This window comes from Amphiura filiformis, chromosome 12, assembly GCF_039555335.1.
Source record: "Amphiura filiformis chromosome 12, Afil_fr2py, whole genome shotgun sequence".
Lineage (NCBI taxonomy): Eukaryota > Metazoa > Echinodermata > Ophiuroidea > Amphilepidida > Amphiuridae > Amphiura > Amphiura filiformis.
Genome location: NC_092639.1, coordinates 65,927,451 through 65,989,037, shown reverse-complemented (window position 1 = coordinate 65,989,037; position 61,587 = coordinate 65,927,451). Strand labels below are relative to the sequence as shown.

The window sequence follows — 61,587 nt, the reverse complement described above, 5'->3', positions numbered from 1 at the left end:
ACAAATACATACACTGTTATAATGAAGCCAGGTGCAAATCCCATTGTTGGTTCATGGGTTGCCTGAAGGAAACTTAGAGCGTGTTTATAGTGAGCCAACTTATCAGTTATTTAGAGTATAAGTACTATGAAATCAGTAGATATTGCAGTATAATCTTTCCGTAAACAGCTACTATAAACAAGCTAATACATACGGGCAACTTTAAACAAGAAATGTCTTTAAAAAGAAGGGTACGTGTCACTTAGCAGCATCTTTTTTTGTTTTGATTTGTTTAGGTTTTGACAACCCTGGATATCCCAAGCCTCTATTGAAGCTGGTGGGTGTTTTGGGTTAGCTCTGTACACATATTGTAAGAAATATCGCAACATGAATAAACATGCTATGAATGTTAATATCGTGGTTGTATTTGGCGACAAAATACAGAGTCGCTCCCGCAAGAAGGCTAGTGAATCCATGATTTGCGGTACACCTATACACCATCAATATTACACCAAATAAACCAAATAAACGAATTCAGGAAGGCTTTTGAAGATCAGACGAAGTTGTATAAAACATGAATTGTGTGCGCTCAAAGGTTGAAGTCCGTGCAACTATTTCCGAATTATTATTTAGTTTATGAACGGGTCACTGAGCAATTCACTTGATTTCCGGGGCTTTTATGGAAAGTCGTTCTGCTCAATGCATCCGGCGATTTGCATGATTTGCACATGGGGATGAATAATTATTTGCCCAGGGCCGGCAACTTACTACAACTCACGTAACAACTTAACAAGCCTATCTTTTAAAAGGACAACACGTGTATTCGTGATAGCATTGGGTTTATACTTAAGACCTTATTTATTTTGGAAGTATATATTAGTGCATATTCCAACCAAACATTTTTAAATGTTTGGTTGGAACCTTTAAAAGGTTTGAAAAAAAACCCCCAATAGGCAGAGCTGGGAATCGAACCCGTGACCTCCCGGTTGTGAATCTCAGTACATTACCACTAAGCCAATTAACTATAACCTGTGAGATGTTGGATAATAATTTGTTTATTATCATTTAATATAATAATCCTTGATATTGCTGAATAGAATAAATCAATACTGATATTTATCTAATGTGCGATGTTATTCAAATAGACATTCCATAGAAACTTGGAATATTTGAAATGTCTTTCAATCGATCAAGTTATCAACAATCACACATCAAGTTATCAACAATCAATAATAAACCGATGAATCATGGAATATTACTAATTACTTACTAATCTACCAAATAAATAAACAAACGAATAAGAATAAATAAAATAAATAAATAAATAAATAAATAAATAAATAAATAAATAAATAAATAAATAAATAAATAAATAAATAAATAAATAAATAAATAAATAAATAAACAAACAAACAAACAAATAAATAAATAAATAAATAAATAAATAAATAAATCAGAATACAGAATGCAGTTAGTATTTAAATTTTATTTTTAATCCGCTAGCTCAACGGTCACGCATGACGAGTTTGTGTGAGACTCAGGCTAATGACACCACCGGTTACCATAAAAATGCACGCCACCTCTCTATTAGAATGCGGCGTTGCCCTTTAGTTTTTACGATCTGCGGATGCTCATTTTCCTCTTTAACGTTGCCAACTAAAAAAAAATGATTTTCGTCAGTTTTTTTACAAGACGCAGGTTGGGGTTTCAATACGCACAGTGAAGCTTATCATATTATTTCAACACATATATTCAACTGTAAATCTTTTGTACAATACCAAAAATAATGGTACATATTCAAGGGTTCGAAAATATAATCATATCACAATAATCTACACCATCAGGTCACCACATGCAACTAGGAATAAAATCAATTCATCTCAATATGCAACGGAGGAATGTGATCTTATTGTCCCTGATTTTACTCTTCTATACGCTGGTGAAGTTACGTAATTAATCGGATTAATTACCATAGCAATAGGTGAAAACAATTTTGAACATGTCGCGCTGCACTACAAGCAGGTTACACTCATCACCTGTGTATGTCTTCAATCATAGATTGAATACAATACTGGTCTTTTCAAAGATACTAATCTTACAGGTGCAAGTAATCAGCATATGGTTCAATGAAGAGGTACCGCGTGAACGTATCAGTGCAGCGCGGTATATTAAAAAATTGTTTTCAGCTATTGCTATGGTACTTAAACTATAAATTAGCCCCCCGAAATAGGACAGGGCTTTAAGAATGAGGGAAAATATGGGGTAAAAATGTAAAAGAAAAAAGAAGGGTTTGGATTAGGGTTTAGGGTTAGAGTTATGGTTTAGGGTTATAGGGTTAGGTTTTAGGGTTTTGGGTTTTAGGGTTAGAGTTATTAATTAATTATGTTACAAATTTAAAATACGTACTACGTAATTTTACAACGGGGTACACCGTGCCCATACGTATGCTGTAATACAGCGATTAAAAAAAGAACCACTAACTGCGAAATGTGGATATCCAACAAGCTTAGACTATAAATTAGCCCCCCAAATGAGGGCAGGGCTTGACGAATGAGGGAAATTATGGGGTAAAAAAGTAAAAGAAAAAAGTAGAGTTAGGGTTAGGGTTTAGGGTTAGAGTTCTTTACCCCTCCCCCTCCCCAGAAAACTGACCCTGGTCCGGAACTTAGCATATGTATACTTACATGCCAATACCACGATCACCAGTAATGTAACTGCTAAGTTCTTCATTGCGAAAGTTGCTGCCTTCCTCACAAACTTAACTTGTTCTGTAAAATCTATGAATTCCTTATGCAATAGGCTATTGGTCACGAAGTAGCGAGCTGGTTGGAAGTGGTTCACCGATCTAGTGTACTTTCTTTTGTGAGTTCAAGCTAAGGCAGATATTCTTTGATAAATATTGGCGAACATAAATTCAAAACAACAGTTAGGGGTACTACACCCCTGTGGTAATTTGTGACTATTTTGCATTTTTCTCAAAAATAATAACACACTGGTAATTGAAGTTATGTATATTATTGGGGCAATGACTACACTGACATTTCAACAAGCGGTTCAGTTTATATGATAGGAAATGAGGTACATCGTAGCGGTACCTAATTTCTTATCATAAATAACGAACCACTTGTCTTGGGTCACTGAAATTCCAGTGTAGTAATTGGACTCCTTGCCCCTATAATATACATAACTTTTGTTACCATGGTGTTATTAGTTTTAGAAAAATGCGAAAATAGATACAAATTTTTCGAGGGGTGTAGTACCTCCTTAACAAGAAGGTGAAGGTATAGAAATCCGCTATTCATATTCATCACGGTGGAGTTGACCTGAGCTATGCTGCCGATTGTGACAGCCAAGTGTTATGACGCTATTTGCTTTCCATAGCTAATTTAAATATATCGCTCCGCGGCTTCCTCTCCTCAATTACCCTGCACTATTATTCTTGGTAGTTTTCAGTCAGCCACTGCGGAAAGATGACGATATAATATTCACTCAGCTATATGTGACGTGTCATGTCAAAAGGAGACACTTTTGGGCAGGTTATCAATTTTGAGGTTTTTGCATATCTTAAATAAAGAGATATTTTGCTCCACAGCGCCGTTTTCCCCAATGAAATCGGACATTCCTAAGCGAAGATATTGGGTTCGTAAGTTATGGTATTATAAAATTGGAAATTGAGATAACGGTCTTTAAAAATATTATTGACAATGTTGAGAGTAGGAATTATCTTGAAAAATGTCTCAAAAAATACAAGATGTCAGTTATATTCCGGTCTGAAACTATCAGACAATATTTTTAACATTAATAATAACACAAATTCGCAACAAACCCAAATTGTAAAAAAATCACCCCGGGCAGATTTTTGGCTATTTCTCGCTTTACGATCCTGCCCAAAAGTGTCTCCTTTTGACATGACACGTCACATATTCACTCAGCTATATTATGACCACTTGGTTGATGAGTAATTAAAGTTTATTTCTGAAGTTATATTTTGCTCTCCGTTTGTTTCTGTTTGAGTCTTTCCCCGTCTCAGATGGAAGATCCATTGGCCATGTGTTTGGATAAAAGAGACTGCTTTGTTCGTTTGTCATACAATGGTCAGAAATTTCTTTCCAGATTTCCACTATTATTTTAGTCTGAACATGGTCAAGTGTTACAATAAGTAAACTAGGCCAATCTCAAATTAATAGTATAGGGCGCTACGTGGAGATATTTGAGTTAGCATCTTGACTTGTTACATTAGCGGAACCAATGGTTTTTCGCATTTGTTCCATTAGTTCCATTTGTTCTATGCCCTCTATGCATCCCACGAGGGGTCGAAGGTCATAATGGAGCCACAATGTAAAATCTGTTCTATCTTGTTGTAATAAATACCTCAAATTAATCCGCTCATTGCTAAGAATATAAAAATCAATTATCATATTGCACTAGGATGCTTAGTTCAGGAGTTATAGAGTAAATTAGGTCAAAGGTCAAATATCTTTTGCACAGAGGTCAAATTTGTCTCAAATTACAAAAAAGGAAAACAATTTGTTTGAGAAATGTATAACCTCGGAATTGGGTGAAAGCATGGGTCAAAGGTTATGCATGTAGATATTTCTATTGGACTTTGGCTGCATTAACTTTGAAGGAGGATATGACAATGGAAATTGCACCAAAATTGTGAATTAAGTATAATATGTTTACGTTAAGGTCGAGTAATTTGACACCAGTTTCGATGAAATCGGACCATTTTGAAATTTTGACCTCTGTGTATAAATGTTTTGACATTTGACCTTATTAGGCCCTACTCCTCAACTAAGCCCCGTAGAATATTATGACAATTGACTTATATTCCGTGTGATGACAGAAAAAACATGATACGCTACAACATCATAGGAATATGTTTAACTTTTAGCCCCACTGACCGTCGACCCCTCATGGGAACCACAGGAGGCTTTGAAAAAAAAATGGAACAATCAAATCTTTATCCTAAAACATTGCTTCCACTAATGTAGCAAAAATAAAAACCCAAACCCATAGTGCCCTGTAATATAATAATACCAAGTAATGCCAATCTCTATTCAGATCACAATCACAGACCATTATATGTCTGTATAGTTTACACTCAAATTGTATATTTTGCGTTGCCTATGGGTACACCCCAATAGAACAACAATTCAAAAAGTGTGTATAGGCATCGTTAATGGCTCGGATAGCGACGAGTTGCATTCTGAATACGAGGAATGTCTTTCTAATATCAAATAATTTGACATTTTTGAATTTAACAGTCTTCGAAGTAAATTGTAAAAATCTAATGATATGTACTTAAAGTTTATGTAGCTGGGATGAAAAGCCGTCCATCATTTGAAAATTTTGATTGAAGATATAGAATTTTTTCCAAAAACACCAAAAAATGCAGGTCTTTTGGAGAAAATGTTTATCTTCAATATATCAAATTTTAATAATTTGCCATGAAATTTGTATTATATCGCGAATTTCAAAACATCTAAAGTATTTTTATTTTTTCAACCAGATTAAAGGAAATAGCATGAATCCACCATTACGCAGTAGAAAGGAGACCATTTCGTAAACTCCAGCTACTGTCTGTTCAATTAGCTTAGATTCTTGAATTTTTAAGATATTTGAAAAAATAAAAATTGTGGCCAAAGTCATCAAATAAAAGTGTTAGCACAGCATTAGACCTAACGTGATTTATACTTTTCAAATTCCAAAGTAAAAACCCCATTTCTTTTCAATTTTGCCTCATTTTAGGCAGTTATTTGGCTCCACCAAAAGGGTTCGCGACCTTTTTACAAATCGAGTGGGACGATCCATTCTCAACTTGGGGCATACACAATATCCAATTTAGCAAAGCAATCTATCCACCAATCTGTCCTGCCATTTCAATTGTTATACCGTTCCGGTTATTGGATAGGTTCTATATAGTTGATGATGGTCCACCGGTTTTTGTTAGCGCGATTACGTTTTATGCATAACATTATTCTGAGCATTATTTTTTCCTAAACTGACATTAAAATCATGGATTTCGTTCTTATTTCAACTGGTTTACAATGTAAATTGAGTTTTGTTTAATACCATCATCCCTTCTCAAGAATCAGCATTCGCTTGACATTTTCAGATACAGTGACTTTTATACAAGAATTGTTTTCTGTAACCCGATTGTTTTAAATAATATTTTCTTCTACAAAAGTTCTTTTGTTTCCAAATGTCCTTCTCTCTCATAGTTTATATTCAACAAACAAAACGAAATAACAAATTGAAAATAAATGTGTAGTTTTATAAAAATAAATAAATAAAATAAATAAAATAAATTAAAATAATCCAATAAATAAATAAATAAATAAATAAATAAATAAATAAATAAATAAAAAAATAAATAAATAAATAAATAAATAAATAAATAAATAAATAAATAAATAAATAAATAAATAAATAAATAAATAAATACACAAGGAATGTATTTACATAAGCTGGGCCTATTTTAGAAAACCTTAGTTCATAAATAATAACGTAATGTTTCAACAGTAGGCCTACTGGCAATTAGCTATTTTGCTGGACAATACTTCCTGATGCGGATGGTCGAATTATGTCATCGCATTATGACATTCGTCCCCATTGCTCTAAATGGATTGATTCAAAAAAGTTTATGGTACCCGACGTTCAACGGCTTTTTATAAAAATATCGCGGGAAAGGACCAAAATTGAAAAGAAATGAGGTTTTAAATTGAACTTTAGAATTTGAAAAGTATAAATCACGTTAGGTCTCGGGCTGTGCTAACACTTTTCGTTGATGACTTTGACGACAAATTTTTATTTTTTCAAATATCTTAAAAATTCAAGAATCTAAGCTAAATTGAACAGTAGTAAACTCTCCAATCCCAAGAAAAACCTGTAGGAGAGGAGAAACTAGCCTTTGACTTCATCTACTTTTAATCTGTTGCTGCCCAATTCCAGTTGTGGGAGAACAGCTCATGCGGCTTTTGATGACATTTCTTTCATCAGGGGTCCCACTAATAATAAATACAGCTTTGTTGCCCACAGCGTACTACTAAATCAAAGTCCACAATGCAATGTCTGATTTACCCTTTGTGTGGTTAGTGTGTTTTATTATGTAAATATTAAAGCAAAACCAAACAGAAACACCAATGAATTATTGTATTGCAAATATGCTCAAAAATGGCGAATTGCTCATTCTGTTCAGTGCTGAATAGAAATGGCAAATTGTCGACTTTTCGACAAAACTTGAAAGCCAGAAGTTAAATTAAAACCCAAGCATGCAGTTTGACCAAAAATATATATGCATGATAAATAAAATAAAATAAAGTATCTCCTACTTTTAATATGTTGGTGCCCAGATCCAGTTGTGGAAGAACAACTTATCCGGCTTTTGATGACATTTCTTTCATCAGGGGTCCCACTAATAATAAATGCGGCTTTGTTGCCCACAGCGTACTACGATTTCAATTCAAAACGTACATACCCATTACAATGGATCCTTTTATTGTTCTGAATGTAACTGACAATAATTAACATAGTTAATTTATTTTAAAAAAACTGAGAGGAAATGTTTCAACTTACTGCTACTGCATTGATATATTAACTGATGTTACAATCTTACGAGTAAGATTCCCATGTGACATCAATTCTGCATTTAGTATTTTATATTATATTATTTTATTTATTGATAATCTCGGTAAGAAAACGTGTACAAAAAGCAGACGAAAATCAAAATATAGTTAAATGTGTCCCAGGTGAATTTCCTAACCTATAGTAATATCAGTTAATCTAAATCACTTAAAAATGAGTCCCCGAAAAAGAATATGTTCTAAAAACTTTTAACATACACAACTACTGATCTAAACGATTTTTAGCAATTTATCAATTAATTGATTCATTTATATCTGAATACAATTTAAATTTTTATATGCTTAATTCTCATCGTCATTTTCACGTTGTTCTTTCAAACTTTCCACCAACAATTTCTCTAAAAGTTGGTCTTCCCTTTCTTCTAAAGCTTCTACTAGTCCACCATCGTCTACTTGGTCTTTCACTTCAAGATCTTCCAAAACTGCAAGAATCTCTTCTGCGCGGGATATTTCCTCCATCATAGCTTGTGCAGTATTGGAATCTGTACATGTAAAAAAATATGGTAACACAATTACAGATGAATCGTTATAGTCTGTGCCTTTACATACTTTATGCTATACAGGTGAAGAGCCACTACGGGTCTGGGGACATAGTGAACACCAGCCCACTTTGATCCGCAGTAATCAGGGCCATCGCTAGAGGGGGGTATGGGGGGGGGGGGGTGACACCCCGATACAAATTTTGTCGGCAAAAATTGACTTGTCGTCAAAACCATGTTATTGTCGGCAAATGTAATCAAAGCTAGGTGTGATTGTCAGCAAATTGCAATAGTCATATAAAAGGTTAATGTGTTACGACATTGTGGTGTTGTTACGTAGTAGACCTATTTATAATGTTATAGCAGTTACTAATTAAAAAATTGGTCGAAAACTTTTATACAACCCCCCTCCTACCCCCACTTTTTAGATTGTTGAGCGCCGTCCTGGCTATTAAAAAAAATTGGGTCTACAATTCACAAAATATTTCCATCGATAAAACATGCTGTACATCCCTCAATCATATTTGTCTAGCGACGCCCCTGGCAGTAATGTGCACGGTTCTTGATACAAATTCCTGCTGTACCTAACTCTCCCTGCGTTGTGCAAGTTGTTCCGTGGCCTTGTTCCTATTAGAAAAATCGATAGATGCAGGCCCGTACGCAGGATTTTGTTTGGGGGTTGCTGATTTTGAAAAAGTGGACCTTTTTCGCAAGGGGGGGGGGGGCGATTTTGTGAAAATTGGACTTTCTTTCCAAAATTTGGACATTTTTTGACGAAAACCCGTAAAAACCTGATTTGTTTGCTCGCTACGCTCGCAATTTCTGACATTTTTGGACTTTTTATACACTTGATGGCCTGGATAGATTATGTAGATATATAGAAGCGCGAAAATTTTAAAATTTTTATACTCATTTGGCCAGGGTGTTTCCATAACCTGACCACCTTTTCTGACTACCTTTTCTGACCAACTTTTACAGTGAGCCCTGTGATATTTGAATGGCCTTATCCCAATGCCATAGTCCAATAACATTAACTAAACAATCATAGTGCAAAATTTTTGTTTTTGTTTTTCCATTTTTATTCACCTGTACTTGGGCCTGGTGGAAGGGAAAAAAGAACATACAGACATGGTCCACCAGACCCCATCTTAATTACGGTAACCAAGATAGATGCAAAGATACAATCAGATTATGACAATGAGATTTAAATAATACTGCCCCACCATGACAACAGGACCCAACCAATACCTCTGAACCGTTTTGGGACTGTAGAACCAATCAATTAAAATACCATTCATAAGAGAGTTGTATTTTCTTCTGTCCTTAATAGAGATATCAAATTCCATAACAAGATCTTCAAATGTTTTCACTAAGTTATGACCTCTATTAAGGTCATTCAGAGTGCAAATACCATGTTCAAACCAATCCTGATAAAAAAAGAACCTCTTAGTTTTAAGACGCACCTTTCGGTTCCACCAAATGGAATTCTGAAGATGATAGTCACAGTACCCTAGGTTCTCTTTCACCTTTAATCTCTGAACAAATACCAAACCCTGAGGGATTCAGCTAACTGCGAATTTTTTAGCAAAGCAAGAACACAGTTTGGCGCATCAGCTTTCCATAAAACTGTAGTATCATTATGAAATACCTTAAGAACCTGTGTCTCTAAAAGTTTCCAAAAGCTATCATAATTGGGGTCTAATAAGTGTTTTGACCAGACTAATTTCTGAGCTTGTGAAAAAGCCTCAACGTCAATCATACGCAACCCTCCATCACTGTAGTCATTGAATAAATAATTTCTTTTAACCCTGTCATTCCCACCATTCCAAATAAATTTAAAAAACAAAGTGTTCAATCTCTTAAAAAAAATGTCTTAGGAATTGTAATACACAGAACCGAAAATAAGTATAAAAGCTGTGGCAGCAAAAGGCTCTTTATCACAGTAATTTTACCAATTAAAGACAAACTTCTTGAACGCCAACAATTCAAAATTTGCTGAATTTGAGTCAATTTAGGAATAAAATTTAACTCATACAAAGCATTCACATGTAAAGAAAAATTAACACCAAGTGTTTTAAAGGTATTCTCTTTCCATACAAGACCCTCATTGCTGAGGGGCTTAAATTCACTACCCTTCAACCTACCAATATGAATAGCCTCAGATTTGGACATATTTATCTTGCATCCAGATAACCCAGCAAAAGTCCTAAGAGAATCAAACAAATTTCTAAATGACTCAAAATCCCCATGCAAAAAACAAGTTGTGTCATCAGCCAAAAGACTCATTTTTTTCTCAGCATCACCAATCTTAATGCCATTGATATTCTCATTGTTCCTGATTGAAATTGCAAGCACTTCGATAGCGCAAAGAAACAACAGAGGCGAAATCGGACAGCCTTGAAAAATGCCACGTTCCATAGAAATACCTTCGGAGAGAAACCCATTATTACTGACATAACTTCTCCTATTACAATAAAATGTTTTTATCCACTGAATGAAATCTGAGCCAGAATTAAAGGCCTCCAAGACCTGAAACAAATAATCATGCTCAACAGAGTCGAATGCTTTTTCAATATCTAGCAACACTATAGAGCCAGGAATGTCATTTGAGTCACAATAATCAATCAAATCAATAATAGTTCTAACATTATTGCCTATATTCCTCCCTTTCATAAAACCAGTTTGATCATCATGGATAATTTCATGCAAAAAAAGCTTAAGACGGTTAGCCATAAGTTTAGCAATAATTTTATAATCTGTATTAAGAAGCGAAATAGGGCGATGATTTTTCACAAAGAGAGGATCCTTATCTTTTTTTGGAAGTAAGGTAATCACACCATTGCGTTGTGAACTAGACATGAAACCTTGCTCAAAAGAGTAGTGATAACAATTTAAAAGCATGTCGCAAATGTCATTGAAAAAAACAATGTAAAACTCAGCTGGCAGACCATCATAGCCTGGGCTACGATTCATATTCAACGACTTTAAAGAAGTTAAAATTTCAGCTTTGGAAATAGGCCTATTCAGCTTATTTTTACTTTCATCCATAAATTGGGGAATATCAAGTTTATCTAAATATGAAAGTATATCATCCTTATTGCTAGGAGAAGATTTGGAAGTGTACAAGCACTGAAAACATAATGTCGTAAGTTCTACTAAGTAAAAGTTAGTAAAAACGATGTCTCGTTCTACTAATCAATGATTTGTACGGCATGACAAGCGATGCTATATATTGGTTAGGCATGCTTAACTAACGTGCCTTACCAACGAAATGATTAGTACGGCACGGGTTTTACGAATTTCAAACCTGCCGTACTAACCTATAGGATCGTAAAAACGATGTCTCATCCTACTAATATTGGTTAGTTGGACAGGCTCAACTAACTAATATTGGTTAGTTGGACAGGCTCAACAAAGATTAGAACTCGTTTGACTGGCGGAACGAATCAGTTGTACAAATGTGATGTACGATGGTTGTGAAGGTGGAAAAGTATGCATACAGGTAATATTTCAAGTTATTTCTCTCAAAATGAGCACTAGATATTGTATTGATGGTGTAAGCTTCTTTTCTGTATGATCAGAAATGCTGTGCACATGTACATTGTGGTCGTAGAGACTAAAAGTCATAACTGCGTCACATCACATGCATGTAAGCTTATACATGTAGCTTTAAGCTTACATGCGATGTGACACAGCATCGTGACTTTTAGTCTTACGACCACAATGTACATGTGGCACAGCATTTCTGATCATACAGAAAAGAAGCTTACACCATCAATACAATATCTAGTGCTCATTTTGAAAGAAATACCTTGAAATATTACCTGTTAGCATAGTTTTTCACCTTCAAGTTTGTCGCTGCACAACCGCTACTCGGTCAGTCGTCTGCAAGCGTGGTCGAGTGCAGAACACATGATCGAAACAGCGGGAATGTTTAAAACATCGTAAAACCACCAGAGCTTTGTAAAACCAAATGGTACAACGAGTTCGTAAATGCTGCGATGACAGGGTTTACGAATTATCGATGCTGGGATTTGGAAGTTCTACGACAATGCAACATTTAGTACATGTACTAAATGTTGCATTGTCGTAGAACTTCCAAATCCAATTGGTAGGACCCACTCAACAACTATTATTCCTTCATTTACGAGTCTTGCATACGTCCGCTTAGTTACATATATCGTAAGACATCGTAAAAATTGGTAGAATGCGCTCAAGCAGTTTATTTTACTAATTTAAATTAGTAGAACACATCGAAAAACAAGCTTTTGTTTTCAGTGAGGTTTCATAAAAAGAGTGTAATTCATTGAGAATATCTTTCTGATCTGAAATGATGGAGCCGGTATCCTTTTTCAAAATATTAATATTTTTCTTCTCACTGGAACGTTTCTCAAGATTACAAAAATATCTGGAACTTTTTTCACCATGCTCTGCCCACTTAATCCTTGATCTAATTATCAAACCAGCCGTTTCCTGATCCATAATTTTGTTTAAATCCACTTTTAATGAATCCAATTGTTCAAGCAAATCAGAAAGCTGCTGTGGAGCATCAGGACCAACATTAGAGATTTCATTATTAATTTGGTCAATTTTAGTTTGAATCTCCTGCTTGTTTTTGATTTTTTTTTTTTTTTTTCTGCTACAATACTGAATGCAATGCCAGTAACAGTACACTTAAAAGCATCCCACACGATATGGGGGTTACAAGAAGTATCCCTATGGATATCCTTGAATTCAGTAATTTTGTTTTTAATAAAAGACACAAAATCTGCATCATGCCTGAGATAATGACAATTCAATTTCCAATAGCTTTTGCCTCTTGGGGGATCATTAATAGAAATTTTACATTTCACAATTGAGTGATCAGATTTAATCCCACAGACAATTTCAGAATGTTTCACATTATCAGCTAAATTAGAGGAAACTAAAATGTAATCTAGCCTAGAAAGAACCGGAGGATTTTTTTGATGCCTTGTAAAAACCACGCAATGTTGAATGCTCATTCCGCCAAACATCAATCAAATTGAATTCATCCATAAGGGCACTCAATGCTTTGGAAGCATTTTTATTACTAATACTATGAGTTGGACATGAGCCACGGTAGTCAAGCGGGCCTAAAGCAACATTCAAATCACCAGCAATCACCAACCGAGACGAGTCAAGATTGTCTAGTTTAGAAAAAACCTCAAAATAAAACTCAGGATCATCATTGTTAGGCCCATAAATGTTCACTAAAATCATATTATAACCATCAATTATAATATCAAGAATAAGAAATCTACCTTCAGGGTCCCTCTCAATAGTATTGACAGAAATTTTGTGATTAGACTTGATCAAAATTCCAACCCCTCTGCTACTGGAAGCAAAATTTGAAAACCAACAATGACCGCCCCATTGTGAACTCCAGAATTTTTCATTAGAATCAGACGAGTGTGTTTCCTGAAGAAAAATAATATCATCACCAAGACCGACGGAGAGCCCCAAACGCAATTAGCTTCACAATAGGTGTAAGGGGCCACCAGCAAAAATAAGGCACCAAAACCAAAGCCCCTGACACACGAAACAGCCAGGCAAGAAATGAAGCCAATCACATCCCCAAAGCCCTGTCGATCTCTCGGCCCATTCCAAACATTTGTAAACAAGGATAAATCAGTGACTGAAAAAGAGATACATTTAAATGAAGCAAATATCAGTGTCCATAATCAAACAAAGAACTGTACAAGTTTTTTTGTACAAGCAGATAAAACATTGGAATACAGTTTTTTTGTGTTCAAATCAGTTCAATAATGTGCACACAGCCTGAAATATTTGATCACAGGCAAAAAAGCCATACAGGAGTAACGGTCAATTTTCACAGCCATGTTGTTTTCCTTCTCCAATAAAGTGCACAAAAATTGAAAAAAGATGCTCAGAACAACTCCCGGAGTGTGAAAACTGAGCCTAAAAACCAAAATGTGACAAGTTTCACCTCACCGGCTCAGCAAAAAATCATGTCAAAGCATTCACATGTATTATTTTTAATGAAACAATAGCAATTTAAGCATAAGAGTCAATACATGAATGTCCAATGAAAGTTAGCGATAAAGTGCACATAATGCAGTTACATGTATATACCAGTCGTGCCAGTCCACACTAGATGAATCCGTTTATGAATCTCTGACAACGCCATTAGCTTCTCGAATCTTGATGGTAGCTGGGTATACAAAGAACGCGTTCTTCCCTTCATTTCTCAGGCGACGAAGTTCTTGAAGTTTGGCCCTACGGAGCTGTTGCACCTTCTGTGAGTAGTCATTGGCCACAAAAAGCTTAGCTTCAGATGGTCCAACTGTCTTACTTTTGAAGAGATCTGCAAGGGCTTTACGACATTTTTTCTTAAAAAAAAAAAGGTAAACCCAACATGGATGGGACGTGGCTTATTAGGTCTGGAACCTGGCTGTTTAAGCTTACCAGTGCGGTGAGCACGTTGGATACTGACCTGGTCAATGTTACAGTCCTTCAGCATATTGCCAATGAGGCTACAACAATCGGGACCTTGTTCTGTCCCTTCAGGCAGGTTAAAGATTACAATATTGTTTCGTCTGCTCCTATTTTCTAGGTCGTCCAGTTTCACATCTGCGAGTTCAAGTTTTTGTTTCAACATTGTGATTTCATCTTGCATATTATCCATTTCTAACTTGAATCCCTCGAACACTTCTCTACACTCTTTCAAAACATAAGCGAATCTCACCTCCTGGCGGGTTTCAAATTCTTGAAACCACCGTGGTGGACCTGCGGACATGGTAGAATCGTGTTGACGTTGCAGTGTTTCGTTGAGAAATCCATCGCCATGGGCGCCGCCATCTTGACTACGTGACCCGGAAGTATTCTGGCTCTGCATGTTAACTTCATCAGGAAAGCTTAAAGTTTTTGCTGCTTTAACATGTCTAGCATTTCCCTGAGGCTTTGTTGGAGAGGCAGGTCTCTTATCTGTCTTCTTAGGAGGACTCATATTGGCAGAAAAATCTTGAAAATTAGCTTAAAGCACCAAAATTATCCAAATTTCAGGAGCTCCCGCACAGCCGTGTCTCACACTTCGGCACTCATCACGTGACTCCCCTCATAGTGCAAAATTTGACCTCAAGTTGCAGAGTATGAGTTTTTGTACCCCAATTTTCAAAGGTCGTTCAATGAATGTACAAATGTATTGGAGTTAAAGAACTGTGCACTAATAGATGAGAATGTTTTGGATCCTAGTGTTTTACACCATAATCACATGCAGTCATGCTGGGTGATAATTTGCAAGGTTTTCTCTGGGACTTGTTAATTGCAATTCTGGGTAAAAACCACATGTGCCTGCTAACGGTCAAAATTTTTTTATTGCATGAGGTGAAAGGGCTTTGGTAGTAGGTTACAAAAAGTCACATCAAAAATTCCTCCGAAGCTTGTTGCCATAGCAACGGCAGTTTTTATGATTTTCGTGATTTTTGCTTATTTTGGGGTGAAAATAAGGGAAAATATGTACTTTTCTGAACTGCTCCTGACTTTAAATTTGAGGTCACATTAAAAAAGCAACCATACCACCATAAAGTATTATCTTTGTGCTTTCCCCAGATGCAAAAAATATTTCAATAATATTTCTCCATGTGCAATTTTAGGGCTGGGCAATATTGCCAATTAAGCACTTTTGAAAAATGCAATTTTACCCTATCTTTGAAGTCTAAAACTAATTTTGCTTGAGCACCCAGAATTATTTCCTCTTTGATGGTACTTGAGCAGACATTGCCCATTTCAAATTTGGTAAAAAATCTCTGGGGCTATTTGACCTGTAAAGCCAGTGTTGCCAGAAAGTTTGATAATTTTCAAAAATGCATTTTTCGAAATAATGCATTTTTCTACATGTTTACTCATGTAACCTTTAATACCACCAACTTATTTGAAATATTTGCACACTTTGCACACATGATTAGACACACACTGCAACGGAAGCAACACTTTGCGGCTGGGGACAAGTCCTGTCCTGCAAAAACCGGTATTGCCAGAAAATCTTACTTCATTAATCCAAATTTACAATTTGTGCATTTTACAATATTATGTATTCGGTTAAGTTTATACTATCAATGTTAGTTGAATATAATGTGCATTTAAACATCATCTGATACAATACATGTTCAGACACATGGTCAAGTTTCTCGACAGGTGGCTTAGTAAGCCTTAGGCTTAGGCGACCTTGAGGATACTATAGGCTAAAGCCTAGTTTTGACCCAAAATAGTAATTTTTACATGGACATTTTTTTGAAATATTTTCAAATGCATCTTGGAAAGTGTATCAGTTTATTAAGATGGATGTTAAATCAAAAAAGTGACCTATGATTTTGACCTATGACCTCTTGTAATTCATAAGTAGGCCTAAAATGCCGGTTTTCAATGATATTGTTCATTTTGGGTAAAAATGGACCCTTTCTACCATTTTTAGCAATTTTTTGCATTACAAAAGTTTTAAATTACACTTAACTTTATTGATAAATAGGGCTTCTTTAATTTTAGGCTATTGAGAGAATTCAACAAGTATGCAGTTTCCATGGCAACGACCATTAATGCTAATTTTTAAGCAAATATCTGTGAAATAGAGCTAATTTCCCAGTAAAATTATCAAAAAATGGGCGTAAAAGGCCGTTTCCTTGTAAACTGGCATCTCTTTGAATTCTCCTAATAGCTTAAAATGTTATGCCAATCAAACAATATTTTAGGCTTTATGATAATCCTGTTAATGAGAATACACGAAACTGCTGATTCTTGATTACGAATCCACAAGGCATAGCCGAGTGAACTCGTATCAAGGAATAACAGTTTCAAGTGTATTCGCTGATTTAAACCATTGCTTTATACTAACAATACGCTCTAAAACTGTGGATTCTTGCATAGAAACGTGTCAAGTGTTCATTCGTAGAAAATAATCTTCAGTAGGGGAGAGCGGGGAGTGTTCGCCCTAGGGGCAGGTTCGCCCACCCCTTGTTTCTCAGCACTACGGCTATCAGGGAATTTGGGGATGGCAAAATTAGGTGACATAGATCATTATAAACTTCTCATATTAGCTACGCGACATATAGGGACGTGTTCATCGAACTGCAGCCAAAACAAAAAAAATTACACCAAAACGTAATTTTTTCTTGCATTCATAATGTTGTATTATCATTGATACATAAATACAGATGGTTTTAATGGAAATCTGTATTGGGAACATATGGGATTTGTCAAAGATTTAATGCAGTTATAAACTCCTTATTCGATTTGTGTTTTGCATACCACGAAGAAAATACAAAAATGTGCACAAGGGGCTCGTTCGCCCTTTTGAGGATGGGGCATGTTCGCCCTATATCTTCCCCGGGTGGACTTACCCCAAACTGGAGGGCGGACCTGCCCCATCAGCGTATTATGCAAAATGTTGATAATTAAACCATTAAACAAGGTAAAACTACTGAAAACATGTTTTTTTAAAGTTATGTGATATCGGTATTACTCATACCACCGTTTATGTCCTAATCCATTTCTCCCCGAAGTTGTAAACATGATACGTTTAAGCTCACTTTGGACCCCTACATTTTACCCTGACCCGACCCCTGCAACAAATTTAGTGACTCCCCATAAGAGAATGAATGCCCTGTATACTCTTGCTAAATGTTTGCATTGGATATGTCATTGTTATGCAATGTTTAAACCTTTTTTGTGATTAGGGTGAACTTACCCCACCATATGGGCGAACCTGCCCCAATATGGGGCAAGTTCGCCACTTTGCAAAACTTTTTGTTTGCTCTATCCTGTTGCTATTGTAAGGCCTATAGTTCTGGGATTGTGGCTGTATATAGCTAAGACATAGGGCTTTCACATGGGCTAATCAGGTCATCCCTAACCTTAAAATTGACATCCGGAGGCTGGTCAGAAAAAAATAGGGCGAACACTCCCCGCTCTCCCCTAGGCCTAATGAATAGAAGTCATAGCAATGGTTTAAGTACATTTTCCAGACATAATTTGTGTGATCTAGCCTGTAAATATATCAGATATTTTGTGTAATCTATTATGAGAATGATGAGTTTTAAACCTGACTCAACAGGCTTTCGTAGACTACATCTACACAATTTTAGCGAAACATGGCACACAAGGCTAACAAAGAATCGAGGCTATATTGTAGATGAATCCAATTTCATGCATTCCTACACCTCAATGGCAGCCATAGCTGGCCATAGCTGCCCCCCCCTTAGGTCTATCCCACCTGAAATGTGAAATGATGTGGCCTTGGCAGTGGCGGATCCAGGGCAGTCAGAGGGGGGATTTGAGAAAAAATAGAGAAAAATGTACGAAATGGAGTGGCCCTTCCGTCCCACTCGGCCCTGCATATTGGCGGGCCCGCAGTAATTTTCACATGCTTTTAGGACGAGGACCCGCCTTCAAGCAATGCCTAAAATAATCGCCTTTCCTCCTTTTCTCTTCTCTTTTCCCTTCCCTTTCTCTTCTCTTCTCTCCTTTTTTTTTTTTTTTTTTCGGCCGTAATGAGGGGGCCGGGACCACTGCCCTCCCCCAAATCTGCGCCGGGGTCTTGGCGGGGATATGAAACTGCTCTCCCTTCCACCCAATGATCATACCATGATACTTTTGGCATGTTTGGAATGGCAATTTTTAACCAAATTGATAGCATATAGGCCTACACATACAGATAGAAAATTATCTTGAGGATTGTGTTAGAAACAAGGGGAAATCGGGAAAATAGGGAGTGTTTTAATTGCAACATCCTATCATGACCCACTAGCTTCTTCACCAGTTGGATTATTATTTGCATTGTAAACATGGTAAATATTGTCTGCACGGTTGTTTCGATGTGACGTTACCTTTCCACCCTGGACAAGTATATCTTCAACAGGTCCTGTATCAACGTAAAAGTAGAAGTCAAATTGATGGTATCAGAACGGATGTATTTAGGAGAGAAATTCAATAAGGGTGTCAAACAATGCAAATGTCAATATTGATGCCCCCATGGGAGTTTGAAGTTTATATTATTGTACGTATCATTAATTTTACATGGCTACGTTTTCAAACAAATGCACGCATGTTTGACGAACTCAAAAATTACGGGTAAGCCTGTGGGTAAATTAATTGTCATATAATCTGGCAATACCATCATTGCCTAAGTTTCAAAACCTGTTTGTGATGGTGGTTAAAAGGGTCCATTTTTGCCCAAAATGACCAAAATCATTAAAACCTGCATTTTAGGCCTACTTATGAATTCCAAGAGGTCATAGGTAAAAATAGGTCACAGAAAAACATTGTGATTTACTTTTTTTTGATCCAAACGTCCATCTTAGTAAGCTGATACACTTTTAAAGGTGCATATATCATTTTCCAAAAAATTTTCTATGTAAAAATTACTATTGTGGGTCAAAAGTAGGCTTAGTATCCTCTAGGTCGCCAAAGCCTAAGGCTTACTAAGCCACCTGTCGAGAAACTCGCCCATGTGTCTGAACCTGTATTGTATCAGATGATGTTTAAATGCACATTATATTCAACTAACATTGATACTATAAAATTAATTGAATAAATAATTGTAAAATGCACAAATTGGAAATTTGGATTAATAAAATATGATTTTCTGGCAATACCGGTTTTTGCAGGACAGGACTTGAACCCAGCCTCAAAGTGTTGCTTCCGTTGCAGTGTGTGTCTAATCATGTATGCAAAGTGTGCAAATATTTCAATTAAGTTGGTGGTATTAAAGGTTACATGAGTAAATATGTAGAAAATGCATTATTTTGAAAAATGCATTTTTTGAAAATTATCAAACTTTCTGGCAACACTGGCTTTACAGGTCAAATAGCCCCAGAGATTTTTTACCAAATTTGGAAGGGCAATGTCTGCCCAAGTACCAACAAAGAGGAAATAATTCTGGGTGCTCAAGCAAAATTAGTTTTAGACTTCAAAGATAGGGTAAAAATTGCATTTTTTCAAAAGTGCTAAATTGGCAATGTTGCCCAGCCCTAAAATTGCACATGGGGAAATATTATTGAAATATTTATTTCATCTGGGGAAAGCACAAAGACAATACTTTATGGTGGTAAGGTTACTTTTTTAATGTGACCTCAAATTTAAAGTCACGAGCAATTCAGAAAAGTACATATTTTCCCTTATTTTCACCCCAAAATAAGCAAAAATCACGAAAATCATAAAAACTGCCGTTGCTATGGCAACAAGCTCCGGAGGATTTTTGATGTGACTTTTGTAACCTACTACCAAAGCCCTTTCACCTCATGCAATAAAAAATTTTTGACCGTTAGCAGGCACATGTGGTTTTTACCCAGAATTGCAATTAATAGATAAACAACATTTTTAAGGGTACATGGTTGTTATTTCTTTCTCACTTTAGATTTATTTATTTGTACCTTTTGCTTGTCGCGTATCCTTTGATTTTGTTTTGTTTAATACAGTTTTGTTTGTATATTTAATGTCTTGGATGCACCATCGGATCGAGTGCCACTGATGTAAAAGCAATTTCCAAATAAAAACTTGAAACTTAAAAACTACAACACTCTCTTGGTAAATGAAATTATTTAAAACAAATAAAATAAAATTTTGCACACACATCCCCGAAAGTTACAATGGCGATTGGGCTTATTCATAGCGAGCGTGTAGAATAATTCAAATATCACATTTATACTTTTGTAGGTCCTGTGGTTCTTGAGTTATGTTGTAAAGAGGGCTGAAACAACAACACTTTTGTAAAACGTACATAACTCATTAACAATAAATTAAGCAAGTTTTCAAAGTATATGATTTGTAGAATGAACTTTTGTAAAACAGCAAAGTGTTATTTTTCAATAATATTGATTCAGATAATGAAAATCTGCTTCGACCAACAATACCTCGTATACCCTTAAACCCATATTCACATTCATGCTGCACCCTTTAAATATATCAGGGCATGTACATGTGTGACAAATACCATGAATATGACCTTGTGAAGTGGTAATTGTGTTTACTTTTAATTATTGACCCAGCACCTGAAATGATAATTGCCTCCTCTCTAAACTGAGAAGTTAACAGCCCTGTGAAAAACCAAAGATATACTCAATGTATTGAGTATCTTTGGAAAAACAAAACAAATTTCACCTGATAATCATGATAATTTCAATTTTATGTCACTTATTTAAACATCCAGAATGGTACAACATTATAGTGCAAAGTGTAAATATAATAAAAATGAAGCAAACATCAAAATAATGTCAAATAAGATGGTCAAAAAAGATGGTCAGAAAAGGTAGTCAGAAAAGGTAGTCAGAAAAGGTGGTCAGGTTATGGAAATACCCATTTGGCCATCATCAACAGTGTACTTCGGTTATATTTAAAGAAGCGCTTTTATAAATACGCACGTGAGCCATGGGCACGACATACCAAGACCAACAAGCGTGACCAAACCCTCATGCATTGACCACTATACAGAAAAGTATATGAACTCTGTAGATAAATATCAAATTTACGTATTAATTGAATTACAAATGTATTACACATTTTGCAATTCCGAATTTGTAATATGTTATCAAAAACAACACATTAGGTCTACATATCCTTAAAAGTTTTCAATGCATGCTTTTTCCAGCTATTTTCAGCTGTGACAGCTAGTTGCCATGGGCATAGTGGTCCACCTGTCATCATAACCAACTGGACTTGGGTCACCATACTATATGCCCTCCCGCAATTCAGTGCTTGGGTTACTTTCAACCACTATTCCAGGCTATTTTTATAATGGGGTTTGCACCAAGTTATGTTCACTACAAGTTTTACTTTGTTCTAGACTCTGGTTATCATTGTTATATGTTTCTGTTGGTATTTCAAATTGATTCTTTGCACTAAAACAACAGCTTAAATTATTTTCATCACATGAGTAAAATTTATGAAGTGAAAATAAGTAAAAATAAAATAGGATAAAATATCAGTGTCTATGGTCAGGCAGACAAAAAATGCCCTGGGCAGTCTATTAACTCCTTGCATGCTCAAGAATTCATCAAGATTCAATATTAACCAATGTACAATTGTTACTACTGCATAAAGAATAAAGGTTTAGAAAATATTATTAAGAGAAAGAACTATCTTAAAAAGAAAATATTAAAAGAAAGAATAACTATCTAAATAAGAAATTGACCTCTGCATATTGATAACAATGTTGAACTTTACCACATAGGCCTACTGATTGTATACCACTGAGTTGCACAGAGGTCCTGGGAAGAAGGGAAAGGGTTATTTCTCATGGTTTGGTTGGAGCTGGGAGCCCTCCTGCTGACAGTGGTATGTGAAAATAAGACCAGGGAAAGAAGATTTATTGCCCTCTCTTTTCTCTAATCGAGGGTAATTTTCCTCAAGTTCTTTAAGGACCCGTCCAGCTGATGATTTTGAAAGTTTGCATTCAAATGTACAGGAAGACCACTCGCTATGTAGAAGGTCACTTCGAGACTTACTGTCTATAAGCTGTTATGGCAGCGCGGTGGTGGTCACGTGCGTATTTATAAAGGCGCATTTATAAATATAGCCGAAGTACCAACACTGATCAAGGTAAATAATGATTATTGTGGTCATTAAAACCAGTAGCGTATCCAGCCCTTTTTGAACGGGCGCGCCCCTAATATCAAAAAAGAGAGATAGAGAGATAGAGAGAAAAGAAAGAATAGGAAGGGGAAAGGGGGAAGGAGAAAAGGGGAAACAAGAGTTTCTTCAGAAACTTCTTTAAGTCCGAGGCGTTCCCGTAAGAATCGAACAATTAATTCCCCGTAATCTTTATTCGCCAAATAAAACCCCACCCAGTGTGCGATATTGACGGGATGATTCGAAGCGGGTCTTCTATTTTGGAGTCTCGCAGTATAAAACCGGATAAGACTACAATCTTGACGGAAAATGTTGCCACACCAAAGCATTAACACCCTTTTGCGCGAAAATACAGCTTATTAAGCCAATTTGAACATGGGGTCATCGCGAGAAATATTTTCCTAGCATATTGAGCTAACACCTCAGCTACTTGGGGTCTTTTTATCTTTTCAGTTTCCGTAACTCTATTGTTCAGATACGAAAACGCAAGGGATTCAGTAAGTTTACTGTAATCTGACTTCATTGTTAACTCTGAAGTACCAATCAGCTTATTTCAATAGAGGTAATTGCCTGTGTCAATAAAGCCCATAAAGGCTGGAGATAAAATAGTATTGAACACCGGTGTCCGACCGCTGTTTTAATGGTCTAGCGCCCTCTCGTGTTTGACAGTGATAAATTGATTCACATTATTATGACAAAATGCAAATCCGAATGAAAAGGTCCACTTTTTTCTGTAAAAACGTTGAAAATAAGCCCTTCAATCACAAAAGGTCCGCTTATGAGCCTGTCGCGCCCCATTGCACTTGTGCAGGGCCACAGGTGTCGCCCTTCACTCGTATCAATGTCTATCTCCCTATTTTGCTTCCTCCTGCCCCCCCCCCCCATATGATCAGTCTCCCCACTCCCTCCCCGTCCCCGGTCCCTACTCTCTCCTCTCGAGTTCTTCTCTTTCTAGTCTTTCCGCCTCTCCCTCTCCTCTCTTTCTTCCTCACCCCCTCCCACTCTCGCTTGTTCAGTCTCAACTTAAGTATCTCCCACCCTCCCTCCCCCTTTCTTGCTAAATTTATCAGTATGATCCATGACTGAAAATAAGCTCTGCAAAAATAAACATTTAAAATAAACCCGAGTCTTGCATATAGGCCCAACCAATTATCAGATTAGCTTGCCATGAATAGAATACATTATCTTTGCTCCAATGCAAATTCTTTTGTATTGCATTTCAATATAAAACATGATTACCAAATCACCACTTGTACGCGCCTCATTGGGAGATTTTAGACGCTCGTTTCGTCGCCAATATGAAAGACTTTTGCTTATAACTTGGCAACATGGTTAGTATATATTTCAATGCAAGACTTTTTTTAAGAGCCACTTACGTCTAGGCGTAAGTACATATACACCAAACACAAGTCAATTGAAGCCGTACAATTTACCGCGAATTTAGGACCGTAAAATTTAGACTCTTCTTTTGTCTAGATTGGCACCCAACCGCACATCTCAAGGTTTTATGTAAAAAATCAATATAACTTACCAAAACGAAAACTGAAATTCACGAGCTTCAAATTTTCAGTAACTAACAAAAGGCTAGAACAAAAGATTGGTCATACCTGGGAGACTACCACTTCAGAATAACAATGACTTACAAAACTATTACGGATACGGAAACAGAAACTGAAAAGATAAAACGACGGTTGGTTTCATAAGAAACTTATGCCATAGGAAACATTGCATGTTTTTACTATACTGGTTACATCCTTGAAGCTATTGTAAGCCATTGTTATGAGCACGATGATGTGTTCATCCATGCATCAGAGAGTTGCCACAGTTACTCGCTAGCCCAAGGCCAGCACCCGTATGGTATTTGTATTCAATTGTATACACTGTGTGCTACATTGGGCGGCCCATGTCGAAGGCGGGGCGAGGCAGTGAGCATGATTTTCAAGTGCCCAGAAAGGCAAAATTTCATAAATATTCATAATTATTTTGTTGTTGAATAGAAAATATACATATTCATCTTGGTATTTTTGCCTCTAACTAAAACATGATTGACAGTTAATGTGTAAACAAGATGGGTTGGAAAATAAGGTAGCGCTTGGGTGTATTTTGCCCATAGAAGTCTTGTGGAAACTGCACGTAGTTACGGTCTATGCACTTTCGCCGTTATAGGCAATTTCTACATCGATTTTAGTGGCAATTTTTACATGATTCGAAAGCTGTTGTGTCAAATAAGCATATACACCCTCTAACTAAATTCTAAATGTGTATTTATGTCCTGATATGAAGGAATATTTCTTACTAAATTCACATCCCTATATCTTAACCACGTTGCACCCAAACAGTAAACACCGTGTGCAGTGAGCTGTGTAGTTTGCTTCCTATGGAGTAATGCAATGCATAAGTTTGAAATGTTGCACAATAAGATACTAATGGAAAGAAATGGATAATGTCCGTAATTTTTCGTCGGTTACATTTTTTCCAGAACTGTGTTTGTTTACGTTCATCACCTCTTCCATAGTCAGTCTCTTACACAACGCTACAACCACACGCTTAATTGCACGTTGAGAATCATTGGCAAAAGTACCTCTCTCGTCCCTAATTTGACAATCGAAAGTTCATCGTAGTTATGATGCCTGTTACACATTGGAACTTCGCACTGTACATGATGCTGAAGAGGTACTTTTAGACGCGCGCGACAGGGGAAATTATTTCATGCTTCGGGTTTTATCGGAATTACTCTGTATGAAAAGGTCTATTGGCCACATCCTCCCCCTATTGCAATGTTGATTTGGACAAAATCCTCATCATGTCTACATTTCAGTCTCCCAACATTGAAAGATGGGGGTTGGGGAAGGGGAGAGTCTAAATTGAGTGTGCGTGCATTTTTGCAGCTATTATACAAATAATATAATGCGGAACTGTGACATATTTAGCTCGTGGCAACGAATTTCCGCCAGGGTTGCAATCTTGGCGGAAAATGTTGCCACACCAAAGCATTAAAAAGCCATGCATAATGTACGATCTTATATTAATATGAAATTGGTTAATTTTTTTCAAACCTGATTTTTTTTGCATATTTGTAATGTTTACACATGTCCCATAAAGAACTGCGTGCTAAATGGCCAAAATAACCAGTGGGGTTTCTTACACTTTACCTTGTTATATCAACCTAAAATGGACAGCAACCCCTCCCGTCTGTTATTACTAATATTATGTGAACATTTGAATAAAGAATAACAAAAATCTAAATTTGACTGAAATCGTACATTAAGGCTTTAATTTGCCAACATCATTCCCCCCTATTGCAATGCTGATTTTGACAAAATCGTCATCATGTCTACATTTCAGTCTCCCAACATTGAAAAATGGAGGGATGGGGAAAGGGGGAGTCTAAATTGAGTGTGCATGCATTTTATTTTGCAACTATTATACAAATATAATGCGGTACTGTGACATATTTAGCTCTGGCGATTGCTTGATTTAACACCAGCACGTGCTGGTGTGGCGACGAATTTCCGCCAGGGTTCAGATATTACCGTGATATTAGGGCGAATCCACTAGTTCTTCAACAGCCACGCATGGCGATTTTGTTCGAGATAGGCCGAGCGACTCAGGCTAAGTACATCCACCTGTACGATAAAAAGATGACGTTTCTTTCCTACTACGAATGCGGCATTGCCATTCATCAGCGATGAAATGGGTCATTTTTATGACATGCGCAAGCTCATTACGTATCTTCAACGTTGCCAAGTTAAGAAAACTCGATTTTTGTCAGTTTTTTTTCAAGGCACAGACTGGAAGTTCAATCAGCAGCTTATCGTATTCTTTCAACACATATATTCAACTACAAGTCAAGCAATAGGTTTTACAAATACCAAAAAACCCGAAATATATTCAAGGATTTGAGATATAATCATACTCATTGAATATCAATAGTAAATACAACATAGGCCCAAGTGCCTCCACTCCCCATGGCGTAAATAATGACCGCTCCCTAATTAGGTTTCATACGTACCTTTTTTTTTCATAGCCTTATGACGTCTCCTAAAAGTAAGGCCAGTTTCAAAAACACCTGCAATGGGTATGGACCACAAAATATCAACAATTTTTTATTATTCATTTCATGGCATGGTGACATTTTTTGTTAACTATTTCAAGGAGTTAAATGAAGGACAACTCTATAAAAACGCATTGTTCTTCATTTTAACTCCTTGAACGAGTTAAAAATTACTATTTTTTGAGTGGTTTTGCAAGTGAATCACTCCTTTTGGGAGTGAGTTTTTCACTCTTTTACATTTATATATATATCTATACATACAAGAATTCCATATGACATCTAGTATGTCCTCTTGGTCCCAAATGTTAAAATAAGTGTCACCAGAGTGACAGGGCTAGCTATAACACTACAAGGGCGCTAGGGCATCATATCTTTACATAGGTACATATACATGAAACCCATAGGTCAAATATTATGGGCACAAGGGTCCAAAATGTTCAAACAAAGGGCCGGCCGATTCTCCGCAAATAAAGCAGCTACATCGCGCTGAGTTGGTATACCGATCTAGCACTTGACCATTAAGGCCTTGTACCTTACCGTGTGTACGTAAACCCCGTCAGTCAAATATTATGAGCCCTGTTTAAAGCTGCGGGTATAGCCGTATTCTGAACAAATATCGGCCCTCTGGTCTACCTCATTGACTAAAATAGTGTAAACATGCAAATTTGTCTGGTAAACTCTTATTCACCTTGCTGTTGGACTAACATATTGTAAAATGAAAAGAATTTCAGGAGCTTCGCGCGTACATTTCCCATTAGAAGTGGGCCCCAAATAATGTCCTGGGAATTTCGATATATTTGCCCCCTAAACACCCCCCCCCCCGACAACAGACCCTGATCCGGAACTAAACATGTTTACTTACATGCCAATACTACGATCACCAGTAACGTAACAGCCAAGTTCTTCATTGCGAAAGTTGCTGCCTCCTCGTAAACGTAACTCAATGGGTATGAATTCCTTTAGCAATAGCCTGTTGGTCACAAAGTAGCGAGATGATTGGCTGTGGTTCGCTTTCTTCTTTCTTTTGCGAGTTCAAACTGAAGCGGAGATTCTTTAATAAATAATGGCGGACACAAAGTTTCAGTCAGCAGACAGAAGAAACAATACTGAAATAGAATAAGATTATTGTACTGGTCAGAGGTCGGTTCTTATTATTTTGGATTTAGAGAATAAAGGCATTGTTTTTAGTCGCTGGAGTGCCAGATATAGAAGACATCAGTATGGTGCTAGGGTAGGCCTACTGGTCGGAACTCATGAAATAAGCGCCTGGATCAGGTAAGCTTACGGTTTGTGTGTGTGTTGGGGGGGGTAGGCTAAGCTTATAATTCCACTACTATACTGGTAATCCATGTAATGTTACAATCATGATGGTATGCAATGACTCAGTGCCAGATGGAGAAGACCTCAGTATATGGTGGCACACGATGGGCTAGGGCACTGCTTGGAGCTCATCAAAGGTGCTCATGGATCAGGTAAGCTTATGGGGGGGTGTAGACTTAAGATTTCACTAATAGGCCATATAATTCAACCCTTATAATTCAGGCATTGTGGTCATGTTCTTTGTTTCTGTGTGTCTGCCTGGCTACTTGTCCCTCTTGACTGTAAATTGCTGAAAGTCCAAGTCTTGGTGAACTTTTAACATGATAATCACATTGCTATCTTCAGTAGATAGCAGATGTCAGAGACACAATGATTCTGCTTGACAATTTTGTTTAACCAGCTTCTTGCTCAAATTATGCTAAAAATAAGTTAGTTTAGATTAAAATAGTCTGACAATCGGAAACATGTTGGATCGTTCAGATTTCACACCACCAAATAGAATTATATGGCTGTGCGCCCTTAATTTCACTTCTCAGAAAAACCCATGCATTCCTAATTTAAGCATTAAAATGAGCAGAAATTTGCATAATTTTAGCCAAATTTGGATTGGTTATGATTTGTAATGTCACAGACCAGGGATTTGGGGAAAATGGATTAAAAGTAGGACTTGCGACGAAGTCCGACAATTCCCTGGCCGTGGGTAGCATGGCCGACAAAAAGGGAATGAATGAAATAAAACGGATAAGTCCCTCAAAAATTGGAAGAGGGGAGGGAATTTTGTGGCCTAATTAACAACAAATAAAAATCAATATGAAACAAGAAATAATGGCAAAAATCATTTTAATTTATATTTCTGCGCTTTCCTTTCATTTTACAAGCATCAAAATCTCATTTTAAAATACTGCACATTTTATTTTAATGGAAAACAGATAATTTATTAATGTCTGTATACTGCACTGAAGACATTTTTTTTATGCAGCGAAATTTTATTAAAAGAATTGCACTATTTTTAGATCAAGATATTTAGTTGAAATCTCATGTAAGTAAGAAAATAATGAACTTATAAAACCCCCAATTAAACTTATATCTAAGTCCCCTGCAAAATTGTGTCCGCAGATCAGTACCAAATCTGGCCAAGTAAATCGCTCCAAATCCGATGAATTGAACCTCAATCATATCCTGGGCCCCAACTAAAATCCAAAATGGCGTCTTTCCCTAACATTAAATAATAAAATAAACACAGCGTAGCGTTACTACCGCTACAGGCCTCGAGAAGTTTTCCAGCCCCAAGAGAATTTGAAATCATTAAAAACTGGGGCTTATAACGCTACCCCAAAAAACGTAATTCACTAAACGTACAGCCAAATGAAATCACAAACACTAACGCCCTAACTAAATACCGGTGGGAGTCCTGCCACGGCTCCCGAGCGCTGCCACCACCCATATTGTGTTTGTGTAACTAATATGTGGTCTAACTCCGAGCAGAGAAGTTAACAATATTAAAACAAAATGGGACCCAGAATAAAATGAAGTGCAACATCGGACCAAAAACGACTCAGTTATCGCCAGATCAAGTACGTACTGCAGACTCAAACACAAGACTTTCATTCATGACTCCCAATATTGAGTCCTTTTCGTTATTCTGTCCAGAAAATTGCCAGCTCTCAAGGAAACCATAAAATATGAACAGGTCAATAAAAAGCATAGACTCCTTTTATAGAGTCCCCCAAACAAAAATCCACTAGGGACGAATTTTACTGAAATACCAAAATTTCCATGAAAACCAGCAAGACAAAAATTAAGAAAACATCTCAAGTAGGGTGGTCATAAATGAAAGCCATACTAAGCTCCCAGGCTGAAATTTTGATATAATCTAAATTTTAATATCTCCAAAAATTTAACTAAGGCCTAAACATGAGATTTCAATAAATACTTGTCCTTTTAAATATATTTTTGATCAAACGCGACAATAAAAACAAAATAAATTGCGACCTAATTTCAAAACCGATTGCATTTCTAGTCTCCAATTCCAATAAACACTGAAGGTTTTAAGCCCGCTCGCGCTCCCAGGACCCAAATCCCAACCAGCCAGCCCGGTTTGAAAACCGGGTTTGAAAACCCAAGTCCTCGTCAGATTAGGTGCAAAACCACGGCCTCGGAAAGAAATTTCCGTGCGCCAGATTTGAGGAATTTGCATACACAGGGAACCAAAAAAAAATGCAAGTTGCGCTTTAACCTAAAAAAATTTGTGAGACTGCGTAAACGCATCATTCACAAAGGACACGGCAACCGAGCCCGGCTGTAACCTACAATGTGTTAAGCGTGCATGAATGAAAACCCAAAAACACAAACAAATTTTGAAATGCATAGGGAAGATTTAACTGATGGAAATCAAAAACATGAAATTTAATTAGACTTGACCCGCCCAGATTTTACTAGGCAAATAAATTTTGCAAGCTTAGACCTGCCACGCCCGGTTAATTTTGCCAGGCAAAAATTTGTTTTCAAGTCTAAATTTGCCCCACAAATTTGCCAACTCAACACCCTGAGTAATTCTAGGTCTCTAGAGAAATGAATGAAAACTTATTTAAAAACTGAGAATACAATTTGTTCGAAACTGCTGCCAGTTACATCAGCAATCTCCGAACAACAACAGCTCAAGAAAAACAAAATTTAAAACCGAGAATACAATTTTCTCATTCTCAGCTACAAAGAACAACCCTTGTTCGAAACTGCTGCCAGTTACATCAGATATCTCAAGAACAACGACGGCTCAAGAAAAATAAATTACAACTGAGAATACAATTTCCTTATTCTCAGCAACAAAGAACAACCATTGCTCGAAACTGCTGTGGCGTCATCAGCAATCTCCAGAACAACGACAGCTCAAGAAAAATTACAAACTCATCACAAAACTATCCTCGGAGTGCCCCAAAATCTTGTCCATCAAGAAAAACAAAATCCATGCCACAAGTCTTGTTAACACAACCTGTGTCAAACATTAAACAGCCAAAGCTTTACCCATATCAAAAATAATTCATTTCTCCATACACAAAAATCACTCAAGTAATAATGCACCACTCTTTACCTTTAGATCTGCATGCATCGCTGGCAAAACTCAGACTCCTCAGAAAAATCAAATTGTCTCAGAACTCCCATCAAGCACACAAAGGGAAAAAAAAACAGGTGCGAAATATTGATTCCAAAAATTGATTGCCAAATCCCCTGGCCAAATCCCAACTAAATTTTGTCGCCCTCTCTTGACAACCCAATTTAAATCTCCCTCCTACTTAATATGAGGGCAGTATTCCTGAAAATAAATGGCGCTGAACCAGAGGGTGAGAAACTTGTACAAAATGCCAAACCCAGGGCCGTTCCTAGGGATTTTGCCGCCCTAGGCAAAGCCTCTCCCTGCCGCCCCACCAGAGCATACCAAAAAAGTGTTAACATGGTTAAGGGGTTACCCCTTGAAAACTCATCAGTTTTTTCCAGTGACAGAGCTAGGGTTTGAGGCGCCCAGTGCTAAGGATACATAATTCTTGACACAATTGCGCGAGGAGTGAGCAAAAATGTGTACAAATAGGGCTTACCACTAATTAATTTGGGTTATAATGATTTTGTGCGAAATGCGCGCGAAACGCGCGAAAATTTAGACTTTCATCACTTGGAGGGGCGCAGAATCACTCCTGAATTGATCAAGTCGGCGCCCCTTAAGGGAGGCGCTGTCATTTTTCTTCCCTTTTCTTTCTCCATTCCTGTTTTTTTTTCTTATTGCGCCCTTTTTTTGCGCCCCTCTACGTTTGCCGCCCTAGGCGACCGCCTTACCTGGCCTAATGGTCGGAACGGCCCTGGCCAAACCCAATTCGTAACAGTAATATTAATTCCTGCAAGTATACCACAAATGGGAGAGATCGAATAACTTTAATGATTTTAAGCAGCCTTTTCTTTACAGAAACACTGGCATGGTTTTGCCTGTAAAATAGGAGATGAAAGTTGGCAAAATCGGTTCATACTTTGTAAGATTGATGTACTGGATGACATATTTTCACATGCCAGACTAGACCCACCTGACCCCCCTGGGTAGGGAGATACGGGTACCCCCTAATTTGGGGCTTTTGACACAGGAAAATTGCTGTGAAAACAGTTGAAAAATGGCAAAGTTTATGAAGTTATTTATCTATCAGCAACTTCTCGATTGGATTTTATTTTGAAATATTTGTCAAGACCATAGTTTATTTGTAATATAGAACTTAAAATTGCAATGATTGGGGTCTTGGGTTTTCAGGAGGGGGTCATCAATGTTACCCCTCTTTTGCATTTAAAAAAAATGTAAAATAAGGGTAATTTTTAAAGCCCTTTTATGAAAATATACATCTTAAATATTGATTTTTTAATGTCAACATTTTGAGGCTATATTGGTTTACTCCAAACAATAAATGGTAGATTCGGGCGGTGTAACGAATTTGCATAAAATCGGTGTTTCTAGACAGTATTTTCGCCTAATAAATTTCTTGAAAATTATATTGTAAGTCTAAAAATGGGAAGAAACTGAATGTGACAATTCTATTTTTAGTCTTGAAATGCTTAAAATGTTTTCATATGGTGACATTGTTTTAGATTTTTCTAAACAGAATCATGTCAAGTCTGCAGAAGTGTTTCTAAATACAAAACAATTCATATTTAGCTATCTGAGTAAAATACAAAACAGAAATACTGAATACAAGACTACCTTGTGATAAACCATGATGAACAAATTATTTGCAATATAAATGTAGGCCCATTAAATATAATGTAGGCCTATTGTGAATGCATTTTTTAATTATATCATTATATTGTTTTTATATATCAATAAAAAGTATGCCTAAAAGCCCTCAATGTTGTGAGTAAGAAACTAGGATATTAGTTGGCTACTGTGATAATAGCTGATAACTAACATAGATCACAAGAGTTTATAAAGGAGTAAGTTAATCATTTCAAATAAATTGGATCACAGTTTACATTCACAAATAATTATTCTAGAAACACTGTACTGCAAGTGCCCAATAATCTTAGCCATGGGATGTAGTTCTAGTAGGCCTAGCTAGTAGCTGGGGCAGATATGGTCTTTTATGATCTTCAATTCTTAATCATTGAGAGACGTATATCGTATAGCAGTTTGAAAGGTCAGGACAAGTATTATAGGTAACGGGCGTTGGGTAATTAGAGATAGGCCTATCACGAGAACCGCCCAACCCGAAAACCGCGAGATCTAGTATTTATATGTTGATGCTAAGCCTGTTGTATGATCTTGATTTAAATCCTAAAAGAGTGCTGCTTACCAAATAATTGTTTATTTCTAGCTTTTGTTTTAGTGTTTGACCGTATTTTAGGTTTTTCTCATTTTAGATCGAATAAAATCTAGAAACACTTGAATTTTAGTAACGTTTTGCTTTTGTTATCCATGATATTAAAGTTTAAAAACCTTACTCAACTTAATAACCAGCTCTAAATAAAGTATGTAGTCGAAATAATCACATATTTCATTAATATTACACTATTTTCAGTTTGTAATATTGCTAAAAATACCATATAGAAACACTGTATTTTCTAAAAAAAGCAACACCGCCCCAAGATATTCTAATTTGTTTCTCACAGCCACATGTTGGGTCACTCTAATGACACCAACAAAAATTCAAAATTTCGATGTATATTTTTATATTTGCATTTGAATTCTTCAACTAAAAATTCCATTTTTTAAGACATTTTGAGGGGGTGTGTTTAGACCCCCCTAGAGCCAAATGATAGGGGTTGGTGGAATGTAAATTGTTCCCTGTAATGCCCGGGGTAGATGTTTCCTACAAATACTTAATTTACTTAAATAACTTCAACCACTTGTGGAAAAATGAGAATACAAAATTGGCTTAAATTTAGGACAAATTAGTCCATTTTTAAAGGGGTAGATTGTACCAAAACAAATAAGGGCTATAAACCCTTAACAAGGGGGGTCAGAATCCTGAAAAAGTTTCAGTGAGAATGTTTCATCAAACACCCCTACTTCACCAAATATGGGCAAATTCGGACAACCTTGATGTTCCTGCCACTGCCTGGTTTTCTCCGGCATGATCAATTAAATATATGAACACCTGTTGTTATTTATACATGTATATGGTTGTTTAAACTTTTTTAGGGTTGTTTAAGGGATCTAAAATGAGCGTTTATTGCGTTTCGATAGTATTTTTTGTGGCACATGAGAGCACCTCAGACCTATCGAATTGTATTCTGAATACGAAGCATGTCTTTCTGATATCAAATAATTTTCATTTTTGAAAATCACAATATAATACAAATTTTATGACAAATTATAAAAATTGATATTTTTCGAATTTTTGATATATAACAGTCCTCGAAGTAATTATATAAATCTAATGATATATTCTTAAAGTGTATGTAGCAGGAGGAAAAGCCGACGGTCAATTGAAAATTTTGACCTTTCATATTGAAGATATGGATTTTTTCCCAAAAGGACCTAATTATTTTGGGTGTTTTGGGAAAAAAATCCATATCTTCAATACGAAAGGTCAACATTTTCAATTGATCGTCGGCTTTTCAACCCACCTACATACACTTTAAGTATAAATCATCAGATTAAGTATAAAGTTATAAAGTTTACTTCAAGTACTGTTAAATATCAAAAATATCAATTTTTAATGATTTGCCATAAAATGTGTATTAAATTGCGAATTTCAAAATTATTTGATATCAGAATGACATTCTTCGTATTCAGAATGCAATTCGATATGTCTGACGTGCTCTAATGTCCCAAAATAAATACTGTCCAAACGTTCATACCCCAGCCCTTAAAGAGGGCTGTTTAAAAATGTGTTTATTCAGTGAAGATTGTTTAGGGACGCACCATTAGATTCTCAGGGGGGGGGCATGGGAGTTTGGGAAGGCGGCGGAATTTTTTTTTCGCCTCCGAGAGCAGCAAATTTTTTTTTTTTTGCCGGCTTCGGCGGTGAAGTATTTTCAATTTGAATGTAAATTTTTATAAAGTTGGGTGGGGGAAATTTTTTTTTTTACTCATCAGTGAGGCAAATTTTTTTTTTTTCGTCTCACTAGTGGGCAATTTTTTTTTTTTTTTTTCGTCTCACTAGTGGGCGAATTTTTTTTCTTCAAAAAACTCCCATGCCACCCCCTGGAAATCTAATGGTGCGCCCCTTACGTCTTATCGAACATTTTACTTATGTGTGCAAGCACAGATATCTGTGGTGCAAGTATATCATTTAAATCGTTTGCTATTTTCATGTGTGCAAAAGTTCAATAAAATTCCTCGACTTCTCGCCACTTGTGCATGCTTTTCAAAACGGCCATCTTGGATTATTATGACGCATTGTCATTGGCTGTTTACGTCACGGTGTTTTCTTTATTTATTTTTAAACAACTCGTTGCTTTAACAAACCAAAAGATCGATGACGTCCTATAAACGTAACTAGTTTCGTTTCTCAGCCGACCCCCTCCCTCCCTGCCAGAAACGTAATAATGAAATGTTGAAAATTTTGACATAATAATAATAATGACACATTCTTCAGACCGATGTTTTCGTACAAACGTAATCGAGTATTTTTACCCCCTCCCCCCTAAACGAAACTAGTTTCGTTTATAGGACGTCATCGATCTTTTGGTTTGTTCCCTTAAAATACCGATTTGGCGTAAATCGGCACTTTTTTAAACAACTCTGTTTAAATTGATCTTTTTTGTCTTTTCGTTTCTTTTTGTTTAAAACAATCAAGCGCAGATTGTTTTGATTATGAACAACTCTGTTTACTTTCCTGAACAACATTCTTTTGAACAGTATTCTAATGGTTGAACTCAAAATTATACACATTTTTATCACAAGCATGACAAGTAAAGCATTCAATAAATGGTCATAAATTTTTTTAATATAATTTGAATAAGTATACAACACATGATATCATGGCTTGCTTATTATGAGGGTTCACATATTGAACAATTCTGATTTTAGGATATACGCGAAACCCCGAGTATAAACCACGTGGGGCGCTAGCAAACAGAGAGAGTGCTGTGACTAAAAGATCAGATGTGAAAAATCAAATAGGTGTTTTATGTACGGTATGCACGATGGGCAAGTGGCCGCTACCTAGAGGCCTACCTGTCAGCATGTCAGTTCGCAGATCCATCGTTCCATGGTTTTCATGGTTGTGGCTCATAAGTTAATAGAATTTTCATAAAATATACTGAAATATATTTACGACGGACGGCTTATATCAACCTGCTATTCATCATTATGAGAAATCCACTCAATACGATCTTCAATCACAGGAGAATTATTCAAACGTCATGCCATTTGTCTCATTTAGTATTTTATTTGAGTTTTGAATACTTGTTCTAAACTTTACATGTGTCTATCAAAATCACGTAGCATTCATTCCTAACTGGAGTTATTCCAGGGAAAGATTGATAGGCAAAAATCCCGGGGGCCACTTGTAAAAACAAGTAAAAAGTTGTAGTGATACAAAACAAATAGGCGTAAAGTGGGGTATTAGGGACCCCCATTTTTAGAGTTCATCATAGCTGACTTTTATTTACTACTTGTTTCTGTTCTGTTTTAATGGTTTCACTTGATAGACCTGTTATTCAGCTATGTAGCACAGGAAGAAAATCTGCCAAAAATGTGTTCATTTTCAAACGCCATGCATTTATTTACAGTGACGTCAAGTGGTAAGAGTTTCTTTTATCAGTATGGTGTTTATTTTATTTGAGGAACAACTGACACATGCAGTCCTTGTCTTTTCAGTCCTCTTCTGAGCCCACAACTTCTCCATATGCAAAATGCCAGAAAACTTTACAAAACATGCACTGGAGTCAACCACAACCAACTTGACCAATGTCCTCCAGTCAACAAATAGGACATATTTTGTCACGATCATCTTCATTGTCTGACTTTTTGCTTCTTTGTCTTCTTTTACTGGCTTGGTTTTAGGGTTCTTGTTATTTTTGTTGGTTGGTTTTGACTTCTTGTGGAGCTGTTGCTTCATCTGGAGTGCAGCAGCATATTGTACATATGGGGCATTAAGGACCACTTCTAACTTCATTATATGGCTATGATTTGACGCTAAAATGTCATAGTTGGGTAATTTAACTTACTATAAGCCCATTATGACATAAAATAAGCACAAACTTTAAAAGTTGTTGTCGGACAACCAATTCATATGGGCAATCACAGATATTTCACTGAAAACGAAGTACTGGGCATTAGGGACCACCAGATATCGCTAAAATCATATAATTGCAAAATTTTCTTTAAAAGTACATATAGGGTCTTTTTTCTGTTCATTATCTTTTTTTACACTACTAATAAGCAAATCGTAATGTAATTTGTTATACAATTGTGGTCTTAGTGCAATATTTAAATAAGCATATACCATAATCTGTAATTTACTAGAGGCCTAGCGAAAGTGGTGATATCAATCGGAAGTCCACTTTCAACATGACATTTTTTTCTCTTCAAATCATTTAATGTGACAAATAAATCTTGATATATACTTGCAAGTATGTCCTCTTTCAGATGAAACTATCAAAAGTTGTTGATCTATAACCTCATGTGGAAAAAAAAGTATGTTAAATGATGTATTTTATCTAGTCCGAGATACTAAAAAGTTCACCGTGTACTTTGAAGATGTCTGCCAAGATGATGTTTGGGTCAAACTGTGATGAGCAACTAACATGAGTGTTACATAAGCACTGATCATTTTTAATGAGTAGCTATTATAAACCACTCTTGCAAGGCATATTTAAAATAATGGTCATGATTCCCTAATTTGCATAATAATTACTTGTTTATTGGGTGGTACTTAATGCCCCATGGTACTTAATGCCCCGCTTTACCCTACTTAACAAACTTAACAATGCATATGCATACAAAATGTATATAATTCATTATACAGTAAGGATAACCTTTAGTTTATAAAACACACAAAATGACATATCGGTTTAGAATATAAAAAAGATAAATGAATGTTATGTAACTCGATAGCCAATTTACATAAATCAACAATAATATGTTCAATATTCTAAATCAAGCGATAATCATTGGGTTATAACATGACTTTACACAATAATCAAATAATTGTAACATGGCGACAAACAAGCAATCATTGATATTAATTAACATGATATTTCCAAATTCATACAATACAAAGCCTATAAATTATCACTATCACAATTGTCTTCAATTTCATAGTAGGAATACAGAAAATATCAATCGCCGACCTAAGTTAATACACTATTCTAAATACAAGCATCAAACGTTTTTATTTTAAGAATCAAATATAACACAATATAGCACAGTCGGAACATTAGCTTACTCGTCGTCAATGAATCTTTATCATCTGTTTATGATAAATTACAAAAAGGATTCTTTCTAAAAATACCTTAATTTAAATGGAAACGGAATAACTACATTTGAATACAGCAAATGATAAGCAACAATATTGGCTATAAAGAAACTTGTACACCTAATTGGATTTTAATATACATAATCATAATAAATGAACATGTTTTGATGACAAATTAAAATACTACTATTTACTTCTACTGGCACCATACCTTGCACATTGAACTTCATTCATCAAACAAAACTATCAATATGACCAATTGGGTGTAAAGCCTATGAACCTATTATCCTTTAATATGCTATCATACAATCAATCACAGTCTATTATAATACATAATTCCACTTGGGTGCATTAGTATTATTATTTACAAACATCACAAAAACCTCAATTAAGATTCAATATTATCTCAATCTTAAATCACAGCTATCTATCTCAAATAACTCAAACTATACCATGATGACACAACATCAAGATCTTTGATTTTAACAAAAACAAATCAATTTAAACTGGTTAAATTATACAAATTAATTTAACAAAAGTTCTCTTTATAGGCCTTATTCTTACTCAGCACTGAATGTTTAGGGTTTGATACCGAATCTTAACATCCTAAAACAAATCTACTGAAATGCCTAACAAATTTAATACAATAAAAACAAATTGTTATATTATTTTACGTTTCTATTTTTACTTTCCAAAATAATGATGAGTAAAATCACTTGGTTTCTGCCTATATAAACAACAGGCAGCATTATGCATGTTATATGCAAATCCTATGAAAAGAGTTGGCCAATGTTTGCGCAAGAATGACCAAATTGTAAAGGTTAAAAATTCCTAAATCTTGACATAATAGACCTATTATGCTAATTTATCTTACTCAGAAGATCTGCTGGTCTGGGTGTATTTTGGGCTACGGTTCGTTGGTTTCAGGCCCAATTCAGTATTTGGGAACATAATAATGATGGTAACAACTGGTTTAACATGCTTAATCGAACAACTTACATAACAAAAATACACCTAATTTGGCATGATTTGGGTGACAGATCTGGAACTACTATTGCCAACTCCTCAGTAATGCCACACCTAGATTTTATATGTACTTCCTTGTTAAAATCACCAAATAATATACATATAGGGCTAGCCTATCTTTTGTTATAAAAAACTTTCATAAGAAACTTTCTCTTTTGTAAGTTATTAGAAAACACTTGTGAACATACTCTAGGCCTATTTATATGAAGCACTAGGCCAAGTTCATACACAATTAACGTAAGCTAATCATACACAATTAATTAAGGAAAGATCACGTGGAAACACATAGTTTGATCATGGTTATTAATAGGTATGTCACAGTGGCTGCACAATAATTCTGCCACACTGTGCATGCAAGCATAACAGTAAATTGAAAAGCGCGCGCATCAAAGTGTTGTTCAATTTTGGCAAACAAAAAAAAAAAAAAATCATTTTCCTCATATGTGCTATTTATCACAATTGTTTGAATTTTTTATATATGGTGTGTGAAACCTTTCTGTGACTACCATCGGTTTAAAAAAATATTGCTTCATTTAAGAGCTACTACCTGTTTTTATGGATTGTTGAAGATCCCTCATAAATCAATAAATATAGGCCTTTTGAAACATCAAGACCTACCACCATTTAGCTGAAATACTAATCTTTCTAAGCATGTAAATTATTTCCGTCGACAACGAATGGCACACTTGAGGAAAACGAGTTAAAACAAACCATTTTTAGAGTGAGTTTAAAGGAGTAATATTCCAAACCACAATAGCTCTAATCCATTGTGTGTGTCCAAGGCCACACCATTTTTGTATACGCGGTATAGTCGAGTGGCTGTGCCTTTTACCGTTTGTCTTCCCATGTTAATCCAGATAACAAAATGTTAATTTAAAGTCTCATTGCAAATGATTTTTTTTTTACTTTTCGGATTTGGCTTTGACCAATGGTGACACATACCATATTTACAGAAAAAATTAAAATTCTATCCCAGACACCGTCAAAATGTCAAAGTTTGTATTTTTTGTATTATATTAAAGTAATTACTGTCTGTTCAATTAGCTTAGTTTCTTGTATTTTTAAGACATTTGAAAAAATTAAAAATTGTGGTCAAAGTCATCAAAGAAAAGTGTTAGCACAGCCTTGGACCCAACGTGATTTGCGATTTTCAAATTCCAAAGTTCAATTTAAACCCCCATTTCTTTTCAATTTTGCCTCATTTTAGACAGTTTCTTGGGTCCACCAAAAGGGTTCGCGACCTTTTTACAAATCGAGTGGGACGGTCCATTCTCAAATTAGGGTATAGACCCTATCCAATTTAGCAAAAAAATCTGTCCACCAATCTGTCCTGTCATTTCAATTGTTATACCGTTCCGGTTATTGAATATGGTCTATAGGTGATGATGGTCCACCGTTTTTGCACGAAATTAGTTGAAGCTCCGTGAGGTATGCGCTATTGCGTTTATGCATAACATGATTCCGAGCATTGTTTTTGTCCCAAACAATGACATTAAAATTATTCATTTCTTTCTTATTTCAACTGGTTTCATCGATACAATGCAAATTAAGTTTTGTTTAATACCATCATTCTTTCCAAGCCTGATTCCTTACCAAGAATTTCAGCATTCGCTTTACATTTTCAGTGACTTTAGAAGAATTGTTTTCGGTAACCTAAGTCATTGTTTTAAATAATATTTTCTTGTACAAAAGGTCTTTTGTTTCCAATGACAAATAACAAATTGAAAATATATGTGTAGTTCTATAATATAATATAATATAATATAATATAATATAATATATAAATAAATAAATAAATAAATAAATAAATAAATAAATAAATAAATAAATAAATAAATAAATAAATAAATAAATAAATAAATAAATAAATAAATAATGTTTCAACACGAATTACTGGCAAATAGGCCTATAGCTATTTTGCTGGACAATTATGCTTCCTGATGCGGATGGTCGAATAAATACTATCTCAGCGCATCTAATTATCTAATTATTATGACAATCATCCCCATTGCACTAAATGGATTGATTCAAAAAAGTTTATGGTACCCGACGTTCTTCGGCTTGTTATAAAAATATCGCGCGAAAAGACCAAAATTGAAAAGAAATGCGGTTTCAAATTGAACTTTGGAATTTGAAAAGTATAAATCACGTTGGGTCTAAGGCTTTGCTAACACTTTTCTTTGATGACTTTGACCACATTTTTTTAGTTTTTCAAATATCTTAAAAATACAGGAATCTAAGCTAATTGAACAGACAGTAACTGCAGATTCTTTACTCAACATCATAACAGGTTCATACTTGACAAATTTATGATGAATGAAAAGACTTTCATGAAATATTGCAAAATTACTCATGCCTAATTTACATAATAATATCATGAATACATAATAAGCTGTAATTAGCTAATTTGCATAATTAATTACTTTTTGTGTATTTTTTGTTATCAATTGAAAGAACTTTGTATACATATGTGTGCGAAAAAAACCGCACCCTAATATCATGTACGGTTTTCTATTGGCATCAATTTTGCATATTAATTAGCTGAACTTAGTCAGTTTTTCAGCTTTAATTTGTCTGCAGATTTGCCACGATTGCTAAAATGGTATAGTTGGTTAATTTATTATAATTATTCAATGATAGATTTTTTAATTTTGTTTTCTTTGACGAAGTTAGAAAAGATATGCAATTAACCTGTGATACTTAAATTAACGTTGCTTTTTCAAGCAAGCGTCCAAATAAACCTTCAAAATCTCGAAATGTGCCAATTTTGTCATTACAGCAATTTGTGGCAGATTTGCATTCCATTTATGAGCATCTTAAAATTGACACTACATCACAATGCATTGACCGATTTCAATTCGGTTTTTTGATTTGTGATGCTTTAATAAAGCTTTTCGTATCTCTTTCCTTATTGGAAAGGTATAACGTTGAGGAGATCGGAACATGTACAGAAGATCCGGGACCTACTCTGCCATGTTTGGCTGAGTAACGGTACATGAACACGGTCTTTTGTGCCTATGTAAATTAGTCATTGTGTAAAGCTGTGTTTATACCCAGACTGAATTATTGTCGCTAACTACACAAGTTATGTGTGCAATTTTAGAGAATAGGCCTACGTGTCGCTTTTGAAAAACAGCGAATCATGCGCATGCTCAGCAGGCAAATACGACGGCGATTTAGTACACTGACCATGCGTGCGATTCAGGTTTCTCCAAAAGCGATTGAGTATAAATGCATCTTTAGAAATGACCGGCGATTGTGTGTTCTCAAGTGGGTTTTATCATGTTAATTAGTGACCTCGATCAAGCATTGAAATGCTGTCATTTTTTGTACTGGATCGTTCAAGCATCTCCAACAAATTTTTCAATGTAAGTGCCTCTGGCTCTAGTAGAAGTAAAAACGGATACTATGGCCAGAGTTCTAGGGCTAATTCATGTAGAAACATTAAATAACGTGTTTCTGCTGCGCTTATTTTCGAGGTGATATACATATTATTAACACAAAAACAATACAATACCATTGTTATTCCAAAACAATGCATCTGATGATTTGGATTAATTTTGCAATTAGCATTCAAAATCATCATCTTTATCTTACAAACCGTGCGCGCACATCCCTTTTTCAATATAAATCTTACAATCTGATACTAACAAATTTCAACACGACTCAGCACCAAGTTTTAAATTATAACACAAATAGTGGTACTAATAACCAAACTTTTAACTGATTTACTCTAAACCATGAATCAAACAGTGCTATTTCACTCGATCAACTTTCTTAATGAAAAACAATATAATTAAAGGAAATGTTAACTTACCCTGGCCAGATACTTGTAAACTTTTTCGCTTCTTGACTCCTCTGAGGTGAGATGGTGACTGCCCAGAGTTGAACCAGAGAGTTGATATTCTTGAGAGGGCACTCTATTCACATGGTTTCTTTTCCAACGTTAAAAGATCACGAATTTTGGTGGTTTGCAAATGAAAAGTGTCCGCACTATCGATTGATTACGTAACTGTTATGAATAATTTATTAGGTTTTTCAATGCAATCGCCATTTATACATATTATCTGTATTATCCAAGTAATTGGAATAACAATACGGTGAGTTCACTGAACTACGCCCTAATACTGATGGAGTTTTATTGGCGTTTAATCCTCTCCATTATAAGGTCGTGAAAGATAATCTGATAACAATAGCTTGACAATAGCTATCAATAATCCCGTTTCCAGTCCCTGGTTGAACGAACACAAAGCAGAAGTACATTGACATGCAAATTAGGCTTTAAGGAGGCTGTGTACTGGTAGACATGCATGTAGTAAAAGTGCAATAACTTTGTTATCATTCGCGCAAGACATATAAAAGTATACATTTTTATGAAGGCAAGACATCAATAAATCTTAATACAAATACAGATTTGGGGTAAAAACAACAATTATGAAGAAAATCACAAAAAAGTGAGTTATTGGCAATATTTGTTAGGAACATCATAACAAAAAAAACAAAAAAAAACACTCTTTCCAAAATATTTTATTTTGTTTTTAGCTCAATCTTGAGGCTCCATTCCAAAAACGGTTTTTTTATTTTTTGATATTGGCCTTATTTTGGGAGATATTGACCATATAAGGCATCAAAATTGAACTTTTTAAAATTCACAAACGCCTATTTGCACAAAATAATGCCTAAAATCGGAAATAGACCAAAATATAAAAAATGAGAAAACCGTTTCTTGAGTCGATCATGCTTTTTACGATGATCATATTTGCTTACCTATAGATGCTGTATTTATTGAGTTAATAGAGAGATTGCGAAATTTACGTGAAACGTGACACGGGAACGCGAACGGCAAGCTACATTAGTCGAAAATCGGTTATTATGCCCTCTAGAGGGTGAAATCTATTGTAAATTGGTCAATCATGGAATTACCGTAAGGCGATTACGTTGCGGTTGGTAGCTAAAAATGACGTTCCAAAATGAAAAAAAAACGCATTATAAAATGCAGAAAAATGTTATGTTTATCATGTTATGAAACGAATCAAAGTATCCTAATAGAACAAGTAGAGTCCGACATGTAATAAAATCCATTTTGGGGGTTAAAATTTGATCTCGTATAGACAAGAAGAAGTGAACAAATTTCGATTTTTTTTTCGACGCGAATTCGAACGGGCAGGTTGCCTATTCATTTGTGTGTGGAAAATGCCGTCCAAAAATCAGCTTGCGAAGAGGCGTTTTAGGCAAGATTGTGTCGTGTTACGGCATAAATGCGGTATAATTGTCTGTTTGGGACGCGGAACAGAAGTTCGTGCAACGCTATTTTTCGCCTTGCTTTTTCGTTGTGCATTAAACAGCTGTCAAAGTGTTTTGCTTATGGATACTATTCAGCAAACTCCAAAATGTTTTTAAAACATGATAATGCATGTGTTTTTGGTTTTAGTTAAAGCGTTTTGATAACATATCGATGTATGTTTATATAAAAATCATGAAAACTCGTGTTATACTGAAAAAATAATACAACAACATTTTAAGCCAAAATTCGAAATGCTATAGTAAAAAAAACATATTTAAGTGTCTATTGTGTTAGAACGTTTATCAGCAAGTTTAGAACAAAGGATTTTTTGAATGTTATTAAAACTTTTAATGCCCTTGACCCTCACATAACCTTTAACCCGACATTTAACGTTTTCTGTAATATATTTGTGTTTGCTGGGTAGTAATCGAACTAGGCATATTAGATTATCTATTTTCATTTTGCTTTAGAAAGTAAACAGGGTATTATTTATATGATAGTGGAGTTTGTTTCTTGTTATTCGAATAATATACACCAAGACTTCCCAGGCATCCAACACCAAACTCTGTTTAGATTATTTAGACAAATAGCATACACGTTTGAACATAGGCCTATACTCATTTTCAAATAGCACGCAAAACTCAAATATCGCTAATCTGGACTGAATGCTTAGAGCATTATAGATACAGCCAGTCGTATTTGCATATCAATACCGAGGAAAGTAGTTCGATGAAAGAAGATAATCTTCTCTGGTTCGATGCACACAAGGTGAATCAATTCGCTACTTGCACGGTTCCGCCATTATGCACTATGTGCGGGAGAGCCTCGAACTGGCAGCATACATGAATGGGAATTGAACTAGTCATAACGTTCTGTGTAAGGTTACATAATTCTTCCTTTCATGTATGCTGCCAGTTCGAGGCTCTCCCGCACATAGTGCATAATGGCGGAACCGTGCAAGTAGCGAATGGGTGCTTCCTATTACCTTTAGATTATTTGTCTCAGCATAGCGCCATCATGATTGCAATTGCGTTTACACGTAGTCTTGGTTCAGACTCTATGCGGCTATCACGAACATACTAGGAACGACGAGCGTTAGGACCGACACAAACTGGCTGTGTAGGAGGCTAGTTTGGATGTGAACGGGACTATGACGTTCTACCGCAAAATGCAGAAATCCGTAACCCGTATGGCGTTTGCAGTGAACGCCTCTCCGCAATCTCTCTACTATCGTGTACCTAAATCGTCATTTTACCGAGAAAATGAACATTGAAATAATGGCCGTTGAAGTTCAAAGTGGTCACATTTTGCACTTTCATCGAATCTCGCAGGAGAATGCGGCAGTTTTTATTTTTCTACCTTACATTACATAAACATCGGGTAAATCCACGGCCCCTTGAGAAGTTTGTGCGAAATCCATTCATAACTTGATATTTAAATCGGGGGAAAGAAGTTGAAAAAACCCACATTTTATCAGCTAAAACGGAGTCATTTGACCACTAGGTTTTTGTGCTTCCGTGGTGTTTCCATAAGGTGCGCCGCGCATGCAGATAAGCGTCACGTATGCGTAGCGTATTTGTGCGTTAACAAATTGCGCGATACGCAACGCGATTCGTTGTTGCGCGCGTGTACCCTGCTGGTACAACAAAGATTTTTTTTCCTTTTCAATTTCAAACACGAGTGGAATAGTGAAATAAAATCCTTAAAATATTGCAGTTGGAGTTTACAAATCTGGATTTTCATTCCTTGTATTTATAAAAAACATAACAAAGTACAAACATATCAAATAAACTCAATTTTGCGAAAGAAACAATGTCTAGAGTACACAGCTGCCTTAAGGAACAAAGTTTTCCAAACACACCACATTTCGCCATACTGCATTTTAGAAACGCTTGCTGTTAGAATAAGAACAAATTTAATGCTAATTTATTGCACATTCTAGGGAAGCGTGGTTACCTTTTAAAAATAACCGAGTGAGAGGGTTTTCAAGAAAATATGTTTCCTGTCAAAACTAAAGCATCCTCTGTATAAAAGAAAATATGAATATTAACTGCACATCATATATAACGATTAGTGATACCCAATTGTGGCACATTTGATGTCGTTTAAGGGATCTAGAATGAGTGTTTATGGCATTTCGACAGTATTTTTTGTGGGACATGAGAGCACCTCAGACCTATCGAATTGCATTCTGAATAAGAAGCATGTCTTTCTGATATCAAATAATTTAGATTTTTGAAATTTACGATTAAATACAAATTTTATGACAAATTATAAAAATTTGATATTTTTCAAATTTTTGATATATAACAGTCCTCGAAGTAAATTTTATAAATTTAATGATACATTCTTAAAGTGTATGTAGGTGGGATGAAAAGCCGACGATCAATTGAAAATTTTGACCTTTCATATTGAAGATATGGATTTTTTCCCAAAAAGGCCTATTTTATTTTGGCGTTTTGGGAAAAAATCCATATCTTCAACACGAAAGGTCAAAATTTTCAATTGATCGTCGGCTTTTCATCCCACCTACATACACTTCAAATATAAATTATCAGATTTATAAAGTGTACTTCGAGTACTGTTAAATATCAAAAATATCAATTTTTAATGATTTGCCATAAAATGTGTATTACATTGCTGATTTCAAAAAATCAAAATTATTTGATATCAGAAGGAAATTCTTCGTATTCAGAATGCAATTCGATATGTCTGATGTGCTCTAATGTCCCACAATAAATACTGTCCAAATGTTCATACCCCACCCCTTAAGAGGCAGAGAATTTTATTTCAATTTTATATACGCCAAAATATATTTTCTTTAAAGCTATAAAAACGTTGAAAATTCTATGTGAATATTACATTAGACCCTACCAAAGATTACTGTTTCGTTTTTATGGTAATCTAATCATTTATTTCCTGAAAATGGTCAATATGAGTTTGTTTTAAATAAAACAATGTGATTCGTGCTTGATAATTATTTTTCTAACATGTAAGGCACAATGTTATGATTGCCGGAGTCCTTAACATAACATCATTCAGAGGATATTTCAAGCGGATGTCTAACTACTTAATAATAAAGGACTATGAATAGATGTAATAGGATTACCTATGGGATTATCTCAAGTACAATGACTATGAATAGATGCAATAGGATTACCTATGGGATTATCTCAAGTACAATGACTATGAATAGATGTAATAGGATTACCTATGGGATTATCTCAAGTACAATGACTATGAATAGATGCAATAGGATTACCTATGGGATTATCTCAAGTACAATGACTATGAATAGATGCAATAGGATTACCTATGGGATTATCTCAAGTACAATGACTATGAATAGATGCAATAGGATTACCTATGGGATTATCTCAAGTACAATGACTATGAATAGATGTAATAGGATTACCTATGGGATTATCTCAAGTACAATGACTATGAATAGATGCAATAGGATTACCTATGGGATTATCTCAAGTACAATGACTATGAATAGATGCAATAGGATTACCTATGGGATTATCTCAAGTACAATGACTATGAATAGATGTAATAGGATTACCTATGGGATTATCTCAAGTACAATGACTATGAATAGATGCAATAGGATTACCTATGGGATTATCTCAAGTACAATGACTATGAATAGATGCAATAGGATTACCTATGGGATTATCTCAAGTACAATGACTATGAATAGATGTAATAGGATTACCTATGGGATTATCTCAAGTACAATGACTATGAATAGATGCAATAGGATTACCTATGGGATTATCTCAAGTACAATGACTATGAATAGATGTAATAGGATTACCTATGGGATTATCTCAAGTACAATGACTATGAATAGATGCAATAGGATTACCTATGGGATTATCTCAAGTACAATGACTATGAATAGATGCAATAGGATTACCTATGGGATTATCTCAAGTACAATGAATAGATGTAATAGGATTACCTATGGGATTATCTCAAGTACAATGACTATGAATAGATGCAATAGGATTACCTATGGGATTATCTCAAGTACAATGACTATGAATAGATGTAATAGGATTACCTATGGGATTATCTCAAGTACAATGACTATGAATAGATGTAATAGGATTACCTATGGGATTATCTCAAGTACAATGACTATGAATAGATGCAATAGGATTACCTATGGGATTATCTCAAGTGGATTACCTATGGGATTATCTCAATGAATTCCGTTATCCTTCCTCTTCCTTACATCTTAGATGATATGGCTTCCTTGGCCCAGAGAAAATCTTCTCTGCTTGGCCTAATTTAAAATCAACACATTTCCAGATCATAGTAGGCATGTCCACTAAAAATTGAAGTGCTTTTAAATTGATGTGCTCTAATGTCCCACAATAAATACTGTCCAAATGTTCATACCCCACCCCTTAAGAGGCAGAGAATTTTATTTCAATTTTATATACGCCAAAATATATTTTCTTTAAAGCTAGAAAAAACGTTGAAAATTCTATGTGAATATTACATTAGACCCTACCAAAGATTACTGTTTCGTTTTTATGGTAATCTAATCATTTATTTCCTGAAAATGGTCAATATGAGTTTGTTTTAAATAAAACAATGTGATTCGTGCTTGATAATTATTTTTCTAACATGTAAGGCACAATGTTATGATTGCCGGAGTCCTTAACATAACATCATTCAGAGGATATTTCAAGCGGATGTCTAACTACTTAATAATAAAGGACTATGAATAGATGTAATAGGATTACCTATGGGATTATCTCAAGTACAATGACTATGAATAGATGCAATAGGATTACCTATGGGATTATCTCAAGTACAATGACTATGAATAGATGCAATAGGATTACCTATGGGATTATCTCAAGTACAATGACTATGAATAGATGCAATAGGATTACCTATGGGATTATCTCAAGTACAATGACTATGAATAGATGTAATAGGATTACCTATGGGATTATCTCAAGTACAATGACTATGAATAGATGCAATAGGATTACCTATGGGATTATCTCAAGTACAATGACTATGAATAGATGCAATAGGATTACCTATGGGATTATCTCAAGTACAATGAATAGATGTAATAGGATTACCTATGGGATTATCTCAAGTACAATGACTATGAATAGATGCAATAGGATTACCTATGGGATTATCTCAAGTACAATGACTATGAATAGATGTAATAGGATTACCTATGGGATTATCTCAAGTACAATGACTATGAATAGATGTAATAGGATTACCTATGGGATTATCTCAAGTACAATGACTATAAATAGATGCAATAGGATTACCTATGGGATTATCTCAAGTGGATTACCTATGGGATTATCTCAATGAATTCCGTTATCCTTCCTCTTCCTTACATCTTAGATGATATGGCTTCCTTGGCCCAGAGAAAATCTTCTCTGCTTGGCCTAATTTAAAATCAACACATTTCCAGATCATAGTAGGCATGTCCACTAAAAATTGAAGTGCTTTTAAATTGATTCAGACCTAACTTATTGGCTGGGAATTGATGAAAGAAACATTTCGGCGTTTAAATAATCTTAATCGGACGTTTCATTCCAAAGATATGGCCTTTCGAGTGTCACGGTTTTATATAGGGCTGCTAGAACATGTTAAAAAAGTTAAAGTCCAAAAAGGAATACTAACAGAAAGTGCAACTTTAAGGTACTTTTTCTGTATTTATTAACTAGCGTTTTCTGGAACATTATATTTGCTTATAACAACATGAAAATAAGATCATCCTGAAAATTTAATCGATTTTGTTGACATACAGCAAAAAATATAAGACCTCAAAACCCATGGTTTGTTTGGTGAAACCTCAAGCATGATCATAGATGGCCGCCATGGAAAATATCTCCATAGAGGAGATGAACAATAAGTGCATTATTTCAAATGAATAGCGGTAGTCTTAAACATTGTTCAATCTTTTAAGGTCAGCACATTTTATCTTCAAAAATTATTATATTTCATCATGGCATAAGTTTGGTAACATTAATCACTACCAATTTTGAGAAATTTGCTCCAACTCAAAGGTTATCTTTTCTACATTGAGCGATACACTGTGTGTGCATGGAAGCCATGATGGACTAGCATATGAAATGGACATGGTAGTGAGAAGCACACCGTCATCATCCCTATATCTTCGTGTTAAAAATTGCCGTGATAGTACGATGAATCCTCACGTTTTTCAACAACTACGCATGGTGATTTTATTCGAGATAGGCCGTGCAACTCAGGCTAAGCATACAATTTGAGATTTTGAGCGCCTGCCACACTGTTTCTATTCTATGTTTTACGATTTTCGCATGATCAATATATGGCTGGCCGTAACCGCCACAACGTGGAGCTGCTACGCGTAGCTTACTTTTCGCTTCGCGGAGCTAAATTGACCAATCATGTTAGATCTTTTCATTACGCGGAGCCAGTGGATGCATCCTCGTTCCAGAGAGAGAAAACTCTTGCCAAAATTAATGTTTACTATGGGGATTTTAAATGAATCGATTGTAAATAAACCACGACCAGTTGTACAGGATCAATACCATTGTTTGATTAGTGTATACATGGAAGAAAGAGATGAGAAGGAACCACAACGACTTCGATCGGCCAAGTTTTAATCCGCTTATCTATTGACGCATGAAAAGAAAAGCTATCAATGGTACTTACTTTCATGTATGATCCATTTACCGCGATCGATGCTTGGCGAAATCATTACTGGAAAAAAACTATAACAAACCCATCCAAGAACAAACAAACGCTACCCAGAAGTAAGATTATGGAATTTCACTGATGCTCTGAACATGTATAGTAGCTTTGTTTTGGGATCTACAGTCAAACTGTTTTCTTGATCGTGTTGTGTAGAAAATGTCCTTTAAAAAATCGAAAAGGTCATCAAAATCGGCCGTTTTTTTGCTGAGTTTCATCTTTAGCAAATAAGGTAAGATTTTGGTGACTTTTTCGATGAAAAATAGATGCAAAATGTTCTTAAATAATGTACAATGTTCCGGTTGAGTCCGGTACATGAAACTTGTTTAATTTAATAGTTTATATGTGTATAATCGTAACTAGCTAACTCGTTTCAGTGCCAAAGACTGCCAACTCTGAGAAAAAGTCATCAAAGTTCGGGAAAATTGGGCGAAATGGAAGAAAAGATGTAGGCCATCAATGACCGATGATCACGTCACCAGAAAAAATCCTATAGAGTGCTTGCACGGAAGGTCATTAGTTCAAATCATCCTTCAGACACGCTCCAGAAGACATGCAAATACATGGAGTACAATACCAATCACCTATTTAACGCGGGGTATTGATCAAAGTAAATCCTCATGAATAACAATGTCAATTAAATGTCGGTAAAGGGAGTGGACAAAGTGAATGCGTTCGTTGTGGTTCCTTCTTATCTCTTTCTTCCATGGTGTATAGTCAATGTTACCTTGCATGCATGTGTCATGTGTGTGGCGTGTTTGTGTGTTTGTTTGTCTACTGTGTCAGGCCAGGATCACTGACACCCACGGTACTGATACTCTCATACTATAATCACGGTGATCATATTGTTGAATGTTGTTGACTTAAAAATAATCATGATGCAGTCATGTCTACAGTAGAACTCACCACGACCTTTGAAGGACTTAAACCCTATTAAAAGCTATTAAACCAAGATAACACTCAATGAAAACGGCTCAACTATGCTACATCAGATCTTCTCTGGTTAAATACACACTGCACTTGTGTCTGTTTTACCTGTGCAATGAGCAATGAGCTGGTATTATAGTTTCAGTTGGGTGAACGATTATAAAGCGAACGCAAGGTAACAATACTGTGGGCTTTTGTTTACGAAATGAGACAATAGTCTGCTTATTGTTAACCAGCGTTCTTGAAAATGAGAAGCTTAATGACTTAACACGGTTTAGAAATAATTTCTTCATATTTTTTGGTACAAAAGTACCAATATTTCCAAACACCTAAATTAGCTAAAAATTTAGGACATGTTACAAAACTATATTTTCTAGAATTTCAGAGAATACTTTAAATATTGGTCGGTTATTGTTTACACAGTAGTGACGTCAACTAGGCAATGGCCTATACTTCTAACATACACTATTTGTAGAGGTCGCGCGTCAATGGTGAGCGCACTGAGTATTGTGTATAGGAAAACGGACAGTAACTACAGTATGTATGGCCTACTACTAGTATATAAAGTAAATCCGAACTGGTTTGCAGTTTGCTGAAGGTCGAATTCCGCAGGGACACCGCGCAAGTTATACAAATTAGCTCCCGGCGATACACTGCAGATCGCAGAACTGTGTGCATAGTTTACCACCACTCTGCCTAGCTATATAGTTATGTACAATACTGTATGAGTTTCTTATGAGTGCATGTCCATCTTAATAATAAGTCAGTTCGTACTTTTCATAAACTACTTTTTGAATCATAACTTTCGTGACCGAGGATATCTTGCAACTACGTGACGCTCGTCTGGCAAATTCTTAATGAATAAATTCGCTTCACGTAATGAGTAAGTCGTACCGGTACTTAATTAGTCAGTTTTACCTCCGAGTAATGAAAAACTCTAACATGATCATGATTGGTCAATTTGGCTCCACGGAGCAAAAAGTCAGCTACGCGTATATCCAGCTCCACGTTGTGGCGGTTGCGGCCTACCATAGCAGTATCCCATATGATATTTCTATTGCAAGAAAATTTTATTTGTTGTCAGGTTTTATCTTAAATACACTAACTGGAAATTAAATACACTAATTAGTGAGGACCGGTATTTTGCTGTGGATATGTTTAACTGAAATTTGCAGGTAAAAAATTTGAAATCCTGAGTAAAAATTTTGATCATATTCAACTCTTTGAGAAAAAATTTATATAAAAGAATGCATGTAAAATCCAGCTGCAATACAATGTACATTATTGACACACTATCACCCTCTTTATCTACGGCAATAATAGAATATCGATTTCAATCGAATTGAATACGATGCTCAGTTTTGAGTTTGTAGTTGACTACTAAGCGACCTAAGCGATCGATTGCTAACCAATCAGATAGAACTCCTTTTCTTGCGTTCGGTGAAATACCAGTCGCCCGTCGCTCACCAACGGAGTATTAAATTTATATTTATCGAATAGGAAGTCGACACTGTGAGAAGTGCACGCGGGGAAGTAAAAGATTTGAGATGGGCCGCGGTATAGGCTTAAACATTCTTAAATTTCTTAACATCCTGCACATTTTGTCTTCAAAAATAGTTAAATTTTATGAGTATGTAAGTTTGCTTGTCTGATTCACTCCAAATTCGGAGATAATTGCGTTTGAACACCTGATGCACGGAATGGTGTCACTTCAACCTGTTGTAGTTCTCATCTCATTAAATTTTTCATTAAAAAAGGTTGATCTCTTCATGTAGGAAGGTCCTCTCTATTTACTGACCAAACAGAAAAAAGTTTGGTTAATGTTTTCTGGTGGAATCAGGAATTTCTTGAAACACCCTGACATGATATAGGCCTACATTTGGATCAAAACAAGTATGTACGCCATTTAACAGGCCTGGGATTTCGTGTATCGATCAGTTTCTCCATAGACAATACGTGTGTGAGTGCACGCACACAGTAACAGGCGGCTGACACTGAAAAATTTGCATGGAAAAATGACCCGTCTCCTCCGCAGCCAATTTGGTTCCGCTCCATCGAAATCAAGCCGGTCACGGAGGAGACTACCCTCCTTTGTGTTTGTTCATTTGTGTATGGAGAGCCCTTTTGGAGTCCGGAATGACTTAGGCTACGCTCTCAGCTAGAGTCCGACGCTGCATTGCACTAGAAATACCTTTTCTGTAAAATCGCTATAGAGCCAACCGGGAGCACGTATTCGTTTTGAAAATATAGCATTAAAATTAGTATCACCCTTGTGGCCACCGTGCAGTGGAAAACCTTAATTCTTTCATTAAAAGGAAATGAAAATTAAAAAAAACACGGATCTACTTGTGCACCAATAAAATTGGCACAGCAATTTGTCTCAAATATGAATGAATTTTAAGAAGCATACGGGGTATGATGAACATTGACCTGACGCCATGATAGTAGGATCTATTAGTCGTTTTATATACAATGTATATACCGTATTGTCATAATACCAATATTTGTCATTATATATAATGAGTAATATCTAGCAACGTAAATGTGCAGTTCATATGCACAAACGAATACTGATCTTTATGATATTCAGGTTTTTGTACATCACATATAACATGTCACATAGGAGGTCATACGTGTTGACCTTCATCTATTGTATTTGTTCATCTGTGTATGGAGAGGATTAGCGCCATTAAACGCCATTAAAACGCCATCAGTATTAGGGCGTAGTTCAGTGAACTCACCGGATTGCTATTCCAAGTACTTTGATAATACAGATAATATGTATTAATGGGTCGAGGCGATTGCATTGAAAAACCTAATAAATTATTCATAACAGTTACGTAATCAATCGATAGTGTGGACACTTTTTATTTGCAAACCACCAAAATTCGTGATCTTTTAGCGTTGGAAAAGAAACCACGTGAATAGAGTGCCCTCTCAAGAATATCAACTCTCTGACAGTAACTGAAAAATCGTTCTAGTGGAAACTGTATTGACAGTGGTCATGATTCATAGGTTCGCAATCCACGGTATGATTACATTCTTTTCTGCATGGCTGTTTCTATTTTTAACGACAACCCTTGTGTCATAATTTAGTCCCAAATTAAAATGAGGTTTAAGGGGGTACTACACCCCTCGATAAATTTGTGTCTATTTTTGCATTTTTCTCAAAATCTATAATAACACAGTGGTAACAAAAGTTATATATATATTATAGGGGCAAGGAATCCAATTATTACACTGGAATTTCAGTGACCCAAGGCAAGCGGTTTGTTATTTATGATAAGAAATAAGGTAACGCTAGGATGTACCTCGTTTCCGATCATATATACTGAACCGCTTGTCTTGAGTCACTGAAATTTCAGTGTAGTAATTGATTCCATCCCCAATAATATACATAACTTTTGTTACCAGTGTGTTATTATTTTTGAGAAAATGCAAAAATTGTCACAAATTACCACATGGGTGTAGTACCCCTTAATAAAAGAAAGCACATGAAAAGAGAGTGCCCTCTCAAGCATGTCTACTCAAGGATGTGTGTCTACTCACCTCATTTATTATGCATGCACCTCAGTCTATACATGTAATGATATCTACCGGCGCTTCTATGGAATCATTGGCATGAAAAATCTGCAAGAATTAGCCCCGGGGAATAAGGCTAAAAGCCGTAGCCTATTGCAGAGATATAGAACTAGATAATGCTCAACAACTACGACTTTCGATATACGCAGCTTGGCATCTTTTTATGTGTAGGCCTAGTACATTGCTTGGTAAGTTTTGTTTTCATATAATTAATTGATCGAGAAATCTACTATCCATGACGATACGATACCACTGTAAACGTTGTGAGTATAAACACGCTGAGTGATGTAAATTGGTATTATATACCTCATATCGTTATGAACACGGCAGAGTGCCGAATACGCAAAATTGCTGTTCTGAAACGGCGTTTGAAAATCGTGGTACCATTCCATCGGTCCTTCTAAAAATATAGAACATTCGTGAGCACTCATTTGAAATGTATATTATAGAAGTGGATGTACACGAAATATTGGCAATACTTGCATGTTCTGAAATAATCGATATATCCCTCAAAACGCGTTTCAGGGACCGCTCATTATTAATGTGGCAGGGGGGGGGAAAAAAGTAGGGGGGGGCTATGTGATTTTCACTTTGACAAACAGGGGGGTTATGTGATTTTATTTTTCCTGATAGGGAGGGGGGGTCATGTGAAATTTAATAGTCATTCACTATTATTTAATACCAAGTATCCTGGAAGGTCTTGCTTACCTAATTGTCTAATGACTTATTCGCACAAATTTGTTCCCTTTTTGCACCATATTTCACCATTTTAGCTTCAATAGCGCATTTGTACCATAAACATAGTCAACGGCCAAATTGTACTGGATTCACTATTATACTTCAAGAATTTTTTTCTTTTGCCTACTCCATCCTCCCAATGTCAAAAAAGAAATCTACGCCACTGTCACATGCTACACACATAAACCACCCCGACACTCCTCACCACTATGACGACCCCACCTGCAAGCACACACCTATAAATTGTCTCACCAAAAGTAGATCTATTGGCATAGGCGTAGATCCCAGGGGATGAGGGGGCAGTAAATCCCCCCAATATTTTGCCAAGGCCGGGGTGGTCCATACAATTACCCCCCCCCCTCCAATGCTGAGGCCTGTAGACCTATGTGGGTTTCTGACCAAATTAACCTTATATTTGGCCATTTTAGTCCAAAAATTGCAAATTTTTGTGCACTTCGCATGATTTTATTCCACTTTTGCACCATATTTCATCAGTTTAGCTTCAAAATGACAAAAATATTCACGCGCTTCGCGCGCATTTCTACAATTAACTTATTTTGTCGCCAAAACGAGCTGTTATCACTTATCACTATGACTTCAAGAAATATATTCAAACCCCATCCCCCAATGTCAAAATCCCAATCTCTGACTGAATTAATATTGAAGTTTGCTTGAAGGGGGGGGGGGTTATGTGATTTTGTTTGATTCAATAGTGAAATTGATTCATCGCAATAGGGGGGTTAGGTATTTTTCACCCATAAAGCTCAACATTTTACCGGCCCCCTCCCGCGTTAATAATGAACGGTCCCTTAACAGCTATTCGGCTCTATGCTGTACCCAAAATATCTCTACCACTGCGCAGAGAGAGGTCGAATACGCATTCAACTACGTGTAAACCATTGCACGCATTCTTGATTTGGGGCTTTTGTGTAGAAATTACTGGTTGTCCTAAGGCTATGTAGACTTAACTTGCTATATAAGTTATAAGTAATAGTCATCCCTATAATATTTAGCAAAAACTCAAGGATTTTAAAGCAAAAATAACAATATTGGCCTATATTTTGCGTATGATTTTCTGGGATTTTCCAATTTCACGGTGGCGCACTCACATTATTAAACCACAGCAATATCATGTGAGGAATGTTTGTACTTATTTTGGTGTCACTGGATAGAAGATACCTACAGCTATACGTAGGTATCAAATATATTAGTATAGGACATGTAATATGGAACATTCGGCGTTTCCCTATACAATACTGTAGATCAACATGATTTGTACAGCTGAAGGTCCGTTCATACTACCACCGCATTTGCGATGCATTGCTTTGCGATGCCGATACATCGATTACTTTTTGCCGCAACTTAACGCAACTACTCGTCGCATTTCGAAGTTAAAATGTATTTAACTTTATTGCCCGCAGTGCAGTAATTTGCAGTACGATGCAGTGCGGCAACGCACCCGTCGCCACAACTGAGCCCGGATGTCGCCAGTGCCACTATTGAGATATGCTCCATCGAACTTAACACTAAACCATAGGAAAGAATAGATTTATTGACTGTTTTAGTGATGTTTCACTACTTAAATGTCAAGTACTATAGACATGCTATACATCATTTTAAAGCTAATTTCAAGCAGAATATTTTGGTTGAATATCTCAAAAATGATGATTGGCGACATCCGGGCTCAGTTGTGGCGAGGAGTCACATATGTCTCTCTGCCGAATAAATCATTTTTATCGCACTCAGGCGCGATTCGTCCAAATCAAAATTTCAACAACTACGTAGGTGAGTAAGAATTTTTGGTGGAAATAAAAGATAACCTAACACATAATCATAAGCATACAAAAATTCAATTTGCTCAAAATTCTCGATTCGTCACTCTGCCGAATTCATAACGATATATAGATTCCTCTCATCTGATTGGTTAAAAGTGGAGTCATTAAAATAGCTGTGCCCCTTTTTCTATCAAGATGACGTTATATAAGCAACAGCTGTGCCCCGGGCATAGATTCAACTGTGTCCGCTAAATAATTGGATATTCGCAAGTCGCAACCCCGAATACATAGATCGCTCGTATACATTACGTACCCACTATACGGCCGGCGTTAATTACAGTGTTGTAAAAGAGACTAGCGGTCACAGTTCGCGATGAATTTGACCTCTCCTTGCAGACGACGACCTTTCACAGCCGTAATGAGTGCAGTGATTTGTATACAATCTGTTACATGTCAAGGATTTATACTTGCCAAATGTCACTTTTTAGACAAATTACTACGACCTGAAGACTTGGCATTGTGTGAAGTTAGCACAGAAACGGTAGGGTTTTAGATAATTATGTTATCGCGTAGATATCGGTCCAAATTCTGCACCCTTGCTCTTGCTGCATGCACTGTGCATTTAATGCCTATGCAGTTAAAAGCTTGTAGGCCTTGTCGGCTCAGGAAATCTTTTAAACAATCAAATGAGAAGAATCTATATTATTCGGTATAGGCCCTATAAAACAAATATTGACTGCTGAATATTCGGGGCACATTTTAAAATTATAGGCCCTCGGTGATGTCAAAACCATGACTATGCCCTCAGTTTCGCTTCGGGCATAGTCATGGTTTTGACATCACCTCGGGCCTATAATTTTAACTGTGCCCCTCATAGCAGTCAATGATTTGTATACTGTGTGATGAACCACTTTACATCACTCAATAGGGGGGGGTGTTATTTTGCAAATTTCAACTTTTTAATATGAATTGCAGTTCAAAATATGGTATCAACATTGGAAATCAAGAATATGAAAGAATTTTATTCAAAAAAATTTCTAACCCCCCTGTACATGCCCCTTGAAAATTTTGAAACAAGGTTTCCGAATTAGGCAGGCTCGTATACTTACTGCATGTAGCAGACGACATTAATAGAAGTTCAAATGGCTGTAAACCGGGCTGTAAACACTTGATTGAAGTGCTTTTCGCTAAAACTATGGGTTTTGTATGTGGCCTTCTTGATTAGCTAGTGAAATTAGTTCCATATGATGACATTTGAGCAATTTTTGACATTTATAGGTTAGTGTGGTGGTGTAAAAAGTGAGTAGGCCTATCTTCGTGATCTTAGAAGCAGCAAGTGGAGTAGAAACTAAAACACTTTAAAATGAAAAGAGAGACTTTGTCATCACAGATCAAACAGCTCATAGAGTAGGTGTAGAAAGTCTTATTGATGAAAGGCTGGATTCTGGGTTTATGTCTGACCATCTTTTCTGTAAGACGTAGGCCCTAAGGTCCGTATGCACAAAAGAGTTAGACTGGTCTAAGTGGAATTGAGTTCCATCAGGAATGGTCTTTTAGTCTTATTTACTTCATAGAGTAGCTAGCAAATTCTAAAGATTAAATATCTACATTTATTTATTTGCAAAGTTAAAAATAATACAAAATAGCTTAAGAAAATGTAAAGGGAATTGTCCCTTGTTCTGGGACTAAATTCTACTTAGACAAGGTCTAACTTTAGACCCGGTCTAACTCATTTGTGCATACAGAAGATTAAGAATCTTACCAAGCACGTAATTGAGAACAGAATATGTAGACAAGATAATGCCCAAGAATAATATTACTCAACTACAACTTCATAGGATGATAGGACCCATGTATAATTAGTGGTAGAAGTATAGGCCTACATTCTCTCAAATTTTTAGTCAGGTCAGATTTTTTGTGTAGAACTAGGGAGGAAGTGTGCCTTGTGGGCATGTGGGCATTTTGCACAAACACTACCCCTGCAGTCATGGCAGTGCACAATATGCCTGGAGTAAAGAAAGTCCACTATCTGGCCAAACAATTCAAATGTCAAATAGATTTTTACAAAAGAAGTTATGATGGTAAATAATTATTTTGAAAGAATAACTTCAAAATTTTGAAACAGAAATTTTTGGAAGATGTGGCAAAGCTTCCATGAATTTTACATTCACTAACTATGAACGCCAAAGGACTTGAACCAAGTCTAGACATGAGAACACATCAGACATATCGAATTGCATTCTGAATACGAAGAATGTCCTTCTAATATCAAATAATTAAGATTTTTTGAAATTCTCAATAGTAATGCACATTAGGCAAATGATTAAAAATTGATATTTTTGATATTTAACAGTCCTCGAAGTATTGCCATGAAAAGCCGATGATCAATCGAACATTTTGACATTCGCATATTGAAGAAATGGATTTTCCCCAAAAACATAAAAAAAGGGTCATTATTTAGAGGTTAATGACTGCGCATCAGTTGTTTTGAGGGTATTGTGAAATATCTAAACATTGTGCTTTGGAACCGAGGAATATCCCGAGGGGCGCAGCCCCGAGGGATATTCCGAGGTCCAAAGCACAATGTTTAGATATTTCACAATACCCGAAAAATAACTGATGCAAAGTCATTAACCTCATTCATAACCGTCACTTTTCACTTTTTTAAATTAAATTTACGTCACATTTTCTTCTTTTTAATTTGAAAACAGAACACAATTTTAACTTAATCTGTCGTTTTCCCTGTAAGAAATCGAATAGCCCAGTAAGGAAATACCGCTAGCGACCAATCATACTAGCACGCAATCATGCGATGTCCAAATACGGCGGCCAGCGTCCGCGTAAATTGTTCGAACGCGCAACACGTCACGTAACGCGGTCATTGTAGAGCGTACTTTTAGCTACGTCACGAGACGCGGTCATTATACTTTTTCAATGACCTGCATTTGCGTCCGCGTATTTAAAAGTTATTATCTGTGATTGGATCGCACTTGCTGCGTATATTAATGAGGTTATGAATTTTTCAATTGATCGTCGGCTTTTTATCCCAG

General features: G+C 35.9%; 2 protein-coding genes across 5 annotated transcripts in view; one reads left to right on the top strand and one right to left on the bottom strand.

Moving 5' to 3' along the window:
• Window positions 1–7,295: 7,295 nt before the first annotated feature.
• On the bottom strand, window positions 7,296–43,450 carry LOC140165466 (uncharacterized). 4 transcript variants are annotated; one of them, XM_072188758.1, is made up of 4 exons: window positions 43,314–43,450; window positions 27,619–27,807; window positions 26,715–26,771; window positions 7,296–8,107 (listed from the first exon to the last, which is right to left on the bottom strand). In XM_072188758.1, the coding sequence occupies exons 2-4, from the start codon at window positions 27,662–27,664 to the stop codon at window positions 7,908–7,910; spliced, it is 303 nt and encodes a 100-aa protein (XP_072044859.1). In that variant the 5' UTR covers window positions 27,665–27,807; window positions 43,314–43,450; the 3' UTR covers window positions 7,296–7,907. The 4 variants fall into 4 exon arrangements, with proteins under 4 accessions (XP_072044859.1, XP_072044856.1, XP_072044858.1 ...); XM_072188755.1 differs by having other exon boundaries at window positions 27,619–27,862; window positions 43,314–43,417; XM_072188757.1 differs by lacking the exon at window positions 43,314–43,450 and adding an exon at window positions 31,165–31,253 and having other exon boundaries at window positions 27,619–27,862.
• A 12,547-nt stretch (window positions 43,451–55,997) lies between these two features.
• The window catches only part of LOC140165465 (uncharacterized), an 11,727-nt gene continuing 6,137 nt past the window's right edge, over window positions 55,998–61,587 (top strand). The window contains exon 1 of the mRNA XM_072188754.1: window positions 55,998–56,212. The gene's annotated coding sequence lies outside the window, so the exon portion shown is untranslated. The remainder of the gene's footprint in view (window positions 56,213–61,587) is intronic.

Excerpts from the sequence above, each read along its gene's own strand:
- LOC140165466 (XM_072188758.1), bottom strand. The coding sequence starts at position 27,664 with ATGAAGAACTTGGCTGTTACGTTACTGGTGATCGTAGTATTGGCAT. Across the intron at positions 26,772-27,618 it reads GGTGATCGTAGTATTGGCAT|GTGTTTTTGAAACTGGCCTT; the intron begins GTAAGTAAACAT and ends TACCCATTGCAG. Across the intron at positions 8,108-26,714 it reads TAAGGCTATGAAAAAAAAAG|ATTCCAATACTGCACAAGCT; the intron begins GTACGTATGAAA and ends TTACATGTACAG.